Here is a 72,089-nt window from a genome sequence, read left to right on the forward strand (position 1 = left end):
TATTGGCTGTATCATGAAAATATAAAACATACAAAATAGACAAATGAAATGACATCTTTGCAATTATTAGGAACTGAAAATAAATTTATTTGGACAATAAACTGAGCAGTTCCAGTAGGATCCTCAGAGCTCGGGACCTAAAATTAAACCATGTTGGAAGTGTTAAAACTCAGTCCATGAGAGTGACGGATATTACTTATTTGTAGGGCAGCCTCTCCTTCCATTATATGAAAGCCTGTTTAATAAGCTCTTGGGAGAGATCTTGATGTTGTTTGTAGTTCAAGTGTTTTTCTGGATTTTCATCTTCATGGGATTTGCTCAAGAGCACTTTGTTGTAAAGCACTTTTAAGTGTACCGGGTTCAGTCCTTAGGGTTTCATGTTCTTGGAAATACTTTATTACCCAGATGTACACTGTGGTTTGACATTCTGTGCATTTACAAGACAATAGTTTTGGAACAAATAATGTGTCTCGGTAATTATTTAATAGAAAGTAATTAAACTGTAATATAACAGTGCATCACGCTGGATCAGTGGGTTAAAAACAAAGGCAGTTAAAAAAAAAAATAGTAAAATTGATATAAAAATGAGTAGTTTTGATCTGGATTAGCAACATTTGTAGCCATTGTAAATTAGCCAGTATACACAGATTTGTAACTGCACATAAGTTGAATACTTTGAAAATGCACAACACTCATGGCAATTTGTGACTATTTTATGATTTGCGGATTTGTATAATCTTGTATCATCTCATTTGTACGCCCCACTGATGATTTAGGTTTAAGGATGGACCTTCATGCATACTTTCTCCAAAAGTTGTCCGAATCAGCGTATGAATTCATACGAAATCGTCACCTCGTAAAATAGTTACGTTTTCACATGAGAGATGGTGGAAATGCACCCAAGTTACAACATTGCTGCTTAACTGTAAACAGTTCAACTTTGTTTTGTGCTGTGCCTAAAGTGTGGGTACAGGGTAATATCATATGGGTATAAATTCCTTTTTAATTGATTGATTTTAATTAAAGGTGCTCTAAGCGATCCTGGGCGGAGTAACTTCCTGTTGACGTTCGAAGTGTTGTCAAACAAAACAGAGGCTAGCTAGACCCTCCCTCCTCCTCCTCCTCCTCCCCCTCCCCCTCCCCTTCGTGCTTCCTGAAACAGTCATGAACGCGCATTTAAAATCATTCTTGTCGGTTATTGGCTGGAGCATGTTTATTATGATTCGTGGTCCAGGTAGTTTTTGTTGCCGTTTTCGGAGCTTGTGGCGACTACAGAGACTGCGTTTTTTTACAGTGTGTTCAGGGGACAGGCAGCTAGCGGATCGTGAGGAGATGTTTGCTGTATGTGGCAAAAAACGTTTTGGCCTAAAAATGCGTGACATCGCTTAGAGCACCTTTAAGGGTTGTACATAGTTTCCATGACAGTTTAAGAAAAATATTTTCATTACTGCTGAGCTGCCAGTTTGCTGTTTCAAATGATTATTAAACAGCGAGTACAAACTATGCAAAAGTGGCAGCCCTTCTGAATTCGCTTGTTTTCATTGACTGCTTCAAGTGGACTTTAATAGTGGAGTAATGTAGGGAATAGTGAATGAGGGTATAGGGGGCGATTTCAAATACAGCTCTTATGTTCCACCTATAGTTTTTAATTCAACTACTAAAAGAAAAGTGCTGTGTCAGTGGATAAAGACTGTAATTGGGTTAGAAGTGCTTCCCCTTCGGCTCTGTATGAGGCCTCTTTATATTATCGTTTAAGTAAAGCATAAGGAATCATGGTACGTCGGCTCATGAAATACTAATGAGGTGCTGACTCAGTACATTGCTGCAGGGTTCAGTTTGTGTTGTTTCAGAGTATGAGAAGTGCAGTAAGACAATATTCAATCTGCTTTGATATGCTCTTCTGTCCTGATATGACTTCTGATGTGGTGGTGTGGGCTGGCCTATAATTTGATTTAGAGGTTGGTGCCTTTTCCTAGAGGTTAAAACACTGTGGACATCATGCGCTTGCAGGGGAGGACTATGGGGCAGCATTTGAGCAGTAATATTGTTGAAACACACTATTTGAAGACTATTTTGCAGTAAAGAATTGTGTGCTTAAATCCCATCTTTCAACTTAGACCGTATTCAGACCTGTTGATCTTTGTTCCAAAACAGGAACTTAAAGGGAAATAAAATGAGACTAACTAAAGAAGAAAAATTGTCAGGTTTCGAAACAAACGCTCCAAATGAGCCAGATTTGAAAACTAAGGCTTGGTTGAAAATAATGTTTTTTTTTATTTTAATTGATTCTCATTTTGATAAACCGATATTGACTCTTAAATCATAAGAATCTTTTTTTTTCTTTTTTTTTTCTATGCTGTTTTCCTGCATGTAATTACATTTGTAATTCTTTTCTGTAATTGCATCTGTAATCATTTTCTGTAATTGCATCTATAATTACATTGTTGATCCTTCCCTTACACTTTTACCCACCCTTAAACCTACCCATACTATTAAACCTGCTCTAACCTTACCAGTATCCCTCCTCAATAACAGTAAAAGTGTTTTACAATACCTTAAAGGGCAAAAATAAATTAAATTCTGTCATCATTTACTTACTCTAAAGTTGTTCTAAACCTGTCCGAGTTGCTTTGTTCTGCAAAACAAAAAGAAGATTTTTTTGAAGAATGATGGTAACCAAAAAGTTGCTGGGCCCCACTGACTTCCATAGTACTATTTTATTTTTTTAAATACTATGGAAGTCAATGGGGGCCATCAACTGACCCCAAACCTTTTAACAGTAGTGTAAGTAATATATCACTTTAAGAAAACTGTGCCTTCAGCTGTACTCTCTGCAATGCTGTCTTGCATGATTCATGAAAGGCCCTTTATGTAACCCTGCTGGAAATGAAAGGTTGAGGAATGTTTTAGAGGATACAAATATGACTTACAAGTGGGTCTAATGCATAGAGAAAAAACAGATGGACACAGCTGCTTATAAAAGGTTTGCTGAGTGGAGATGAGACAAATTTTTAGAGAAGTGTTGGTGAAATGGTAAAAGATCCTGACAGATACTTCTGTTAAGTTTGTTTCTTTATGTTATCTTTCCAGTTGGTCATCATGGCCGGGACGGTGCTGCTGGCATACTACTTTGAATGCACAGACACGTTTGGGATCCATATCCAGGGATTCTTCTGTAATGACGCTGACCTGATGAAGCCCTACCCCGGGCCGGAGGAGAGCAGCTTCATCCCTCCTCTCATCCTGTACTGCGTGGTGGCAGCTGCGCCCACTGCTATTGTGAGTAGAGATGGGTCAAGATGGTCGACTAGTCCTCCAAACTAGTTAACTGACTAGTTAATTACTGAGGTCAACTTGTTTTAGATTTTTTTTTTTTTTTTTTTTTAGCTTATAGGTATTTAATCAATGTGAGTAACAACAGGTCAAGATGGTCAACTTGTCTTCCAAACTAGTTCAACTTGGTCAACTTGTTTTTAGATTTTTTTTTTTTTTTTTTTTTTTTTTGGTTTTTAGTTTCTGGTGATTTAATTTTTAATTTTAATTTTACAAGGTAAAGGTAAAGAAGTTAACTAATATTAACAAATTAAACCATTTTGAAAAGGTTTACTTTTTAAATGAATGATAAAAAAAGTGATTTCTTTTTTCAATAAAATGTTTTCTTGTGAGAGTTGGACATGAACACCAGAGGGCACTGCAATACCAACACACACAAATACTACATGAATGTTTTTTTTGTATGTTTTTTTTTTTTTTTTTTTAAAGCAAAATTACCTTAACTCTATATTTCAATAAAGTGTAAAACATAAATGGGAAATTAAATGTAATCGGGGTTTCTGTGTGACCAATTTTCTCCTTATAGGCACGTGGACCATAAAACATCAACGACTATAGAAAATTAGAGTGAATTTAATTTTACAGGCTTTGTTTTGGGCCTTTAACAAAAGTTTTGTGAAGCAGTTAAGAATTATACTTCTTTTTTTTCTTTTTTTTTTCTTTTTTTTTTTGGATGTATACATATGAAAATTCTGTCATCTCATCCTCATGTCATTCAGAGAGAGACTGAAATTTAAGTCATTATTCTTGTTGTGCTTTATGTTGCAATTAATGAACATATTCACTGTAGATCCTTGTCATGTTACTGACTTTTATGTTTGGTCAGTCAGTACAAAATGGCATAATTTCCCATTACATCACATATATCGTTCTTGTAATAATTAGATCATTAGAGAAAATTAAGCTTTTATTTTGGGACTGTTACGTTTTTTTTTTTTTTTTTTTCTTCCAGAATTGCAAGGAAAAAAAGTCAGAATTGTGATATAAAAAGTCATAACTACCTTTTTTATTTTTTTGTTCCGTGGTGGTAACAATTTTCCATAGATATGCATACTGTAAATATCATGAAAATTATGTCACAGTGCAACCAAAACTGGCTTTATTTTCTCTAAGTAAAAAAATAAATAAATAAAATATATATATATATATATATATATATATATATATATATATATATATATATATATATATATATATATAATATATTATTATTATTATTATTATTATTATTATGGAATATAACACATTCCCCAAATGGATTTTTGGCCAAATGTTTTTTATGTCTATGTGGTGTTTTTAATATGCTTTAAGACAAACCATGTGCAAATTCATCAGTCAACACCATTGCTGAGTATTTTCTCCTTAAAACTGCAGTGAACAAAAGGCGGGTCTATGATGTATATTACGATGTTATGATGAACTACTTCTCTACTGCGTTTGTAAGGATACTGATTTTTAGATAGCAGCTGTCTGACTCTGAGATGGAGAACGGGAACATGTTTTGTGTAACATTAATAACACATTATTAGCTGTTTGATAACATAGTCAAGCAAAAGTCTAATCATATTAATTACTGTTTTGTGTCTGCTGTTGTAAAGAGTGATACCGTTGTGCTGCGTTTACCTCAGTAATGAATCGTTTCCACTGAGCAGTCTGGTTCAGTACAGTACAGTACGATTTGGGACGGTAAACCATGATGCGGCTTACGTTTTCATCGGCAACAGTATCCTTACTTGATAGGCGTGGTATATGCCGAAAAGTAGCAATTGACGTCATTCTCGTATGAAGAAGAAAGTGACAGTAAACAGCAATGGAGGACATACAGCAGCTTTGTTTGAGCAAAGGCTGAAGGCTGCAAGGAAAAACAGCCGAAAAATACACATTGTGTTGTCATTCCCCTTGTAGTACGCGCAAGTGACGATTCTCTGTCAACCAGTCAATGTTCTGCAGTGAGTGTAGCTCCACCCTTTTGGTACCGGTACTTTTGGTACTATTTTTCTAGGTACCCCAATGGAAGGGTCCCAAAAAAGTGGCATGGTACGGTTTGGAATTAGGGTACCATTCACAACTTCTGGCAAAGGAAACAGCAAAAATTGCATACCATACTCTGCTGTAGTGAACCGTACCGCTCGGTGGAAACAAGCCATAAGTTGACTGAGTGGATCTCTCTGAACTGGCGTGAGAGAGTGGAGGTGGGGCTAATTTGCATATTCATTGATCCACGCTTATTAAATGAGTAAGGTGAGTTACATTCAAGCTATTTTAAGACATGGAAAAATTCACAGGAAAACACGTTTAAATATGTCATTTTGGTGATCAAAGATGAGTTTTAAGGGATAAAATGATTGACTTAGAGGGGACTTTCATCTTTATAACCCTGCCTATATCTCAAGCAACAGACTTGAGTTTCATCTGTATTGTACTATTCCAAGAGATGAATACTGCAGTCCAATTCCATCATTCCAGTCTTACTCCAGAGATATAAAGAACTGCAGCAGCAGCAGCCTCTGGTCTTGATTTTTTTTTTTTTTTCCCTCCCTCCCTATGACATAAACTTTCTCACCTCTGTATGGTAGAAAATAGAAAACTTCCTTTTCGTTTGGTAACTTCAGAATTGGTCAGTGGCTAAGGAATATCCGACTTCAAAGTGTCCTGTGAAATGTTGTATCTTTTAGGTGTAAATTTCCCAAACGGCTCCACTTTTGTCATCATCATTCTTTTCAGCTCAAACACATGTCCTTTCTATGCAAATTCATGCCATCAACAGGACTTTTTTAGTAAATTCCATCTTTTAACTTTTCCATTGTTTCATGACTGTTTTGTCATTTGAATAGAGACCCATGCATGTGCAACATATGACTAATGCATCCAGTTTTTGCAAATCTGCTTTAACTGAAATAGAGACGTTTTTAAGTTTCGAAAAGAGTCTACAGTATTGTATATTGATTTCCTAATGAAGTGTGTGCATGCATAATAAGCTTGTATAATTTCTTTGAAACCTTTGGGTGAAGGAAAAGTTCATGCAATTGATGTTCCAAGGGCATAGACTAGCATAAATAAATTTTTTCAAACATATTTTTGTCTAAGAAACAGAAAAATAATTTAAAGTCTGCATGAAACGGAAGTTGTGATTAGTCTTTTGGAACATCATGAGGGTGAATAAATGATCATTTTCATTTTTGGGTGAAATATTGCTTAAATGTGTTTATACCACTTGATGTTTGAATATTGCTACTTTTCAACAAATGAAATGAGTATTAATTTGGTTTGTTATTAGTGCGAAACTCCATGTTTAGTCACAGTTGGCTTATTAAAAATAATACAAGGGCAAAGTGAACAGATCATCAGAGGTTCACTCAATTTCACGGCACAAAACACTTTTTGTTGAAAGAGTTTGTACTGTCATTCTAACATTCACAAATTCCCAGACCATTTACTTGAAACTTCCAAGAACTGGTAATGATAAAGCCCAAAGTATACTTCGTTTTGTAGCGTACACACACAGTCAAATGCACAGCCTTGAAAAGTATACTTCATTTAACCCTTAAATGCATGACTGTTTCGCCAATCATTCTTACATATTCGGGTCTTTATCGACCCGGATCTATATCTAACACGGAAGGATCTCTACCTGTCGTGATAATATAAAACTCCTCTGATATTAGAGTAACAATTACAGAAGAATAAAATAAATTGTATTTTGTTACCTTTTGGAGCTTGAAAGGGCTCCGTTTGAGCAGATGTTTTATGCCATCATCTCTGTCCTCGTCAGAGCTCATTTCCCAGTAAATTCAGCAAATAATGGGCTAGTTTTATGTTTGAGGTCACGAATATGAGCCGTTCGCGATCTCAAACATATTGTCAGAACTATATAATTTTCAACATCTTCAAAATCAATATTTCAATCGCTAACAGCTTCACCAGATCCATCCAGTGACAGTTACAGTCATATTTGATTGCGTTCAGTACTCGCTCTGCAGTAAATCGCTGAGCCATTTCATGTTTCTCTTATTTTGTTTTCTGTCTAAATGAGTCGTCACTTCAGCATTGTGTATCAGCCATTGCCACCTTATGGAATAAAGGTGAACTGCACTTATTCCGTCATCTAAGATTCAATTATTGTTGTGCAGAAAAAATATACGTACACTCATACACACCTCAGGTCGTTTGCGACCCTATACACTTTTTACAAAAAATGAATACAAAAATAGGCATTCTTTTATAATTCTAAGTCTAAATTTAAAAAATGAACGAGGAGGAGGGTAGTGAATGACGTCCCGGGTCACTAAAGACCCGAGGTATGCATTTAAGGGTTAACTCACAAGCGTACACAGGCGTTCGGCGCATGTGCAGTTTTGAGCAATCTCTCACTACAAGTTACAACCCATGTAAACATCTTTGTATTCTTTCATGCTAGAGGGTACTGAGAGTACTTTTTAACCTCTTGGCACAATCTCTCGTCTATGTTGGCCTCCATTGTCGCTGTAGCTTGCATGTGTTCCAATCTGTTCTGTTTATGCAATTTTTCTTCAACTACATTGTGAATCGACACCCCCACGGCATGGTTGACACCTTACTGCAAAAAAATTAAATGCGCATATGCAACCCGCTCATACGAAGTACGCACAGTTACAAAAATCCGGCGGTGCGCGTATATAGTACGCGCATACTCTTCTGATGACAAAATTCACTTCACGCACACTGTACGCTGACCCTCGCGTACACATAAAAAGTGAAATGGACTTTGGGCTTTTCACGATCAGCAGCTCAGTGTGAACCACTCCTCTTTTCACATGTGATGAAGTTAGCATAACAGTTGTTTATTTACATATTGATGTCTTAAAGGTACAGTAGCAAAAACTAAATGATGACTAAACTGTTTAAATTGAAATTTTGAAACATTGATGTCAATAGCCACTTTTCTACCATCGAGCCAAACCATTCTTGTTGCTTAACTATTCCATTCCATGCCGATCCGGCCGAGCCAGTACGGATACGGTTTCATTTTCCACTGTGGGGCTGATAACAGAGCTCTTTGGAATGTAATACAAATGCGACAGTCGTTATCTTGTTAACGCAAGAGTTTACAGATGGTAAGAGATGTAAATAGCGACCGCTTTTTTGGAGGATGTTCAGATATTTCTGTTTTAAACTTGTTTACTTGACCAGCTACAGAGAAACTGGTAGCCAGGCAACAGACAAGACCAATCCAGTGTCAATACACACATTCTACCAGCATGGTCATTTTTGTTGTTGTTTTAGTGTATGTGCTTATCCACTGACAAACCTGTGGGAAGATTTTGGCACTTTTGCCAATGCTGATTATTTATTAATGGCTGATTAATCAACTTGACCCATTAATACTACTACATTAATACTACAAAAAAAAAAAAAAAACACCAAAACAACATACTTTAGTGAGCTCTCAGAAGTAAAGATACAACACAGATCCAGTGTGTCACTAAACGCATTGGACCAGCACTCTTCAGGTATAACTGGAACTGTTCCTTACTGTTCTTAGAACCATATATCCTGGCGGTGGAAAATGAGCGTTGACACCAAAGTGTGACTGTTTTTGGTGCAAAACACTTGAATAATGTAAGAACTTAAGTGAAGAATATAGCTTCTCTAATTCAAGTGATAAGCAAAAGACCAGAAATTATAAGAGACATGAAACTCACTTGTATCTACATAAGATGCATTAACTGCTTAAATCTAATTAAAAACATTTTTTTTTTCTTTTTTTTTTTTCTTTTTTTTTTGTGTCTGTAGATATTTGTTGGGGAGATCTCCATGTATGTCATGAAGTCCACTAGAGAAGCCCTAATAGCCCAGGAGAAAACCATTGTGACTGGAGAGTGCTGCTACCTAAACCCTCTCATCCGCAGAATCATTCGGTTCATTGGTGAGTCTTCTGTTTTCATCAGTGCTAAACATTTCAGCTCAGTATTGTTTGGTTCTAATATGGATTTTCCAGTGGCCAAAACTGATCTCCTGGCACCATGGTGGCATAATGCATACTTGGATTTATTTTTTTTTGCAGCTAGCGGATAGTGAGATGTTTGCTGTATGTGACAAAAAATGTTTTGGCCTAAAAACGCGTGACATCGCTTAGAGCACCTTTAAGCATGATAAATTAATTTGTAAAATAGGCTTTAAAATAAAAAATAAAAAAATATATAAAATGAACAGACATCTTTCATTTAAACCGGAGAGCACATAGAATGATGACAGGAACCGCTATTTCATTCATTCATGAAACATTTATTATTATTGCTTTAGGGCATGATTGTTATAAATTTATAGAACTTTTAAAAAATGTTGGTCATGTATTATAAATGATAAACCAGTTAATAATATACAAAAACAGTCTGCAGTTTGGCTTTTTCAAATGAAAAAAAAATATTCAAATATATTGTTGAATGGCTATAAGTAGTCATTTTTATTCTTAACATTTGAAAAAAAAAATCCATTTGAAAAAAGTTATTGGTGTTGGCAAAATAGTGTTGATAGTACTTAGTAAAAATATGCTATTAAACAAATATCATTTAAAAAATATACTTCAGGAACTCTCTGTGCAAGTATATTTATGATTACAAATTTGAAAGGGTAAACCCTAAACTAAATTTTTAACATATTTTTTTTAACAGAATTAAAGGTGCCATAGAACCCTTTTTCACAAGATGTAATATAAGTCTAAGGTGTCCCCTGAATGTGTCAAAAGTTTCAGAAAATACCTCATAGATTTTTTTATTATTACATTTTTTAACTGCCTATTTTGGGGCATAATTAAATATGCGCTGAATCAGCGCGTGTCCCCTTTAAATGCTCGCGCTCCCCGCCCCCAAGCTCGCAACTCTATAATACATTGCATAAACAAAGTTCACACATCTAATATAACCCTCAAAATGGATCTTTACAAAATGTTTGTCATGCATGCTGCATGCATGCATCAGATCATGTAAGTATGGAAGTTTACATTTGATTCTGAATGAGTTTCATAGTGCTCCGTGGCTAATGGGGCTAATGCTACACTGTTGGAGAGATTTATGAAGAAGTTGTGTTTATGAAAATAATGAAAATTACAACATGGCTCTGATCTCCGTGAATACAGTAACAAACAATGGTAACTTTAACCACATTTAACAGTACATTAGCAACATGCTAACGAAACATTTAGAAAGACAGTTTACAAATATCACTAAAAATATCATGATATCATGGATCATGTCAGTTATTATCGCTCCATCTGCCATTTTTCGCTATTTTGCTTGCTTACCTGCATAAAGTCTGATGACTCGGGTGTGCAGCTCCAGACGTTAATACTGGCTTGTCTAATGCCTTGAACATGGGCTGGTATATGCAAAAGTTGGGAGTACATATTAATGATCCCGACTGTTGCGTCACAGTCGGTGTTATGTTGAGATTCGCCTGTTCTTCAGAGGTCTTTTGCACAAATCAAATTTACATAAGGAGGAAACCGTGGTGTTTGAGACTCACTGTATGTCATTTCTATGTACAACATGTTCAATTTTCAATTCTAGGGCACCTTTAACAGTGTTTTGAACATCATAGAAGAGAATGTTACCATCCATTAGTTTAAATAGTAGGAGAAAACTAGTTAATTTTTAGCTTTTTTGTGCTATTTTCATCTTACAGGTTTAGTCTTGAAATCAAATTGGTCCCAAATCCAAATATTTTTCCACTTTCAGTTTGGACAGGCAAGTCCGCTTGTCACTAGAAACTTGAAACATTGTAAATAGTGTTAATTTTTTTATGTGTTCCCTGTAAGTTTTATATAGTAGTTTAACTTTGTTGCACTTGTAGTTTAAATTTGTCTTCGTGTCATCATCACAGCATAGGCCTATACACATTGATGACTCAACACTGTCTCTTAATTACTCATGATAATTACTCATGATACTGTGTGTCCTTATCTTATGAGAAGATGCATTGCTTAATTATTCATGACGGCACACAGTGGGGTAAAGGGTAGGATTATATTGTTTTTGTATAGTTTTAATCCACGTCTTTACATTAGGGTAATTTCCCTTATGGATAGGGTTAAACATATAAAGGGTTAGTGGTAGGATTAGGTTTAGTTTTGTGTCGCTAGTCAACCTCTTTATAAGGGCTAATTCCCCTAGGGCTACTTTTATTTAATTCCAGCAAAGAGTAGGATTAGGTCATCTTTAGTAAAGCTTGTTACCTTCTTTATTAAGGAGAACCAAATCATCAGTAGTGAACCTCAGGATCATTGCGTGTTTCGGCCTTTTAATCACTAGACAACCTCCTCTGAGGCGGCCCATCTTGAGATGACCAGTCCCAGACACGTGTCTCCGAAATCATACTAATCAGATCCACAATTGTATTGTTGGGATCCCATTGTCCCTATTATATTGAGATATGCAAATGTTTTCAATTTAAACATATCTAGACCAGCAAATCGAAGGCCAATTTTCGGTAATCCTGGTCCAGCTAATTGCCAAAATATATCCTATTACTAGTCTCGAACCCCAATCTCCCAGATACTAACCTTCCATTACTTACCCTTATACTAACTTGAATACCAACCCATAAAACACTGAAAGGCTCCCCTCCCTATCTGTGTTCTAAATCAACCATTTTTGAGAATTTTGAGAAAAGAACTTATCAAGACCAGCAAATCGAAAGCTCACTGGCTAAAATTAAATAATTCTGGTTCCACATCCCATTCCCAAAACAATTTCTTTTATACTTATTACCGGTCTCAAACCCCAGTCTCTCAGATCTAAATATTGTACTGATTACCCCTACACAAACATGGAAACTTATCCACAGAGACTGAACACTTCCCTCTTTATTTTTATTCTATATATTTTTTTTTGTTTAAGGAATGTGAAATTAAATTTATCCAGACCAGCAAATCGAAAGCCAGTGGGCCAAAATTTGATAATCCTGGTCCAGCATCCCATTCCTCAAAATAATATATATTCCTATTTCCAGTCTAGAACCCCAGTCTCACAGTTCTTAATATTCCACTATTAATCCCTAAACCAACCTATCTATATATTCTCCTATTTTTACTAGTATCAGGACGCTCCTAAATTGTGCCTGCCCTTCTCAAGAATATCTTAAAAACATCTATAAAAACATATTTATTTATTTAACCAATATATCTAGTGCTATTCACTGATGGAAGACTGGTAACCATTTAAGATCCTTTAATCCAGGATCACATTCTCTGCGTGCTGTCCTAATGGACCCAGAGAGGCTGGATACCCACCTCTCTCCCCAGGTATCTCTTCGTTATCACTGCAAGGTATTCCCAGATATGCCCAAAAGAGAACCAGTTTTCAGTTTGAGGAGAATTGACTGGCGGTTGTGTTCAACAGCACACAAGAAGCTTCTACCCGTCATTCTCACATCCATTCAATTAAGCCAAAGTGTCCCTATAATTCACGTACATCTCCTCAATACTGGTGAGTACCCATAATGCATTGCAACCTACTAAATTTTCTTATTCTAATCTATTGTAATAAATTTACTCCCTTATGATTCCTTCCAGACGAAACCTCCAACTCTATATTATATTATGTACCATAATATATATATATATATATATATATATATATATATATATATATATATATATATATATATATATATATATATATATATATATATATATATATATATATATATATAATTACTAGCCATTATTAATTATTTTTATATTTATTTATATAAAAAACAAACTAAAAGATAACCTCAATCTCTAAAATATATCTAATAAAAATATAGTACTGCCTCCTCCCTCTCCTATCCTATTATTCTCTTAGTATTTTATGTCAGTATCAAGGAAATTCTCATATATGATTCTTCCACCTTCTACCCTAAGTATCAATTATAAGAATTAATATAAAATCAAATAAAGTTTTTTTTTTTTTTTTTTTTTTTAATTTGGTCTCGAGCCCCTATCTTCCTGTTAGTAATCCAGTTCTACTAACCACTCTACTATCTTACAGTACCTCCCTACTCCTAACCTAATATGTTCATCCTTATTCACAATTAAATTACCTTCTTATTTTATAATAACCCAATCCTTAATATGTGAGTAGGCCTACTATCCACAAAAAACATGAAATCCCTTATTACTAATATGTATTTGTAAAATAATTTTAAGAACCCTTTCAATGCAATATACTAGCTAGGTCCCAAACCCCAGTCTCCCAGTAACAAACCTAGAGGATTGAAAACAGAAATCTTTTTTTTTTTTTTTTTTTTTTTTTTTGCATTAGGAGGTTATTTTTCTCAAATCAAAGCTATTTCAATCAAAAAACATCTTTACAGATGAAGTTACATATTAACATTGGAGCCCTTCTTTGATACCACCTTAACAACTCTCTCATCCATTAAACTTGTAAGTTTATGTATAGTTTCTGCCTGTATTTCCTTTGAGCCAGAATTGCCTCCCAGAGCTGCAGTTTAGAGGTAAACTGCCATCCACCCTCATAGAGCTTCCTTTTAAGGATGCTCCACAGGTTCTCAATAGGGTTGAGGTCAGGGGATGATGGTGGCCACACCATGATTTTTTTTCTCCCTTTATGCCCATAGCAGCCATGGCCTCGCTGGTATTTTTTGCAGCATGGGATGGTGCATTGTCTTACATGAAAATGATTTTACTCCGGAAGGCACGGTTCTTCTTTTTATACCATAGCAGGAAATGGCCAGTTAGGAACTCCACATATTTTGCTGATGTCATTTTGACACCTTCAGGCACCTTAAAGGGGCCTACCAACTCACTTCCTATGATTCCAGCCAAAAACATCATTCCACCACCTCCTTGCTGACGTTGCAGCCTTGTTGGGACATGGTGGCCATTCACCAACCATCCAGAACTCCATCCATCTGGACCATCCAGTGTAGCACGGCATTCATCAGTGAATAAAAAAGTTTGAAAATTAGTCTTCATAGTTTTCCACATAATCTCCTTGTAGGCATTGCTTAAGCGTGGCCGAAATACAGCTTTTACGCACAACAGCAATCCTCTGGAGGATCCTGCATCGAGAAGATCTTGGGAATCCAGAGGCAGCAGCAGCTTCAAATACCTGGTTGCTACTCATGAGTGGATTTTTCACAGCTGCTCTCTTAATAAGATGAATTAGCCTTACAGAAACTTTCCTTAATACTCCTTTATCTGAACAAACTCGTCTACATTCTGAATCGCATTCAAATCTTTTCACAGTACAATGATTTCTCTTAATTTTTCGTGAAATATCCAGTGTTTTCATACCTTTTGCAAGATACTGCACTTTCACGCTTTTCATCTGCAGAAAGATCTTTCTTTTTCCCCATATTGCATTAAACCTGTGACTTAATATTAATAATTAATAAAAGGCTTAATAATGTGGACCAACCTCCTTAAGTACTTTCACTTTAATTTGGCTCACCTGGCAAATGAATTACCAAACCTGTCTGAGATTGATGTCAGTGATGTAAACTGACAGGAGAAGCGGCACAATTAACAATTTTAATTGAAAAAAATAAAAATAAAATGTTTGTTTAATTGAAATTGAATTTGCATAATAATTTGGAACACAGTGTATTCTTCCCCAATTTAGGTTGTGTTCCAGTCCCCTCTGATATTCTCTAGGCCATGTTTCATAAATTGTGAAACAATATGACCTTTGCCTCTCTCTCCTCTTCCTATCGTGTATCTATGTGCTGCCATCCTTGTTCCAATTGAGTTTTTTGTCTCACCCACATATCTCATCCCACATTTGTTGCAGCTCATCAAATAAACATGTAGGCCTGTTTAGAGGTATAAGTTGAGGCAATTCAAACACCTTATCACTCACTCCTCTCTCACATATTTACGGATCCTTCCTTTTGTTTTGTTTTTCATTGGGTTTAGATAGCTTAATGTGTACCAAATAGTCACCCAAATTTTTGCTCCTCCTGTAGGCTACTACCATTCTGTATTGTTGCTTCATAGCCTGACCTTGAGTATGTTTGTTATAGTTACTCTTCAGTTTCCTAGCCAATTTCTTGGTAATTTTAGAATACGTCATAATCAGTGTTAAAATCCTTCTTTTCTGTTCTCCCTTACTCTTATCCATTTTTTTCGCAGTCTTTCCTAACCTGCCTTAAAATCTGTCTAGGATATCCTCTCTTCTTTAAGGCCTGAAAAAAGACCTTCTCTGCCTCTTTTATTCTTCTTCAATGTACATATCCTCCTAAATCTAAATTGTCTTTAAGAACATGTTTATAATGATCACTGCTATAAATTAATAAAGCATGCATATGTAAGCTTGTAACACACCATAGTGCAGGGGTAGGCAAGTTCGGTCCCAGAGAGCCGCTGTCCTGCAGAGTTTAGCTCCAACCCTGAAAAAAAACCTTCAGCTGCCTATAGCCTTAGTAATCCTGAAGAGCTTAATTTGCTTGTTCAGGTGTGTTTGATTAAGGTTGGAGCTAAACTCAGCAGGACAGCGGCTCTCTAGGACCGAACTTGCCTAACCCTGCCATAGTGTCTAGTCTCCCTGTAGCCTCAAGTTCAGGGCCTCTGAACACTGTGGTGTCTAAAAAGTTAATCTCATCCATTTTTAATTCCTACTTGACCTTAATCGATCCATGATGTTCATCTAATATGTTGACAAATTCCCGAAAGTCCTCTTCTGAATGGTCCCACTCTCTCCAAATGTCATCCAAATATCAGAAATAGCAGGTAGGCAGCTTTGTTCATTTCTGAAACACCGTCTCTTCCCACTCAGCCATATAAATGTTTGCATATGCTGGTGCGAAGCGCTTACCCATGGCGGTCCCCCAAATTCAAATTCGCTCTTCGTGAGACTCAATTCCAACAGTCTTAAAATAGCCGCTTCTGGTCTGTTTTGTTCCAGATATTTTTTAACCACTCTCTTACCTCTCTCAATCCTTTATCTGTCTCTATATTCATGTACAGGCTTTCAACGTCCATAGAAAACAGTCTTGCCCCCTGGTTCAATTTCAAATTCTTCACCTTATCCAGAAAATTGTAAGTATCCTTAATGTAACAAGTATGTTTTGTGGAAAGAGGATTAAGATGGAGGTCTATAAACTCTCCTACACCATCAGAAACAATTGGTCTGCCCGGAGGCATATTCGGAAATGGCCATGAAGCTTTTTCCTCCTCCCTTTTGGTACCCCTTGTAATATTATGTATTCCACTTGTGTTTTTGTGAGGTAGCCTTCCTTTTGTAATGTATCCATTTTTTTATTATTATTTCCACTGAATTCATGTAGATGGGTTCTTCTAAAGGTCTAAAAAATTCCTGATCTTCCAGTTGTCGATTAACCACCTTGACATATTGCTCCCTATCCATAACCACCACAACACTTCCTTTGTCTGCTGGTTTAATAACTAGGGAAGTGTCCGCACTTAACCTTTTTAAGGTTTCCCTTTCCCCTTTTGTAACATTCCAGTCTTCTTTCTCCACAAACCATCCACTAACCAGCTTTCTATCTTCCTTCTATCAAATCCCATACCATTTCTGAAATTTGTTCATTCCTGCTGGGCTCCCACCCAGTGTTCAATCTAAATGAGACCTTTGCCCAATCCTCATCCTGACTTCCACCAAAATGGTCGGCCAAATTTATCCTTCTATGATACTCTCTAACACTGGTTTCTATCTGTAATCTATGTGTATATTTTCTCTCACAGTCCAATCTTGGTACACATGACAGTCCATGTTCCAAAAGTTTTATTTTGTCTGTATTCAAATCTACTAGTTGGGTGAGGTTCATCACGGTCCCAGATGTTTTTTGGCTCACATGATGCCTCCCCCCTCCTAGTTTAAATGGGTGTACCAATGGTTTAGTGCAGTTTCTCCAGTCAAATGGATCAAATCCTTCTCCGTTTGAAACTTACTGTAGGGCAAGTGGGCTATTCTCTTTCCAGATTCATCAATCATGATGTTTAATTCCCTCAAAACCTTTTTCTGTCTTTATGGTAACTCTTCTTAGTTTATTCTACTGTAGGTATCTTGATTACAGCGTTAGGGAATGTAGCCTGCGCCGCCCCTATCATTCTACCAAATGTTCTTTGTGTATGGAAGTAAGGTTTCGGTTGTTCATACCAAAGTATATAATTACTTTTGAAACTTCTGTACTCACCGGTGTCTTGTGTTTTAATATCCTGTGGGCGTGTGCCAGCTGCGCCCTTGGGTAACTGACTACCTGAACACTATTGTCCTTAATGGTAAGGATTACAACCCTCTACAATGCGAATAAATCACTCGCATGTGTGAAAATTTCACGCTGGGTGACCTAAGAAATGTCTAATTAGCAAATGGCTAGTAAATTGTATGATTTCAGTTGCCTGTGATTTGAGTTAGAGGCAAAAGATTAGCGCAGATATAATATCATTGCCTGTTGAACTTTATGCATCGTTGCTTGGCTGAGAGTGCCCTCTGTCACTTAATCTCACACACGCGCACTCAGTGTGAGAGAAAGAAAGATGCTTACACATGCCACGTAAAGAGAATTGACGCTGTTCCGATTGGTACAGTGCTGCATCATCATGAAAGTGTATCATTTGCACGTGTTTTTAAGCCTTTCCAATTTAAACATTCAAGCACAAGACGTGAAAATAACACATCCGAAGTGCGCGCCCAGAAAGGCACGTCTGACAGCACACGACAACAGAATTGAGCTCTCTTTCGTGTCGTCTTGCGCTTGAAAGGACAATTTCACACAAAATTATGTCAAAATTCCCGTCTTGGCAAGTATCCTAGTAAACATAGTCTGTTATGTCTTAAGTGAACGTAAAGAGTCAAGAAAGAAAACGCATGTGTATCAGTTTATTGGATCACTCAATGCTCTCGACATAATTTTTGTTATAGTGTGTTTATTTTTGCTATTGCTTGTGGTTTGATTATTTGTTCTTATTTTATTGCAGACTGTTTACTTGTCTTTGATAGCATTTGAAATTTATATTTTATATTTATATTTTATTTATATTATATTTATGTAGTTTTTTTTTTTTCTTTTTTTTTTTTCATTTGCATTGTTCTTGCATTTCATGTAAAATGTAAAAAAAAAAAAAAAAAAAAAAAACTTGTCAATGGCGACTCGAGCTTTAATGTGTCTGTAAAGGGTTGGGTTAGGGGACAGGACAGAATATACAGTTTTTGCAATATTAAAATCATATTGTCTATGGAAAGTCCCCATAAAACATGGAAACCCAACAGAGCTATATTTCACAATACCTTCTTTTGGGGGATGTCCTCATTTGTAAAAAATGGTATAATAATAAAATGTTGTTTGTTTTTGTTTTTGTTTTTAGCATTTGTAACAATTCTGAAGGTTTTCTGTCACGGTCAGAGTGTGGAATATGATATAGTATTTATATATAGCTTTTTATAAAAAAATTATAGGTAGCTAAGTTTGTGTGCTTATCCACTGGGAAACATGCGAGTAGATTGTGACACTTTGGCCAGCTTTGGCATATTATTACTTAATGGCTGATTAATTAAGCCCATTAATACTAACAATACCAAAGCAAACTCCACTGGTAATACTTTAGTGAGCTCTCAGAAGTAAAAGTGCAACACGTATCCAATAAATCTTTGACTTTGTTAGTGGTATGATTTACCTGGAGATTTTAAAGTAAAAGTTTTAAAGTAAAACTGCTGAGCTGTGGCTGTTTTATTGATTAGAAACAGACAGGACGCACAACACTACCTCCAAAACACATAAATTTTAAATGTTTTCTACAGACATAATGACAGACACAATCAACAAAACTTTCCAAGAAAACTTCCACTCACATTATTTCTTTTATACATTCATATTTATTTTAGTGCACATTTCCATGTTGCCAACCAAGTGCTTGAGTGCTTGCAGTTGATTTAATGGATATGATGCATAATGTAGTGGAGACTCTAGTAATGGTGTCCTCTGAGGCTTGGGATTGCAGTGTTATGGACCACAGTATTGCAGCCTTTTCACAATATTGAGCAGTTTTGGCCTGAGAAAATCCCAGCCCTCTTTTGTCTTTCTCTCTTCAGTGGTGGTCTTGTTTTCAGTAGCTCAACTTTTTGGTCATATAGGAACTCCACTATATTGCCAAATCATATACAACCATGTCTCACAGGTTAGATCTATGAATATTATTATAGCCCAGTGGCTGTGACCCAACAGCCTGTGCATACTGACACACAATACCCACTCACTAGTTGTTTTTGTTTAAAGGAATGGCTGTTCTGTTCTCCGTTTTACTCCGTTAAAAATCATTTGCACACTCATCTTTATTTTCTTTTCTTTTTCTATCTGAATATGTAGAAACATTGAAAGCATAGTCTCCATGTTTTGCTCAAAAGTTTATGCGATTGCTGCCGGTCCGCCGTGCAGTACAGTTTTGCCGTGTACTAAGCAGCTTTGACACGATTATCAGGTTAATGACTTGTAACGTGTGCAATGGCTCAGGGCCTTCTGAGTGTCCGAACCCGCCTTTAGAAACATGAGACTTACCGGCAACAGGATGAAACAAATAATACACAACAAAGTAACTTGGCAAACAAGAGGGCTTTTAGGTGTGTTCATGCCATCTCGTAATTACTGTATTTATGAGATTCCAACTTGTAAAAAACGTTTGCGCCCTCATAATTACAACTTGTAAACTGGGAATTTTCTGAGAGCTCCAACTTGTACCATGTGACTGCTGTATCACCTGACCACTGCAGATTAATTTAGGCATTGATAGTGTTGCCATAGAAATGCATAATTTCTAGTCTGAGGACGTGAACAGCACAGAGTAGAACGTCACGTGTTGTCATCTCGAAATTATGGGAATTACGACATGGTGTGAAAGCAGCTTAAATACAAGACTATGGGGATCACATGACAAAAACAACCAATGAACAGACAGAACAATTGAAACAAGAACCAATGAAAACAGAACACACAAAGAAAAATAACCACATGATAGGATCACATGAGTGTAACAGGGAATCACATGACATGAACCAGGAAATACAAGACATGACATGATAAACATGAATTGAAAACATGAAACAAGTACCAAAATCTAGACGGACGTGATAACATGTTGGTTAATATTTTATTCCTTGCAAGATTACAAATCAGCTGGAAAATGTCAGACTGTGGAGTTTGCATAACTAGAGGACATCATAATTACATGCATAAGATATTAAGCTTAGTAGAGTAGTTTTGTTTGTGCCAAATGGTGTATGCAAATTTAGCTTTTGCTCTAGTGGGCATTTGTAATTACTTCTGGATGAAGATAAAAGTAACATTGTTCCATCAAGATTGAATTTGTATTCATGGGCATCCTCCAAACCCTTGTCTGATTTGCTTATATTTTCTGAGCTTTGATTGGGAGCAACAAGCTGAATATATTTTTGCCAATGTTTTTTTTTTTTTTTTTAACCGCAGGTGTCTTCGCGTTTGGCCTGTTTGCCACCGACATCTTTGTCAACGCCGGCCAGATAGTGACTGGCAATCTGGCGCCATACTTCCTGAGCGTCTGCAAGCCAAATTACACTGGGATGGATTGTCACTTCAGCCACCAGTTCATCGTCAATGGAAACATCTGCACTGGGAACCAGGTGGTGGTGGAGAGAGCCAGGAGGTCTTTCCCATCCAAAGATGCTTCGCTCAGTGTCTACTCTGCTGTCTACGTTACTGTAAGATACTAGTGTGCATCCTAAGTAGTCTGTTGTTGCATTTTTTTTTTTTTTTTTTTTTTTTTATTACTATTATATGTTAACTTGATTTTAACTGGCCCATAAACTATTTAAAAGCTTCCTAATTCTGTTTAGGAGGACTCCTACAGCTTACAGTGGTAGACCAGTCTGCTTTCATAACCTATTCAGCTCCAGAGGCTTCCTAAAGCTCAGTTGATTGTACATACTGTAAAGACTGTAACAATGGCGTCGATTTTACCATATCAAACTGAGCGCGAGTTTTAAAGCTGTTGATATAATTGAAAAAAAAAAAAAAAAACTACAGCAATTTGTATATTCTCAAATGTCAGGGTGGCACAGCTGCAAACGTGATTTTTTTTTTTTTTTTTTTTTTTTTTTTTGAATTGACAAAGTAATGGCAGTAAACATAATGCATCATTCTAGATGACTCCAACTGATCCTTGTGGATCAAAAAAACTGATAGTTTCAAGTATGGGCAGGTTGGTACACTTTCCATGTCTAGTGGTACAACTACAGTGTGTGTGTGTGTGTGTGTGTGTATATATATATATATATATATATATATATATATATATATATATATATATATATATATATATATATATATATATACACACAATATATTTATTTTATATATTTATTCATGATAAAACACGGCTATGACCACTTCACCCAATGGTTCTGTAACACCCTTAGCAACCACTCTTAGCAATGTAAACTGAATTGAAGCTTACTGTATTATGTAGAACTAGAAGAGTATTGCGAGAAAGAGATCGATTGAACGAGTTTATTACCTGCATTCAGATTTTGCATTTTCCTTCAGGTCAGTCCTATGTTCGTAATAAAAATTCTGTTTAAATGTCCGATGTATTATCTTGTCCTTTTAACAGTTAAGGGGTTTTCCCGTGACTGACAGCGCTAGTCAAAGCATTTATCAGTTGTGTCTTGTTCCGTGTTCACAACAATTCAGTCTTTTCAATGTAAAAGTCTTCGCTACTGACTAACACTCATAAAGACAGTCTTTGGCTAATGGCGTAATAATGTAACTTCTGTTGCTGTTCATGGTCAGGGACTATTTTTTTTTTCCGGCAGAAGAAAGGCTTTTAGTGAAAGTTTACTTCATGAAAGTTGCATTGATACATATTTTTGACTTTAATATTTGTATTGTGTGGTAACCGTCTCATAAAAGCAATCAGCTTCTCGTACCTTATTGCTTACATATATTTTATGTATAGTGCATAGCAGTTAGACACCTAATATAAAGTGTGACTGTTTAATCTTATGCAGTTGGATACCATACTAGTGAAATTCTCAATACCAATTTAGATACCAAAATGCATGCATCCTCTAAATATTTCTCAATTATGTAAGGTCAGAAAAAAGATAATGGAAAAAAATCGCAAGTAAAAATAATAGAAGAAAGATACAAATGTAGTATATGGTGCTTGATGTTTTTCACATGTCTAACAGCAGTATTCAATTAAACATTTAGAAAATAAAATGCAAAGGAAATACACAGAGTACAAACGTAAAATAACTGAAGTACTAAAAACTTATGATGTAAAACTGAAGTACTAAAATAATTTACACATGTATAGATATCACCTACTGTACATTACCTACTGTAACTACAGTGAAATCAGGTTTCTCACTGATTTCGTATAGGCCTTTAATCTGTTTTATTGTCAGGTTAGTGATGTTGAATTGCCAGAGTTTGTGGGGTTTTTTTTCTCTTTTTTTTCCCCTCTCTTCTCTTTTCGTTATCTGTCTTTCATGGGAATAAGAGGTTATTTACTTGAATTCCGTTCTCCATAATTGGCAATAATTTCCCTGAGGTGGAGCAAGTGCTGTGTATTTAAGCTTAATTTCCTCACATTCACCTGCTGCACAATAAATTCAGTGAATTAATCGGTTCCTCAATACGCGTGTGTGTGTGTGTGTGTGTGTGTGTGTGTGTGCGTGTGTGTGTGCGTGTGTGTGTGCGTGTGTGTGTGTGTGTGTGTGTGTGTGTGTGTGTGTGCGTGTGCGTGTGCGTGTGCATGCACGTTTGCCTGTTTCAGATGTACATCACGAGCACCATCAAGACGAAAAGCAGTCGCCTGGCCAAGCCTGTACTTTGTCTGGGAATCCTGTGCGCTGCTTTCCTTACCGGCCTGAACCGAGTATCAGAATACCGCAATCACTGCTCTGACGTTATTGCTGGCTTCATATTAGGAAGCTCCATATCTCTTTTTCTGGTGGGTTTATAGTTTAATGTCATTGTTTTACTCAAATAATAAAAATCTATATTTGGTCATTGTTAAATATGTTTTTAATATATATTTTGTCTCTGATAGTTTTTTCTCCTCTATTGATATATGGCTTACAAAATACACAAAAAATTGTGCTGTGGAGGAGTTTATTTGTATATGACATTGACATCTTTAGTAAATAACGTGATGCATCATAAAATCTGCTCACAAACGGGTCACAAATTGATTAGATTATTTTGGTACCCATGCAAGTATTTGGATGAACATTTTTTTTAACTGTTTGAACATTTACAATGTTCCAAAAGATTTATATTTCAAATACTATTCCTTTTGAACTTTTTGTTTTTCAAAGAATCCTGAATGTGTATAGGCCTTCAAAATATATTAAAGTAGAACCCAAGTATTTCAAATTGTATTTCAGAATATTACTGATTTTACTGTGTTTTTGTGCTAACTGAGTATTTGTGTTCGCCATGTTTTCTGACTGAAGTGTTATTGAAAATCTTCCCTGTCCCTTTCACTGTAGTTTTCAAAATCATTAGGTTCCACTTTATAAATAATGGCATATGTTTTGAAATGAAATGATCTTTTTTCTTCTTTTGACTTGGCTTAAGTAGGTATGATAACCATCCCAATCTTCAAAATATATCTTCTCATCTGTGTAGGGAATCTGTGTAGTGAACAACTTCAAAGGGACCCACTCCACTCCTACCAAGCAGAAACAGGAGGATTACCGCGGTCTTCCCTTGATGACATTCCCCCGTGTGGAAAGCCCTTTGGAGACACTCAGCGCACAGGTAATGTCTTCTATGGCCTTCAGTAAATCATCTATCCGTCATGCTTCTCACAATCATCTCTTGGTATTTTACACATTGTATAATAACTTGCATTAATTAGTCATTTCTCTAAGGATTATCACACAACCAAGAGTGTTGTTGCACTGAATATCAGCACAGTCACAGGTATGAGACCATGTTGATATTCAGTACAACAGCACAAATGTGATGTTACAGTTATGTAAACAATCATTTAATATAGAGTAACTTACATTTCAGGCACAATGTGGTTATTTTATTTATTTTCATTTCGCTAACGCATCATGTATATCAATATTTGCTGAAAAAAAAAAGAAGCAAATTAAGCTAAATTATGTTCATCAATGACATTACATCATTGTGGCATACTAGTAAATTTCTATATCCATTATCATTGGATACAGAAAGATATAGCTTCAGGATATTACACAATAATTTGTGATTAATTATGTAAATTTGTCATTGTGAAATATGTATTTCTATTCTTCACCTTCAGAAGTAATCCCAAAATAAATAAGTTTCTGTCTGTGTATGGCTGGCTTGCATTTTGTAAACCCCACTGAAATTTTAGGCGCCCCTGCAGTAGTTCCATTATTTGGCCCCTGAGTAAAAAATAGATTTGATTTTTCAGTTTTCCATTTATTCTTCAAAAAGACTCATTTTATCACCTTATACAGCAGGGAGATCCAATGCTGCTTCATTTTGACACTGTTTGCAGCAGAGAAAATCTTGTCAGACAACTCTATTGACAGCCAGCCAGTAAAATGCTCTGAGCGCCTGAGCAACAGATGTCGGTCAGAGTAATCCCCCTTTGCTTTGGACACCCGCTTAACATCCTAGTGCAATTTAGAGCTGGCTACGCAAGTCATTGTGTTTGGGAAACAAGAAAAATCAGGTGTTCTGTCACGAACTGGACAAGTACAATAATCGAAACAGTCGATTCAACGGGAATTGGCACTGAAAAATTACGTTCTGCTCTGTGGCTCTCTGGAGTTTCCGTTAAATGCACCTGACTGATAATAAGCATTTAAGTGACAAGTCAAATGCTTATTACCATCTGGAACGGCACAGCATGACTCTGAATCCAATTTTGTTTGTCTTTCAGAACCATTCGGCATCCATGACTGAAGTCACATGACTAAGGGGGCAGCACAGAGTCACTTTCGCTTCACCTCAACACTTCTAGGCACAAAAAGTTTTTTGTACTGTGGCATACTGTAAAAAAAAAAAGAAGAAGAAAAAATACAGTATTATGTTGTAACTAGTTGTACCTAGAAGCAGCTGTTTTGTACATTTTGTATAAGAGAGTGCTGTAGCTTTTCCTCATAATGTCAACACTACTCAATTCATGTCCAGATTTCTGCCTTCTTTGTCATATTTTACATCACAAAGTAAATATATACAGTCTATATATAATGTAATTCAAATATCGATGTTGTTATGTGGTATTTGTACAAAGAATGATTTTATTTAGATTTTTTTCCTGTACATTTTTGGACAAAGATCATTTTGTATTCTTTTTTGTTATCTGTATAAAGCATTTTGATCAATTTGCCTGCTGATTTTCCAGGAATGTTTTTGGTATACCTATTTTTTGGTGTAAGATTTAAAGAAAACATGTTGAATTGTTACACGTCGTTGTATCTCATTCTCCTCGGGCATCTTTGAATGGCCATGTACTCAGCATGTAATACACAACACTGTTTGAATAACCTGTTTTTCCCAACTTGTGTTTTGTTTTTCTTTAAAGTTTGCGTTTCATTTGAAATGCTGAATATATTTTCCTGAGTAGTCTGTCAATAAATAGTCTGTAGCTGAGTCCAATAACTTGAGTTGGTTTCATTTTTAAGAATGTTAATGTAGCTTGTGCCATAATCTCATGATGACAAGAATGCTTTTACTCCTACTACCACTTTGATTAAAAACATGTTGTTGTGTTTCTTTTTTTTTTCCTCAGCCAGGTGATGTTTAAAGGTGTCTTATGCTTTTTTACATTTTCACCGTTCTTTAGTGTGTAATGTTGCTGTATGAGCATGAAAAAGTCTGCAAAGTTACAAAGCAAAAACTCACTCCATAGTGAATTATTCTCTATATCCCTAAGCACTGATTCTGAACTTCCTGAAACTCCTCAATAGTAGTGTTGAGTTCCCTTTCGAATGGGAACTCGCACTGCATCCGAAGACACTTTAGGGAATGCCTTGGTGTGACGATGTCTGAAGTAAGAATATAAAGAGACAATGGCATTGGCCTGAAACAGCCCGTGACGTCACTCTAGTGCGACCGTAAGTATAAAAGGAGCACCTGGAGTACACGTCATCAGCTCTTTTGTCTTCAGGTGACCCTTTATTTGAAGTGTTTTTTTCCTCTGACAAGCACTTTAGGAAGTGTGTTCCCCTAAACATGATATTTGCATTATTTGTTTGGGAGAGGATCATGTGCGTTCCATTCTCGAGGGAGCGGAATGCGCAGATTGTTTGAGCTTTTCTATGAAAAAGCTCTGTTCATGCCTGGCCCTTTTCTTGAGGGAATCGGAACAGGCGTCGGTCCCCAGGGGATCATGAACTGCTGCAGCTTAAGCACAGTGGAGATTGAGATCCCTGGGGCTTCTTAGGTCGAGCTGGCAGAAGACTTTGAATGAGGCATGTCTCTTTCTCATTCCTCTGCCACCGACATGATCGCTGAGCCAGATGAGGACGTTCTTTCATTAGAATCATCCGATCTGGCGTATAGCGCTCTTCTGGCTTCGAGCCTAGAAAAGCAGGATGTGGCTGCGCTGGGCGAGGATGTTCTTATAGAGCCCTCACAGCCTGCCTGCCCCGAGTACAGTGAGCTGCTGGAGGTTATGGCCCACACTATACAGCAGTTAGATCTTCCTTGAAAGCATGAAACGCCACAGTTCGCTCGTGGCAGATTAGTGTTCGGCCCTTTTTTGTGGCCGCCTTGTTAAACTGCCTTTAAAGGTGAGCATGGTTGGCTAAGACTAGTGCTCATCTGGATTTAATTAGACAGTGTTATTGTCTGTTGGCTCCTTTAAGCCACCATGATAACCTGTCTCTTGGGTTCAGCATGACTGGCATATTCAGTCAGCAATGTCAAGCGTTTGGCTTTTTGTCAAGCCGCCTTGATAAACTGTTATTTATTTGAGTGTGTTTGGCCCCCTCTCGTTATATCTCTCCGCTGGGGCCTCCTCTCATTTGAGCCCTAACTAGGCTGCTTTTCAAGTTCGGCCTTCTTAGCCGCCTTGATGAGCAGTCTATTCGTTGAGCATGCTTGGCCTCCTCTCACTAAAGAGGGTCCTTCTGAAGTGGACGTTGCTCTATTGGGTTAATTTTAGTCAGTGACATCGAGTGCTCGTGCTTTTGTGAGGCCGCCTTGGTAGACTGTGTTTGTATTTGAGTGAGTTCGGCCATCTCTCGCTATAGAGAGTTGTTCTGCTGAGGCCGCTGCTCATTTGAACCCAGTCTGGGCTGTTTATCAAGACAGCTCTTTTAGTCGCTTTGAGCGGCCTATTTATTGAGCATGCTTGGCCTCCTCTCACTATAGAGTGTTCTTGGGCATGAGCTGGGGTCTTTGGCCTTAAGGAAGAGTGTCACCGACAGCCGTGCTGACCTGGTGAGGGATTTGTCTTCCAGTATTTTTCCTGTTTGCCACCTTATGCTTGTCATCTTATCAAGGCGGTTATTCCCTCAGCATGGTGAAGTGGGTATTCCTTCCCCAAAGAGTTCCCAGTCGAACAGGAACGTCTCAGGTTACACATGTAACCATGGTTCCCTGAGAAGGGTAATGAGACACTGCATCTCGCTGCCATGCTTTGGTTTACCCGGCCAGGTCACCTTCAGACAAATGCTGATGACATGTACTCCAGGTGCTCTTTTATACTCACGGTCGCACTAGAGCAGTGGTCTTCACAATTTTTTTTTTTCTTTTTTTCATGAGAGCCACACTGATAGGACAAAGTCAATAGGAGAGCCACTTTTACCGCAAGTTACATTCAGTACATGAAAAAATACTATAGTAATTTATATAGTAAATACTCTAATAAATACTATAGTAAATAGTGTTTTTGAACCATACTATAGTAAATTGTAGTATACTTTAGTATTTACAACACTTTAATAAATGCTACAACATACTGTAGTATTAACTAGTGAACTGATAAACTGTAATAAATACTGTAGTTTACTTTAGTTTTTACTAGTGTATTGTAGTATAATATACCCTATAGTTGTAGAAAACTTAGTACAGTGTTGGGTAAAGTAATTTGTTTATATTACTATAGTTGTTATATTACCACAGCAACTATAGAATTACCACAACAAATTAATTCAAGTACTTTACTAGTAGTGTTAAAAACACCATAGTATTTACTATAAATTACTATAGTATTTTGTCATGTTCATAAATAGCATATCTGCTTATCAATCTGTCATCCCTGAACATACAACATGCAATGCAATAAATACAAAAGGCGGCAAAAAACATTCTTTATCATTTACCAGTCAAATTTGTAATTGAGACAAAATAATTTCCCTTAATGACAAAAAAAGCAGGATTACCTTGCTGGGATAAGCGGAAGTATGCATTTCCTTGACTTTCTTCATGCAGTTTTTGTAGCTTGTCTAGCATCGTCATGCCAAGGCATTCCCCAAAATGTCTTCGGACGCAGTGTCTCGTTCCCCTTTTCAGGGAACAATGGTTACATGCGTAACCTGAGCCGTTTTCTTTCTCGAACATACGTCACAGTATTCCTCATTAAAAATTCCAGCTGGAGGCATACGCAATATAAAGGTTAGAGGCCTGGATGAGCTCCATTAGTAGTGTGTTGAATCTTGCGGTTATGGTAAGGGGTGTGGCATTTCCCAAACATGCTCAAAGAATACTGAATCTGTTTTTATGCAAGTGAGATGAGTAAATGCTCACATTTATTCTACACAGTTTATGCAGCGCACACAATGCCTCTGTGATTACTTACGAGTTCTCTCAATATAGGGACAGGAGAGCTGTTACTCAATAAATGGGGAAAAGTAAACTTGCTTTACTTGTTTGAAAAAGTAACTGTGATATTTTGTTATAAATTTAAAAGTAATGTGTTACTTTACTAGGGGTAACGTGTTACACCAACACTGGAGTTATGTCATATAATTTGAGATGATACTTTGTTATATTGATATATATTGATAGTGTTATTAATGTACCATATACATTTCTAAATTTCCATATAAATATCTGCCTATTCATTGAAAAAATAGTATGTAAACTGTTTCCATTATAACTATAAAAACAACAGAATTAACTTACATTGTTACATGACCACATATTTAATTTTAGTGTTTAGGTATCATTTTATCTTTTTTTGCATTTTTGTGTAAATATGTAAAAATGAGTCCAGATGTTAAAAAGCAGGATTAATATTACTTCTGGTTCATTGCATTGTGGGATGTAGTGTTCCATATGGTGTGCTCTAGTTTTATATTACACATTTTGGTAACTACCTCTTCAATATATTCCATGCACACTGTGCAAAAACAGTGTGAACAGCAAGGAAATCTGCAATTCCAAACGTGCCACAGTAGTTGTTTACATGCTTACAAATAATCTGTTAACAACTCATGAGGCTAATATTTTTCCGTATATAGAATTTTGAAATGTTGCTTCTAATTCTTGTTTTTTTTTCTGGAGTAAAGTGATGCGAAGTCAGCTTCTTTGATATAGTATTTCTACTTACGTTTGAAATGTTATGTTTTAACACTCCAGTTATGGATATGTTGAATGACATGATTTTTTTTTTTTTTTTTTTTTTTTGTAGTAAATATCTAAAATATCTACATTTCAAGAAGACAAAAAAAAAAAAATGCATAAAATATGCACTTACATACAGTACTGTGCAAAAGCCTTCAGCCACCATTAGATGTTGTTTTAGCAATGATATAATGACCATATATAATTATTTTATGTGTCTTTATTAGAATATAAACAGAAATTACAGTAAATTTGTATGCAGTATTAAAAACAGAAAAAGAAAAAAAAATCAGGAAAAAAGCAAGTATTTATTGATCTCCCCTTACACTTGAGCAATATCAGGAAACGCCTCGGGTTACTTGTGTAACCCTGGTTCCCTGAATAGGGAACGAGATGCATTGGGATCACCTCTGTGTGATTACATCTTGAAGCTCTTGTGAAATCGAACCAATGGCATGACGGGACGTCAGAAGCGGGTGATGTCATGGACCTGGAAACTATAAAGCATACCTGAGAACAAAAACACACGCTTCTGATTGGCTGAAGCAAGATGCTCACAGGCATGCAGGGAGTATGGCAGGGCGATGCAGCGTCTCGTTCCCTATTCAGGGAACCAGGGTTACACAAGTAACCCGAGACGTTCCCTTTCATGGGAACTTCGAACTGCGTCGAGGCGCTTTGGGAACCCTATCCCAACTACGCCATAATGCCCAGTGCCTGTCTGGTTTCATTGAGACGAGAGCACAGCAGACCCCGGAGTGGAGCCCAAATCAAGGTTGTAAAACCTAATAAAGATATGCTGAGAGGACCACCCAGCCGCATCACATATCTCATGGAGGGGGACCCCCAAGATCAAAGCCTTTGAGGCAGCCATACCCATAGTAGAGTGAGCCCGGACAGCCAAGGATGAATGCTGTCCGGAGGACTCATAAGCAAGAGAGATGGCCTCGACCACCCACTTGCTCATTCTCTGCTTAGACACAGGGCCCCCTTTTTTAGGATACCCATAGCAAACAAATAACTGTTCAGTTTTTCACCACAGGGCAACATATAAGTGTCTAACGCCCTAACTGGGCACAGCAGATTAAGTTTCTGATCCGGATTAGTAAAAGGAGGAGGACAAAAGGCCAAGAGTACATTCGGCCCTGGGACGTTGGTGGGGACCTTGGGTATATAACCAGGTCTTGAATGAAGGAAAGCCTTGACCATATCAGGCACAAATTCCAAACATGAGGGAGCAACCAAAAGTGCTTGAAAATCTCCAATTCTTTTAAGAGATGAAATTGCCAACAGGAAGTTTTAAGAGTGAGGAATCTCTCAGACACCACCTCTAATGGTTCGAAGGGAGCCTCAGCTAACCCTTCCAACACAATAGCCAAGGCTGGAGTTCTTGTACACACAGAAGGCCTCAGCCTCTGGGTACCACGGAGAAAGCGTATAACTAGGGGGTCTCTTCCCACAGAAGAGTCCCGCACAGGAGCATGATAGGCAGAAATAGCTGTTATATAGACCCTCAAGGTAGAAGGAGATAAACCGTCTGAGAATTTTTCTTGGAGAAATTGCAGCACAAGTCTGATAGAAGAGTGGAACGGGTCCAACTGATGTTGTCTACACCAAGTAGAAAACAACTTCCATTTATATGCGTATAGCTTTCTCGTGGAGGGAGCTCTGAAGTGGAGTATGGTCTCCACAACCTCGGTTGGGAGACCGGATTTTATGAGTCTAGCCCCCTCAGAGGCCAGGCCCACAGTTTCCACAACTCATGGTGGGGGTGAATTATCATGCTGCCCGCTTGAGACAGAAGGTCCTGTCTGATAGGGATCTCCATGGGGGAGCCGTCTAGAAGAGACACTAGGTCTGTGAACCAAACTCGAGTCGGCCAGAACGGGGCTATCAATATGAGATGGACCCTGTCCTGGCGAACCCTCTTCAGAACTCCTGGGAGCAAAGCAATCGGGGAAAATGCGTACAGACGTAGCCTTGGCCATGTCTGTTCCATGGCATCCAGCCCCAGAGGGTTTCTTTCAAAGCAAACAGGTCAACTTCTGCGCGGCCGAAATTTTTCCAAATGAGCTCCACCACCTCGGGGTGGAGTTTCCATTCCCCGGGCCTTGGCCCCTGCCTCAACAGGATGTCTGCCCCCACATTTTGATGTCCCGGGATATAAGCTGGTCTCAGGGAGAGGAGCTTCCCCTGGGCACACAGGAGGATTCGATGGGCTAACTTGCACAACTGGCGAGACCTCAGACCCCCCTGGTGGTTGATATAGGAGACCACCGACATGTTGTCCGTGTGGACCAACACGTGAGACCCGAACTGAATTTTGTAACCCTTTTCTATTGTGAGCAGCACCCATTGAGAAATACTAGGGAGAAGTTTCCATTCTGCCAGAAATTCTACTAAGGGAACCAGTCTCTCGAGACTGGCCTCTGGTGTTTTTTGAATATTCGACCCGGTGCCTTGAAGCAGCGAACCGGCAGGAAACAACCGAATCAAACGCTGTCCTCGTCTCCAGCCTCGACGGTCACCACATCCACCTCCTCAGAGCTGGATAGATGAAGCGCCGGTGCCTCTCTCCGGGGGGAAGAAACCGCAGCGCGTGCTTCCACCACCAGAGGAGAAAAACTGGGTCTGACAGGTGAGGGCAGAGATAAGGCTGGGCCCGTCTCTAACCCCTCTGTCAGATCCATCTGTGAACCCCACGAATGAAGCCGCTGCTCTGCTTCGGCAGAAGCGAGACCCGATCCGCGGGGAATACTGGCCACGGTGCTCTCTTTATCTTTGTCAAATAGCACCCGGAGAGAACGTGTATCCCCACCTGTGATGAAACGAGGGCAGGGATGAACACACTTGACAAGCTGCTGTTTGCTCGACATTTTTTGTCTTTATATATATATATATATATATATATGTTTGGGGTGTACAAAATACTCTTGTCTTCAGAAGAAGAGATATGGCTGTATACGTAACGGACAGACAACACCAAATAAGACACACGATAACACAGATCGCTTGCTGAAGACACAGAAGCTGGCATTCTTTGTTCTCAGGTATGCTTTATAGTTTCCTGGTCCGTGACATCACCCAACTCTGATGTCCCGTCATGCCATTGGTTCGATTTCACAAGTGCTTCAAGACGTAATCATGCAGAGGTGATCCCAATGCGTCTCGACGCAGCTTGAAGTTCCCATGAAAGGGAACTGGCTCTATTTAACCTAAATTGAATGGAAAAAGACTGGAAGGCCAAGAAAACTTACAAAATCTTATGAGAAGTTTCTCAGAGATTCGTTTTTGAGAAAATGGAAGAAGTCCAGGTGGTCATATGTAATATGCTGTCACAGACACACCAGGCTCCACAGTCACCGAATCACAGCGTACTCCCTCACCAGAGTACTGATCATCCACACCTGTCACGCATCAGCATCATCATCATCATCATCATCATCATCACGAGGAATACAAGAGGCACTCTGAAACACACAGTCACTGTCCGGTCTCGTTAACGCATACCTACCTGTTATGCTTACCTCAAGGACTCCTTTAACGAATACTTACCAATCTCCAGCATTCTCCATGATTCCTAGTGTTCTCCGTGTCTCCAGTGAGTGTCTCTGTGTCTCATCTGCTCCACGCCTGTCTGCCATCCACGATCCCTGGGAAAACAAGATAAGCATCAGTTCCACGTTCATCGTCTGCCACGAAATATACCTGCCTTCACTCACCTGCATAATCTGGTTGTTCAATAAACTTCTACTTGCACTTTACCTGTGTCTCCGTCCCCTTCTGTATGTAACAGAAGACCGGACCGAAACCGCCTGAACAACCACTATGAGCACTCCTGATCCCTTATCAAGACCTTATGGATGCACTTCGCCGCATGCTCACCAGCACCTCCACAACAACACCACCACCACCAGCGCCCACTTCCGCATTCCCCGCTGCATCTCCTTCGCCATCTGCGGTCACCAGTCCCATGGCCAAACCGGCTTGGCGGAGGACTGCAACGGATTTCTGCTTCAGTGTTCACTGGTCCTGGAGATGCAACCGCACCTGTATCCCAACGACAGCTCTAAAGTGGCCTTCATAATCTCTCAACTTGACGGAAAAGCTCTTCGCTGGGCAGAATTATCAATTTCTCATGAGTCATGAGCGAAAGTCACAACTGTGGCAGTGACACTCAGGAGTTGCTCCTGCCTGAGTTGAAGGTGGACCATATCTCCCAGTTATGTCCACATGTGGAGCCATGATGGGTTTACAATAATTAGTTATGAATGGGCACTGTGAATGCTGCGGCAGTGAAAGAAAGTGTAGATGGAGAAACTGGGCTCCTGTAGGAGCTGAGGGCAAATCACTGTTGTGGCAGTTAAGGAAAGTCTAGACAGAGAAACTGAGCTCCTGCAAGAGTGGAGGGGAAATCACTTCTGCGGCAGTGGATGAAAGTCTAGATGGTGAAACAGAGCTTCTGCGGGAGCTTAAGGAAAATCACTGCTGCGGCAGTGAAGGGAAGTCTAGAAGAGAAACAGAGCTCCTGCAGGAGCATAGGGGAAATCACTGATGTGGCAGTGAAGGAAAGTCTAGACAGAGGAATTGAGCTCCTGCGGGAGTGGAGGAAATATCACTGCTGTTGAAGTGAAGGAAAGGTTAGACAGAGAAACTGAAGAGAGAGACCCTCAGTCCTGCAAAGTTTAGCTCCAACCCTGATAAAAACTCACCTGCCTGTAGTTTTCTAGCAATTATTCAGACACTGATTAACTTGTTCAGGTGTGTTTGATCAGGGTTTGAGCTGAACTCTGCAAGACTGTGGCTCTCCAGGACCGACGTTAGCCACCCCTGGTCTAGATGGAGGAACAAAAGCTCTTGCGATAACGGTGAAGATATCACCGCTGTGGCAGTGAAGGAAAGTTTAGACGGAGATACTAAATTTGGACTAACATTAATATAATGCACATAAAGAAAATATTTCTTAAATTAAACAAATTAAATATTTTATGTAGCTAAAACGTAAATAGCATAAAACAGATAAAATCAACATTGTAAATTAACTCAATCTCTTACTGTTTAACTGCTAGTTTGTGAGTAGTTAATACATGCGCCACACCTGCACGTTCTAACAGATTAGCACAGAGACTATCACTGTTCCGAAGTATACACAGCCATTGTTTTTATATAAAGCAACAAATAGTTTTGATGAAATTAGACCAATCCTCAACCTAACCTCGGGCTCTATTCTTCATCACACTGGAAAACTCCCAAAACTCATATAACAGAACATAACAGAAAACCCTTTTAAATTTTAACAATGACATTAAACACTAACCGATCAATTAACATATATATATTTTTTTTGATCAAGAACGCAATGTTTATTTTTAACATTAACTCCTTTAACCATCAGAAGAAAAGCATGATGGGAACTAGAAATTTACTGCGTAGTTAAAACCGACATTGTGGGAAGGATAGCACCATTGAAAAGTGTTGCAGAATACACTCAGTAATTAGCGGCACCTGCATGGAGCCATTGCAGAGATGCAGAGGGGAAACTTGTTGTGTTACCGGCCCATGAGAGAGCCACGATGAGTGGCTGATTTTTATTCTAGGATTGATTCCTTCGAATTTAAGGATTTAATCGACATGAAATTGGTCAGTTTCTATGTGGCAGAATTAAGGTAGGAACTTTTTCTGGTGGTAAGTTTGAGATCTGGATATAGCTAATTGGGAGCTGTAGTCTGTAGCGCTAACAATAAAAATAAAGTGATAAAAAAAAAGGGAATCGCCCACCATTACTGTTCAGTATTAAAAGAGTCCTGAAGGTGGAGGAGAATGGTTGAGCCATGAGATTGCTGTGGGTGAGTGGGCGGGGCTCAATGCCAAAACAGCTGATGCCAGAGCAAGGTGAGCAGCTGCTTATATGCTCCAGCAGTTAATTGAAAGATTAGATGGGTTCACTCCTCCCGAAATATGTTTCGGAACTTCACTTCTACTAACTATAAGTAACTTTGCAAGTACATGTCAACTTTACCCCTTATTCTACTAACTCTAATCATACCCCTAAAAGTCCTACTAATGCTCAACTAATACTCTAATGAGAGTTAGATGACATGTAGGTGCAACATTATGTATATTCAACAGAATATCTAAAGTGGACCATCCAAATAAAGTGTAAAACACACTCTCTAACAACACTGGTCACATGGTTTAAACCATCAAGGTTATTGATGAGAGACGTATGAAACTCAAAGGATCTTGAACTCTTCGAAAGAAAACTTCCCAGTGAATGCAGGTTTGACCTCTTCACATCAGAACTCTATGAACATGCAGTAAAAAATATATTTTTCAGGAGAAAAGTCTGTAAAAAAGTTAATTCTGAAGTTATATGGGCAAATAAAAACCTAAACAGCAAAAGCTGAATGTACACAGCATTACGTTTGGAGTAAACAAATCATTGCCTACCAATATTAAAACCTCATGCCAGCTGTGCGGTGAGTTTGAGAGAATTGTTTGCTGCTTCAGGGTTTGAATGACTTGCAGTCATTAACAAACCAATGAATAAGAATAACAGTGCATCTGTGATCTAAAAAAAAAAAAAAAAAAAAAAAAAGTAACCGACAATCTGACAATGCCAAGCAAAGGCAATAACAGCCTCAAACTAAAGGAACTAACAAACTTTTCAATTTGAGGTGAACTATCCTTTTAAATTCTATTCAATTTTAAGTATTCTAAAGTGTCAGAGAAACATAATCAAGTTACTTAGAGTATGATTCCTGTATCTTCAGCCTCAAGTCATTATTATACAAAGAGAATGAAAAGTTGACATAAATCTCTAATAAATATCCAAAGAGGTTTAGATGAAGACAGTTCATGAATGAAGGCACTGAAGCAGCAGTGAGCTGTAGATGGGTTAGGAATTGGATGGTTTAACTAAGCCACAGAAGAGCCAATTTTGCCTTTAGAGGATTCAGATTCAGTCTTTGCGATAATTAACATCTGCTGAAAATCATATCTTGCCTGCTTGTGTTCTTACATTTTAACGAACAAGATTTGTATAAATTATCATACAGTGGCATGAAAAGGTTTTTGATATTTGATATTCTTTTTTTATTTATATTTGGATAACAGAATAGTTGTACAATTTTAAACGGAATGTAATGTTGACCAGCTGGTGCTCAAGATGCCTGTAGTTCTTTTAAAGGTTTTCTGGGATGTTCTGAAACTTTAAAGTTGAGGTGCCCCAGTAAAGTCTTTTCCATTTAAAAGTAAAGGCTTAAATTGTTTGATGGAGTCTGGGAACCTTAGAAATGGCTTTGTAACCCTTTCTAAACAAATATATGTATTAATTTTCTTACCTGTTTTGATATGTACCTGTATACATTTTATGGTTCAATAGCCTATGCGCAATTCAAAGGGGACCTATTATGCCCCATTTTACAAGATGTAAAATAAGTATCTGATGTTCCCAGAGTGTGTATGTGAAGTTTTAGCTCAAAATACCCCACAGCTAATTTTTGATAGCATGTTAAAATTGCCACTTTTTGGAGTTGAGCAAAAACGCACCGTTTCAGTGTGTGCCCTTTAAATGCAAATGAGCTGCTGCACTCTGCCTAAGAGGTCAGAGCTTCAAGAGCTCATTCTCTGGTGTCAGGATTCAGTCAGGACACACTATAATGTCAGAAACTGCGAATATATGCTGCATGGAGATAGAAAATGTATAGTTTAGTTCAATTACGGTTATAACTCATATTGTCATCTTGTTTTTATCCACTATATTACTACAAGCCTGTTGTACCGGACCCCGTTTGATTTTACCTATGAGTTTTATAACATTTTATGACATTAATTGTACTACACAAAAGATGAAATTACTACACAAATTTCGGTAGAGTTGAGGGAGCATTTTCTTCAAAAACAAAATTAATCCACCTCATCCTCAGCGGCTCAGATTTCAGGAGTAGATGGATAGAGCTATGTTGATTAATCCATTCAGCTACAGAACACCTAAAACACTTGGGAGAGATTCCCATCAGTGCAACAATGGCGGACTGTACAACTTGCTGTGAACTTGCTCAGGGCGGTTCTATGTTAAAACGTCAGTGTCTGTCAACATTCGTGGACAGGGCCTGTGGCGAATGTGACATCACACTGCCAGAGATCTGGAAATGGCTTGTTCTGAGACACTGCTTTTTATCATTATAGGGTGGTTGTGTACACACACTGCCAAAACACATTTATAGCCAAATACCATGCAAAAGTGTATTTTGCATAATAGGTCCCCTTTAAAATCAACAGGACTTCTCGGAACTGGTTCTATTAAAAAGGATGAAACTGGCACTGAATAATTTTCATCATAAGTACTTAATTTAGACTTAAAATTTAGACTTAAAATTTAGATATACACCAAAGTTACAACACACTGAAATTCTCTGCAATGCCTGGCAGTGGCACTGGATACACTTGTGGGATGGCCTTTAACTCCCCTGTCTCCTGATGCTGACTGGAGGTGATGGCTCCTTCCATGCCAGTGTCCGCCCCGTTCTGCCTGCTCTTCCCCATACGGTGGACAGCAACAGGCCCCATTGAACTGTGCCTACTCCACCGGCTCCTTCTGATGGCAGCCATGCCATGAGGCCCCAGAACCATTCATTTCCTTATGATTCCCATCATGGTTTCACCAGATCTCATAAAAATTGTAACAATTCACTATATTGCAAAAATACATTTGAATCTAATTTTAGAAGATTTGAAAAAAACATAATCTCACATAAGAAACATAATCTCACATGAAATAAATCTCAATCTCAATATATCTCAAAGCCATTTTAATTCATAGAAACATAACCATTCAAGGTTAACAGTGTGTGTTCAAGGTTAACTTTCTTGTTACGACTCTAGAGACAACGACCTGGCTTTCTTCTTAAAAATGTTCTCAGCTCTGTGTATCAATATGCAGGAGACGCTATCATACATCACAGTTTGACACCTTAAATAAATGTCATTTTGACACATAAATGTCTTCCCTTTAGGCAGTTAGGCACTGTCCTTTTTTCATCGCCACATACAGTAAAAACAAGGTATCCTCAGAACTAAAATTCTGGGAATACATAAATACACACTGCTTACTATATCCAATTTTGACTCCCTCTGTCCCTTTTTCAAGTTCAATTCAATGAGGAATCAAAATAATAATAATAATAATAATAATAATAATAATAAAAAACTCTAAATAAAAAAGGGCTTCAGAGAATGTGCTGAGAAAGTCTTGCTTCCCTTAGGAGCTGCAATTGAAATAATCAACCGCTAGGTCCAAGCCTTTGAACAATGTAACCCATAAAACTCTCCAAAGCCATATTTCCCACAACTCTAGGACTCGGTTGAAGTCTCTGTCTTCTGATAATGCTCCAGCTCTTTTTTCTTCTTCATGGCAAGCTGCAGTTGCTTTTTGATAAGCTGGATTTGTGTTTCCAGATCTGTCAATTCCTGCACTATTGGGTTCTGGGCAAGACCCAGCAAGTCGGTTCTTCCGTTAGATGTGGCCTGTAATGGAAGCTGTCTCTTCTCCTGTGGGGACAGCAGTTCTTTACAATGTGAACATTCCAGGTCATTTTGTTGTCCCTCTTGATTGGATAATTTTCTCCTGTTGCAATTGGAAGTTCCCAAAGAGTTCCATGGCATTTGTTGGTTGTTTCCAACATTGCAGCTTAATTGGGACAATAATTATATCACAATATCAGTATATAAATACACATTTTAGGAAGCATGTCATTCAAAGTACTAGTTGTCCCAATAATGAAAATCCTGTCATGATTTACTCAACCTTTTGTCATTCCAAATCCATATGATTTTCTTCCGTACAACATGAAAGGAGAATTTTTGAAAGACTGGATGCTATTTTCCATACATATGCAACAAAAAAATCTTTTTGCTCTAAATCTATTTTTACTCGTGTACTATATTCCAAGTGTTGTGAAGGCATATTATATCTTTCTGTGAGAAACTGATTACTAAAAGTCTTCACATCTAACCTAGCTTTCCTTAGTGTGTTCATGAGAAATGCAGAAATCATGAATGATTTGGGCTGGATTTCCCGAAACCTTCTTGACTTTACTTCGTTCTTAAATTATACCTTAAGCTGTACCTTAAAGGTGCCGTAGAATGCGTTTTCAAAAGATGTAATATAAGTCTAAGGTGTCCCCTGAATGTGTCTGTGAAGTTTCAGCTCAAAATACCCCATAGATGTTTTTTATTCATTTTTTTTTTTTAACTGCCTATTTTGGGGCATCATTAAATATGCGCCAATTCAGGCTGCGGCCCCTTTAAATTCTCGTGCTCCCCGCCCCCAAGCTCGCGACTGCCTTAAACAGCATAAACAAAGTTCACACAGCTAATATAACCCTCAAAATGGATCTTTACAAAGTGTTTGTCATGCAGCATGTCTAATCGCATAAGTACAGTGTTTATTTGGATGTTTACATTTGATTCTGAATGAGTTTGAGGCTATGCTCCATGGCTAACTGGCTAACGCTACACTGTTGGAGAGATTTATAAAGAATGAAGTTGTGTTTATGAATTATACAGACTGCAAGTGTTTAATAATGAAAATAACGACGGCTCTTTTCTCCGTGAATACAGTAATAAACGATGGTAACTTTAACCACATTTAACAGTACATTAGCAACATGCTAACGAAACATTTAGAAAGACAATTTACAAATATCACTAAAAATATCATGTTATCATGGATCATGTCAGTTATATGGAAGAGGATTAGGGCAAAGCAATAATAAAAAATAAAACCATCTCGAGATTAAAGTTTCGAGAAAAAAATCGTTAAATTTCAAGAAAAAAGTCTAAATAAAATGTTGAGAATATAGTCATTAAATTACGAGAAAAAAGTCGTTAATTTTCGAGAAAAAAGTCGAGATAAAATGTTGAGAATAAAGTCATTAAATTACGAGAAAAAAGTTGTTAAATTACAAAAACAAATTCGTTAAATTATGAGAAAAATGTCGTTAAATTTCGAGAAAAAAGTCGAGATAAAATGTTGAGAATAAATTTATTAAATTATGAGAAAAAAGTCGTTAAATTAATTTAACGACTTTTTTCTCGTAATTTAATGACTTTATTCTCATAATTTAATGACTTTATTCTCATAATTTAATGAGTTTATTCTCAACATTTTATCTCGACTTTTTCCTCGAAATTTAACAACATTTTTCTCATAATTTAACGAATTTGTTCTCGTAATTTAACGACTTTTTTCTCGTAATTTAATGACTATTCTCAACATGTTATCTCGACTTTTTTCTCGAAATTTAACGGGTTTTTTCTCGTAATTTAACGAGTTTATTCTCAACATTTTACCTTGACTTTTTTCTCGAAATTTAACAACTTTAATCTCGAGATGGTTTTATTTTTTTATTATTGCTTGGCCCTAATCCTCTTCCGTACAGTTATTATTGCTCCATCTGCCATTTTTCGCTATTGTCCTTGCTTACTTACCTAGTCTGATGATTCAGCTGTGCACAGCTCCAGACATTAATACTGGCTGCCCTTGTCTAATGCCTTGATCATGGGCTCGCATATGCAAATATTGGGGGTGTACATATTAATGATCCCGACTGTTACGTAACAGTCGGTGTTATGTTGAGATTCGCCTGTTCTTCAGAGGTCTTTTAAACAAATCAAATTTACATAAGAAGGAGGAAACAATGGTGTTTGAGACTCACTGTATGTCATAAACTCTTGTTATTCAACTATGCCAAGGTAAATTCAATTTTTCATTCTACGGCACCTTTAACATTAATACGTTTTTAAAACGTTCTTAAAGCTGCAGCCCGTAACTTTTTTTGGTTAAAAATGATCCAAAATCAATTTTTGAGCAAGTACATAACCAGCCAGTGTTCAAAACTATCTAATTGTCTTGTTTCGATTCACAACGGTAAGCTTGTAATAATGTTTTATAATAAGAGCGACATGGTGGATTTCCGCGGGAAATTTGAGCATGCAGCAGTTCGTCTGTGCGTCATTACGTCCTGTCCATAAACAGAAAGGAAGGGAGTCCCATCCAGGCTAGTCTGTTTAATCACGTGAGGATGCTGCTGGTAGTGGCACATTTATAGCCTTTTCTCACAGCAGCTGAAATAATTAAATTTATCATTTTGATGGCGGATTGTAATCCAGAAAGGTCCAAATGACAATCATCAGTGACAACTGGAGATTCACCCATAGTCAAAAAGCGAAAGACTTTGGACTGTGGAGTGACTACAGAAACTGAAATCTACAGGTAACGCTAATACACACTAAATACACAGTCACGTAATGCTGATGTTAACATTAACAATTTGAGAACAATATAACAGTAATAATAATTTGCATGGTTTGGCATGATCCGAGCTAAGCGATCATTAGATATAATCATCATTGGCGGCACAATTTATTGTAGGCCTAATGCTTTTTTCCTCAGTTGGTCAGAACAAAAGTGGCAGACGTTACTTACTTGTTCAGATGATATTTTCCAGTGAAAATTCTTATATTGGTCATACTTTCAAGACGTAGAATCTGTGATTCTGAAATACAGTATCTACACCGGTGCGGTGACTGACAGCAAGCATTAGATTCATCCACGCTGATGAGCTGTGCCGCTGCACAACGCACGTACAGATAACTGTTCCGCATATGACTGCAATTGCAGGTTTCAAACAGAGATGGCGACTAAGAGGAAAAATCAAGGACTGCAGCTTTAGGTATACCTTCTATAAGTCATTAGTTCGGAAGGTTGGTCTGGACCACACATAGCTATACTTTATCACTGTTGACAGTCTATACGAATATAATTCTGAAATTGTAATACACACAATGTTCAATTAGGATAATGGCAAAGAATAAAATGCAAAGGTTCACTGCAAAATTCAAATGTGCTTTGGCACTGAGCCAGAGACAGACGCGGTCAGCGCTTGGAATTCATACATTCTAAAATAATGTTCTAAAATAACAGTTGCCTTAAACTCACGCTGGGGGCTCAGCTAGAATATAGAGCCCTCAGAATATAGATAAATTACAATATAGATTTCGATTGCAATTTGTATTATTTTTATAAGATCCCATGACTCCTGATAAATGCCATTTCTACTTCTGAAGTGCTTCTTTTATAAAGACCACCGCTTTCTCACATAACGCAGTGAAGCAGCCCCTGTATAGAGTGAATTATCAATTCTCGAGCCATCGATAACAATTCAGTACCAAAAATATTCTTGTCACTTTATAATATTAATATTGAACCACTGTACTCACATGAACCGATTTAAATATGTTTTTAGTACTTTTATGGATCTTGAGAGAGGAAGTGTCATTGCTCCCTATGGAGGCCTCATGGAGCCATCAGATTTCAACTAAAATTTCTTAATTTGTGTTCCAAAGATTAACAAAGGTCTTATGGGTGTGGAACGGCATGAGGGTAAGTAATAAATGACAGAATTTTCATTTTTGGGTGAACTAACAATTTAATGAACTACCTGATCTGTTTCACAAAACTGGTCTAATAAAAACCAGAACAACAAATAATGTCTTTAAAAGACTTACCAATAATATACTAATATTTTAGCACACAAGTCATGTGACAACTTTGATGATATTTTAATGGTGCTTTATGTTATTTTTATAAGTGTGAAAGCTTCAATTTACTGTAATTACAAGAAAAAACTGAACAAGTTCACATTCTTTAAAATTTCTCTTTGTGTGTTTCCTTTAAGAATGTCACTACTTCAGGACTTTAATTTAATGTTGCTTGAATGCTACATAGTATTTAAAAGCTCCTTCAGTATGACAGCAGTTTACCTTTTCTCCGGTTTTGCAACAGTCTGTAATTTGTCTTCTTTGAAAGTTGGGTTAAGTGCTCGATGTAATCTCTGAAAAACAGTTAAATTATTAAAGTAAAGAAGTGCTGAGAATTACAAAGTAAATAAAGAGCAAAGCATTCTCTTAATTTTAAAATGTGTCACCAAGATTGCATGCAATTATGTTTAATAAAACCAGCCTAGAACTCTACAAATGAACTTACTTGACTGGTGTGGAGCCAGTACTTATGCTGTGACGACTCCTGCATTCTGGGTATCAGCCAGCGATGGACAATGTGTTCACCTAGTGTGGTGAGGAGAGACAGGGCCACTCCAATGCATAGCATGACAAATAACCCTGAGAAGTGCTTTATTCCCATCTGTAAAGTCTGTGTATGACAACAGAAAGTTAAGGTAAGAAAAGAGGAATAGTTCACCCATGAATGAAATTTTGTCAGTATTTAATCACCCTCACATAGAACCTCTTATTATTTATATATATATATATATATATATATATATATATATATATATATATATATATATATATTCTTTATCACACACATGTATGTTTGTTTTTGTGAATTGTGGGGACATCTCATAGGCATAATGGTTTTTATACTGTACAAACCGTATTTTCTATCGCCATACACCTAAACCTAACTATCACAGAAAATGCTGCACATTTTTACTTTCTCAAAAAAACTCATTCTGTATGATTTATAAGCCTTTTGAAAAATGGAGACATTTGTGTCCTGATATGTCACAAAAACGCACATGCATGCATGCTCACACACACACACGCACGCACGCACGCACGCACGCACGCACGCACACACACACACACACACACACACACACACACACACACACACACACACTCAGACAAAATGTCAACAGAAAAAAAATATTTGAAAAAAGACAGGCCCTTCAAAGTCCCACCCCTGAAGTATGCATATTAGTAGCCTAACTATATCAGTACTATATTTACACAGCTTTCTTGAGTGTACATAATCAAAATGATAGCATTTCTGATTTTCAGTTTGTATCATGACTTACTTCTGTGACTGCAAAGCTTCTTTTACCACAGGGTACGACCTTGTACCACTTATCATGTAGCATGTCCATAAATCCATCAGATTTGTACTGACTGACCAACTCAGAGATATTTGAAGTCAGAGGAGAGTTCTGTTTAAGCCCAATGCCATAGCCTGTGAACACAAAGGATTTTTTTTTTTTTTAATTTTTATCTTAGCTATTAGAGCAGCATGTGCACAGTTTTTCACCTATAAACAATAACAAGTGAGTAAAAAGCATTCAGTTACTTGCCTTCAATAGCAAACGGCTTTCCCACTGTCAGCATTTTGCAGTCTGCATCAATAGACACTTCATAGTCTAAAAGAGCTTTGTCCATTATAAAAGCATCCAGCTTTTGGGGATCATTCCTGAAATAGCATCAAACAGTTTGCTATTATACAGTGACACACAGAAAGTATTTGCATCCATTATAGCCTATATATTATATATATATATATATATATATATATATATATATATATATATATATATATATATATATATATATATATATATATATATATATATATATATATATATATATATATATATATATATATATATATATATATATATATATATATATATATATATATATATATTATATATATATATATACACACACACACACATACAGTACAGTCCAAAAGTTTGGAACCACTAAGATTTTTAATGATTTTAAAAGAAGTTTCATCTGCTCACCAAGGCTACATTTATTTAATTAAAAATACAGTAAAAAACAGTAATATTGTGAAATATTATTACAATTTAAAATAACTGTTTTCTATTTGAATATATTTCACAAAGTAATTTATTCCTGTGATGGCAAAGCTGCATTTTCAGCATCATTACTCCAGTCTTCAGTGTCACATGAGAATCAGAATCAGAAATCATTCTAATATGCTTGATTTTCAAAAAAATAAAAATAAAAATTCTTACTGACCCCAAACTTTTGAACGGTAGTGTATAATGCTACAGAAGTTTTGTATTTCAGATAAATGCTGTTCTTTTGAACTTTCTATTCATCAAGGAATCCTGAAAAAAAAGTACACTGAACTGTTTTCAACATTGAAAATAATCATAAATGTTTATTGAGCAGCAAATCAGCATATTAGAATGATTTCTGAAGGATCATGTGACACTGAAGACTGGAGTAACGATGCTGAAAATTCAGCTTTGCATCACAGGAATAAATTACTTTGTCAAATATGTTTAAATAGTACACAGTTATTTTAAATTGTAATAATATTTCACAATATTACTGTTTTTTACTGTATTTTTAATTAAATAAATGTAGCCTTGGTGAGCAGACGAAACTTCTTTTAAAAACATTAAAAATCTTAGTGGTTCCAAACTTTTGGACTGGACTGGACTGTATATATATATATATATATATATATATATATATATATATATATATATATATATATATATATATATATATATATATATATGTTTGAAAAGTAACATTTTAAACAATATCTCAATGAACACAAAAACAATTTCCAAAATTTTGACAAGACTAAGTTTAATATAACATCTGTTTAACTTATAACATGAAAGTAAGGTTAATAATATAACTTAGATTACACTTTTTTTTTTCCTTTTTTTTTTTTTAGGGCGATGCAAAAATGAGTACACCCCACAACAGACTGTAAGTATTTAAAATGTTTAACTTTTTAAAATGATTGATGTTTAATATGAATAAATAGCGCTCATAAACGGCCGTCGATGGCATTCTCAAGTGAAATGAGTCGAGGCTTGGACCCAGAAACGGCGTTCCTTACGTCATGACTTAACAAGCGGATAGAGCAGTCATGAAATCCATCAATGAAATGCAGCTCCCCGACACCAGCAGCACTCATGCAGCCCCACATAAGGACACTGCCACCACCATGTTTCACTGTAGGCACCATGCATTTCTCTTTGTATTCCTCACTTTTGCAACGCCATACAGTTTTGAAACCATCAGTTCCAAAAACAATTTATCTTGGTCTCATCACTCCAGAGTATAGAGTCCCAGTAGTCTTCATCTTTGTCAGCATGGGCCCTGGCAAACTCTATGCGGGCTTTTTTTTTTTGTGCCTGAGCTTTAAAAGAGGCTTTTTTCGTGGACGGTACTCATGCATGTCATTTCTTCTGCAATGTACGCCGTATTGTGTCACGGGAAATAGTCACCCCAGTTTGGCTTTCTACTTCTTTAGATAACTGCAGTGACATGGACGGCTCTGTGAGATGGTTGCAGTTCCATCTTTTTAAAATTTGTGTACCACTTTTGCTACAGTATTTCAACTGATAAGTAAAGCTTTGATGATCTTCTTGTAGCCTTCACCTTTCTGGTGTAAAGATTAAAAATTATTTTCTTTCTCAGGTCTTGTGACATTTCCCTTCCATGTGGTGCCATTGCTGACAGCATGAAATGGGAAGTGGTTTTAGCACCCTTTTATAGTCAACTGTCTGCTGGACATGCCTGTGTAATGAATAATTAGACTCACCTGTGGTTGAATTCTTGTTAAATTAGACATTTGTAGTCTAAAATTTAGCTTTGCTCCAGAGACTTTCAGTGGGGTGTAATCATTTTTGCATCACCCTAATTTGAGTAAAACTGAAAATTTTGTTCTCTAAGTTATATTATTAACCTTACTTTCATAAGTTAAACAGATAATATAAAACTTAGTCTTGTCAACATTTTGGAAGTTGTTTCTGTGTTCATTGAGATATTGTTTAAAATGTTACTTTTCAAATGGGGTGTTCTCATTTACACTAAGCACTATATATATATATATATATATTGTCTATGGAGGTACAATGTCATGTAGTCACAACATGAACTTTTGCTCAGTATTTTTTGAGTCAGTCAATTAGTCCTAAATTCCTCACAATGAACCAAAACTACTAGAACCAAATACCTATACACATTCGTAGAAGGGAACACAGAGTCCATAACCTGACTTTACTACTAGCAGTTGCATCCCTGTATATCCTACGCAGTTCAAAAAGTATGTTATCTTGCAAAAACACGTGCTGGATTGATTTAAAAGGAGAGACCTTGCTAACCTTCTTAGGAAAATATTGCAAATTTCATCTACTTCTCCTGAAATCTATTCATTCTGTCCTGCTTGAAGGAATTATACACTGTGGCAATATTTTGGAGTATGTAGTCTGATTTGAGGACTGCATCAAATCATGTCCTGAAGGTTGTGGAGACTCAAAAGAGGAGTTTCAGACTTGCAACAGAGGTTTACGAAAGGAGGAAAAATTTAGTTAAGTGTGGCTGGTCGAACACTCATGTGACGTGTCTAGAAACTCTTGGCATTGACTTATTTGCTTGGGGCATTCCTACAGTTAAGTTCATATGTGTTAAAAAGCCCAATTTCAATAATTTTCGGCCATAACTTCTAAAAACAACAACAACGACAAAAAAAAAGAAGTAGCTAGAAATGTGTATGTATAAAGAAATGTTTAGAGAAAGTATCAAAAAACAAAACATGTTTTCTTAGAATATATAACTATAATTTATATATTAATGTTAATCGACGGTCAGGTTATAATTGTCCCTCCCCCCCATCTCATTCCATCCCATCCCATCCATCCTGTCCATCACTTACTAAGCAAAAGCTCACTGACATTTTAGTTTAAGTGCCCTGACCGTGTCAAGAAATACATCCCTGCAGTACATTATAACACAAGCATACTTGTTTTTTTTTTAATTTTTTAATTTTTTTATTTTAAGACCTCAAGGGTTCAAAATGTATAGCATAATAAAAAGACCTGCTTGCTTCCCAAACTTGAACAGTTGTTCCCCAGTATATCTGTTGTTTTGATTCCCAAATGGAGACAGACAGATAGATAGAGATAGATAGATAGATAGATAGATAGATAGATAGATAGATAGATAGATAGATAGATAGATAGATAGATAGATAGATAGATAGATAGATAGATAGATAGATAGATAGATAGATAGATAGATAGATTTCTTTTCTATATGCGTTTTCGCACAGTCCCGACATCAGTCAAACAAGTCTATTCTTTCCTAGACTTGTACAGTAAAACCACATGGATTTGTACAACATAGCAAGAAGGCGAAAGCAATCTATGAAGGACGTGGTAGAGGGCATCCAGTAAATTAGTGCTGCTTCAGTGATCTATGCCACTTTGCAATAACGATTATGACTTACTTGAGATGATCTATTCCATCAGGGGTTGTAGGGACATTGTATCGTCTCATGTATTCATGCATCTCTGGAAAGCTTTTTTTCACATAGTCCTCAGCGCTGCTCTCCCGAACAGTTCCAAAGCGGAAACCTTGTGATGGATGGTGGAGCTTGAAAAGCAAGGAGACCATTTTCAGCAACCAGTAAGTATATTTTTAGCCTCTTAACTATTTGCAAGTTGCAAGCCTGCCAGTCATTTTGACATCATTTGAAAATGATACACGCAAGTTACTCTTACCTTGGGATCATGTATACCTGAGAGTTGCTCGTAGGTTTTCTCACCAACCATTACAGCGGCGAGATTAGCTGTGTATGTTGACAGGCAGAACAAACAGAAAATGGCCCAGAGGTTCATGAGGAATCTCCCAGTCCAACACTTTGGCGGCTTAATGGCAGCAGTCCTGCCAAATAAGATTGCGTAGCAAACGTTTAGCGCAGAGGAGAAAGAAAAGACACGGTCCCTGTTCCTCCCCCTTGGGGTCATCCCGAAAGGGCTTTTCCACTCATAGAAGGTCAGGAACACGGCTGTCACATGTAAAGACACAAATATTCCTAGCCACATACTCCAGTGCAGGGGCCACATGAAGGCACCGATAGGTGCAGCAGTATCTCTAGTCCTGACAAGAATTCCCAGACTGGTGGAGAAGAACGGGCTGGTGAAGTCAATGACCTGACTGCGTGCTGAATTGATGCTAAACGAAGTGACAGCCAGATGTGCAGCCCCACTCATGAGGTCCCCGACCAGCCCTGTCCAGCGACCACTCTTGTAAGCTCCGTATTTTCCATCTCCCACAATGTAGAGGTCAAAGTCAAACCCCATGTCCTCTGCCAGCTTCTCTAAAAGATCAATGCAATAACCATAGCAACATTTTTTAAACTCCATGGGCACGGTGTCATTGGCACCTTGTAAACCCTGAAAAAGACTTTCCAACAAGGCTGTATTGTTTGTTAGGGGGTCAAGGCACAACTGGCCAGCCGGGCACAAACCTTCTTCATCAACATCTCGAGTGAAGACAAATGGGTGTTCTACCAGGGTGACGACTCGCAAGTGTAGACGTGAGGAATGCCGCCAGTCTGCCCCTGTATGAGACTGTCTTTTATTAGGCCAAACACCATAATCCATAACCACCTTTCCTTGCTTCCAGCTGCCAAGACGTGTCCACATGGGCTTGCCTATTGGGTCATGCTGTAAATTCCATATGAAGTGATTGCTTTCAGAGATGATGGTAGATTCCTCTTGAACATTGACGTAGCCGCTCAGGCCATCAAACGACATGTTGGCCATGTATCTGAGAATGAAGAGAAAATAGATTTCATCCAATCTGTAGAAGTTAATCCAGTCTAATTTTAAAGCAAAAGCACTAAAGCAAAATTGACCTAATTTACTTTTATAACAAAATGTCATCAAAATGCCTGATCTAAAGGCCTGTTCACACCAAGGATGATAACAATAACTGTATAGTTTTAATAATCATTCAATATGAGAATAGCAGAGTCCACACCTCAGCTATACTAACACAGAGAAATGATATTGTTCATTTTCAGAATGATTTTTCCAGTTGATGAACAATAAAACATTGACAGCCAATCAGAATTTATCCGACTTTAAACAGCTCAAGCATTTAAAGCTCCAGATGACATAGAATTGTGTGCTTACAATAAACAGAACAGTCTCATGCATTGGTGTAGACCAGCACTTCTCAAAGTCCGGACTCTGGTCCGGATCCGGACCCGGAGGGAATTCAATCTGGACCCGCCTCCATTTCGTATTTCAACAGCAGTAATTGTGTGTAAGGGATTAAAAGTCTGGATTTCCTACTTTGACAAACGCATGTCAAAATAATTTGTTTAGTGTTTTATGTCTTTTTTGGAGATGGTCCGAAATTAAAGCGAAGGTGAGATATTTAAAGTTTTCTTCCGTGATTCAGTTGCCATGACATCCAGCGAGTGTATACTTTTGACGTAATTGGGTGCGAGTCGCGCAACGCGACACTTCACCGAGCAGTGGTTCTCAACCTGCGGCATAAAGGCATACAATTTATTTTTGAATTTTTAATTAAATTAATTAATTTAAATAAAATTAAATACATTTTTAATTTTAATTTAAATAAATTAAAGTGAATTAAATAAATATAAATGAGCTATAATGCTTTATTTGTCATATAAAATAATTTTGGTGAGCATTTATTATTTTCAGACATCAGGCAATGTAGGCTAATGACGCAATCACTCAGTTAACGAAACAAACACAAGGAAGAATTCAAACAGTACCCAGATAGCACACGTACGTCTGCAAGATGTCTGTTAAAGATTACTTAATCTGGAAAGCATCTGCTGTTTACAAACATCTGATAGACATCTTTAAGATGTCAGTTTTACACAAATTCTAAATCATAAACATCTTAAAGACATCTTCTAAACATCTATTTGACATCTGACAGGAAACGTCCTATAGACGTATTGCAGATGAGCAAACACTCTAAAAATTACGTCTTCCAGACGTAAACACACACATCAAATAGACGTCTCCGAGATGTACGTTTGCTATCAGGGTAGCCATTAATTTTGTAAATTTAAGCCTCAAAATGGTCAAATTTGTTATTAAAGGAGAAAAATAAATGTGGAACATAAAATGAAGGAACACATGCAAACAAGAAGAGTCGTAAGGTAAGAAGAATGGAAGAATCAGTTTGCTGTTAATGAGCGAGATGGGCAGCCTTCCTGTTTGCTCTGTAGTAAAGTACTTGACAAGAAAAACCAACAATTTCAAAAGACTGAACTGTAGGGGTGTAACGATACGCTCAGGTCACGATACGTTACGTATCTCGATACGGAGTTCACGATACGATACGTATCACGATATTTTGAACAAAATGAAACTGAAATTCAAACAAGATTTATTAAAAAAACATGAACAAATTTCAATAATTTTCCTTGTTGTACATACAAGATCACATTTCAAGGTTTAATAAAAACCTTCTGTATTCAAATTAACAGTTCAATAGGGCTGTCTGTCACTGAAATTTTTTTTTTAAATTTAACATGAACTTAGAATTATGAATAGGGGCCGTTCACATATCGCGTCTAAAAACGCGTGGAAGGCGCGGCCGCACTGCTTCTCCTTCTTTCCAAAGCGCTTGCGCTCCCGTGGCGTCGGTCGTTGCTATGCAACCATGAACTGAGCTCTCCAAGAGAATCAGGATGTTTCTGCAAAGGATAAATGATTTCTAGCCCTTGCATTAGTTTTACTAGCTACGAGATATATTGATGGAGATAAGATATAAAAACCACCATAAACAGCTATGATCAGCTGTTCGGCTGAGCTTTTGATGTTTTGTTACGGAAAGGCCATAGCTGATCGGTTGATTCTTGTCACACGACCTGCGGTGCGCTTGCGGCATTCTGAAAAGTTGAGAAATGCATGCGCGTCGCGACCGCGTTGATCCCATTATGAGCGCGCCTGCCGCGCGCATACATTTGAAAAAAATAACTGACTTGCACGCGGAAAAGACGCAATATGTGAACGGCCCTACAGAACTTCTTAAGCTGTTGCTGTGGCACTGCGGTGAAAGAAAGCCACGACTTTTCTCACGCGACCATGCAAGAGACTGACATGAGAAACGTTTAAACCTGCTTGCAAGATTCAATGTGTGCCCGAAACACTTACTGAACTAGAGAGCTGATTGAGACACACCATTTATATGCGGTGACAACCGGCTTCTCTCACTGCCACTTTGCAGAGTAGGTGACGTCGGCAGCTCAACCAATAAGATTAAACTTCCGTCATATCGTAAAAGTATCGCCATCACTCTACGATGCATATCGTAACATGTTTGCATCGCGAAATATCGTACTACTATAAATCGTTACACCCCTACTGAACTGTGATTTCGATGTGTTTGTTTATTGTATTTTAAATCAGTAAAAATAACCTCATCAGTGCACCCGCGGCTGGAATGAGCCCAACTCTGCGCGCGCTCGCGGATCCGATGCTGCGTGAATTTGCGACATGACAGAATGCTTGATATCGTCAGAGATTGTAATTAGCCTACAGTGCGCTCAGTGTTGTTTGTAAAAAGAGCTGAGTAACATTTGCTTAAGGCGTTTATGTGATTGTTTGGTGACTATTGCGATGCTGTTGAAGAGAGTCATAAAGTCAAACAGAATTAAATAGCAACTTAAAGTGATTGCATATACAGTTTGTGTGTTCATTGAGCATTACTGATTATTATTGTAAAGCTAATGTCAGTAAGTTAGTTTTTATTTGTTATTTATTGTGTGCAACATCTAGGTATAATAATAGTATTATCTGCTAATACCATAACATTAAATCTGATTGGTTTGCATTGGTGATGTCATATGTAAATTATATGCGGCCCGTGAGACTTGCACTTGGACCATTGTGCGGCCCACTGGGAAAAAAAATTTGAGAACCACTGGTGTAGACACTTATATAGTTATTGCTATAGTTAACATTCTTGGTGTGAATGGGCCTTTACTGTGCAGAATTCATCAAAGAAAGATACTTGGTGTATTTATCCTTCAAACAGAATCTACCACAATTACCACAATACCACAAAAAAACTTGTAGTATACTTGTAGTGTAAATAGCTGCTTCCAAATAATGAAGCCTAATGTTTTATAATTAAATTAAATCCTGATAGATAAAATCAAGTCGCACTCCACATTACCTTTAGATTGGGCAGTAAAAATAAAAGAGTGCTACTAACTTCGAAGCCACATTTGCAGTAGCATGATCATTGCTGGGTTGTTTTTAAAACAGTGTAGCTTTTCTAGCAAAAAACAATTCTTTTTGTCACATTTTTGTTTTTATGAGATCCGTATTTTGTGCCATATAAATTCTGCTCTAATTGCAAAATATAAAATAGGCTGAACAACTTGCAAGATACTGCCCCTTTAATGTCTCCTGTGTAGTTAGCTGCATTTCCTTAACATAGGTATAGCATAGCTAACTACTTTTCTTCCAAATGTAATTTTTACTATTAGCATTTATCTGTAGATTAACCACCTCAAATTATTAGCAGCTTGGAAATCTAAAAGCTTATAGAAGCTTCCACAACACTGATGATTTTTTTTACTGTACATTCTGTTTAATTTGTAAACATGTAGCATTACAAAAGTTAAATGTCTGTGCAAATGCATTTTTCTTCACACTGAACCCATTGCCTTATGGGTAAGCTGTACTATTTAGCTACTTGACTGACCTTTTAGTTTAGGGAAAAGTATTATTGTGTCTTGTATTTTTCTCTCTTCGATGTAGAGGTTTTTTTTCTGCAACAGTAACCCTGTTAAATCAGTAATGGTAGGAGTGCTGAGCATGTGAAATTTAAGTCCTGAGGCAGTTTGGTTGGAAATTGGCGAAGTTGTTTACTGACAGTGCAGTGTTGGAGAAAACGCTCTTGATATGCTGTCTTAAAAAGCTCCTCTCAGCTGCTGTGGATGAAGAGGATAATCCTTATATAATATGCAGACATGCAGTAAAGTCACTGGTCACAGATGATCAGAATTCTGACATTGGTTGGTCTGTCAAAAATTGTCAAATTTTACATAATGTAAAAACTAACCTTTCTGAAAGGCTGGTGGAAACTGAGAGCGTATCTCTGTTCCTGCTTTGTCTGCTGCCTTCTAAGGCAGCATTCCAAATGAAATGGAACTTAATAAGATATAGTTTGGAACACTCTACTTACACTCTCCTTATACACGTCATACACATAGCACTCCTGAGGTGCAGGAAACATTACTTCCAATAGAGTTTGATATTTACATGTTGCTAAGATAATAATGTGACACTCTTATAAGCATAAAAAACATAAATATTGTATAAAATAGTTAATATTTACTTTGACAAATCTATATTATCAGTAATTTTAAACTGACACAATGCATTATGAGCTTGTCTTCTCTGCAAATCATAAATTTGATGCGTTCTTAGAATTTAGCTGAAAGAATGTACACTCTAAAAATAAGTGTTCCAAAAGGGGTTTTCACAGTAATGCCATTGAAGAACCATTGTTAGTTTCCCAAAGAACGGTTCTTAACAGATCCTTTTTTTTTTTTTTTCAATTCTTAAAAGAACAATAACCTAAAGATCCTTTTTCCACTACGCAGAACCTTTAGCACAATAGAAAGATCCCATGGCAGTCAAAGGTTCTTCATGGAACCATAGATGCCTGAAAAAAAGAACTTTTACTTATTGTTAAGAGTGTATAGAAGGCAGCATAACATTTTATTGATATTACAAAATATCAGACAGTGTGCCAAATAAAATACCTGGACAGAAAGGTTCCTGATGTGAGATTTTTAGTCTCAAGTCTTGCCAGACAATTTGTGATGCCAGGAATCAGTGCCAGCTCTGGAGACACAGTGGCAGCCGATCCCACTGCCCGTGCCACCAGCTCTAAAGCATCCTGGACATAATGATCCAGTGAAGGCTTGCCCATTTGACCATGTGCAAGAAGACCCAAGGGAAGTCCCTCTGTCCATAATTCCTCCACGTTTTGAGAGTCTCCTATAATCCAGCGGTAATCAGGAAGAATCAGACCAAACTTTGCAATGGTGGTAAAGATTCTCCTTATATCCCTGATGTCACATCCAAAGGTCACTATAGTAGATGTTGAGTCTTTGATAGACTCCAGTTGACCTTGAAGTGACGTTTGAAAGTCACTTTTGGAGCTGTTGTTGGTGGATATCTTAAGAACTGTCCCCAGATGAAATTTGGAGTTGTTATGAAGCAAGAAGACAAAGTCTGAAATGTTCATCTGTTGACACATCACCAGACTGACATCATACCAGTTATTCATGGACAGCAGGGAGAATATGAGATCTGCTTGAGAGGTTTGAGGATTTTGCATGGCCATCTGGAAATGGAGTGAGTTCTGTTGGAAAGAAATAAATGAGGATATCATTACAGAGAAATTAGTATAGTAAGGACGGGTCACATTGGTCAACAATCCAATGTCCAACTGGTTGATAAGTGACGTCGACTCATCCAGTCTTAATTTGCTTTTATATTTTTAGCAGCAGTGCTAAAATTAGCATGGTTTTGTGGACAATTTTTTTTCAGTCATTCATATCTGTTAGCTTTGAGGTCATATATATGGTACTGTGCTTATAAAAGTTGTAGAAATTAACCTTTAGCAGATATACACCTTTTTTAAAAATTACAATTCCTCTAAATCAACCAGAAATATTGCACTACACAAACTGACAATATCCCTACACCTAATAGCATCTACCACTGACAAACAAGAATGAAATCATGAGGTGCATCACAATTGGCATACTTGTGCCATTTTGTAGTATAAATACTTTGGGTAGTGTGTACACGCTGAACATTCCAACAATAAGAAGTGCACTTCAAATACCCAGATGATGCACTTATTTAACTGGAAAAAAGGAAGGATGGAATGTTGGATACTTTGTGGGAATGTTTGACAGCCATAAAAATGTCATAGACTAGACAGAAAACAGAACACAGTACATAGTACATAGTTTAGTATAGTATATAATACTATAATACATAGTGTATATAGTATATAATTTGGGACACAACTATGATTCATGGGTGTGCATCAAAACATAACAAGTTCAGTAAGTCCCGTCCAAACCACCCAGTTTCAATAGATAACATATCAATGCTAAAAAGATATCAAACAATTCCATAGGGGGTTTTAAGATGGATATTTAGATCAGAGTGAGGTGAATGTAAATCCTGCCTAATTATGCTTATATAATTATATTCTTTAAGAAAGACTGATCGACTACTCATTCAGGCAATTCTCCATCTACAAAAAAAAAAAAAAAAAAAAAAAAAAAAGAGAAAAGAAGAAGAAGAAGAAGAAAAAGGGGGCCAAGCCAAAAATGGCAAAATATTTAGTGGTCTTTTAATGGTCTTTACCATTTAATCACATACCACGGAATAGCCTTCCCCAACTTGCAGATAGTTTTTTACAGGAAGAAGAGTCAGTGTTGTTCCACTCAATGTTAATGGCTTCCAACAGTTCATGAAGAGTTGAAAAACGTCTCCCAGTTCATTTGAGTTTAATGCGAGATAAAATATAGGGTTCAAATCTGAACTTTGACAAAAACATGCCTGTTTGGACTTGTTATTCTTGGTTGTCTTTGCAATTTGGGCAGGAGCATTGTCTTTTTGAAAAATAACATCTGATCATTCGTCTTTAGATAACAACTTTTCAATTGTGAGAAGCAAGCCATTCTGCAATATTCTCCTGGACTCCAAAGCAGTAAAAGATTTTTCACATTAAAGTAGCTCACCAATACCAGCAACTAAAAGGCTCCCCACACAATGACACCTATTCCTCCATGCTTCACAGTGGTAAAGATGCATTTATTATTATACTTCTCTGCAGATTTTCAAAGACACTGCTCTGGAGCATGACCATGCAACTCGTGTTTCATTGTAATTCATCCCTCAACACAAACTTCCCATATTCTGCCAAAAACTTAATTCTGTCTTTGATGTTTTTTTGTTTTTTTTCTGAGACAGCAAGTAGCGCATTGAGTAGTGCATTTACAATGTAGTCGATTTTGAAAGTGTGCAGTTTTGCACATCTTTTCCCATCTGCCAAACAGAGGGAAGGCATGAGTTTAAATTCCAACAGATATTTATCATAATGCATGATTTTATGGAATGTCTCCTTCTGCTTGCAAATTGAGTTTCTGAAGCACAGTCTCCTCTGGGGAAAACAAATATTTAGATTTTCAACATGATGTCCAAGTGTACAATTCTTTGCTCCCAAAAACAATTACTTTAAGCACTCTCTGGTTCCGTTTGTGATGCATTGAAATAGAATTGCATCTAGAGGGGACAGAACTTCAAAACTAGTTTAAAACATTTGAAACTTGATGAGTCTGAAAATAGTCAAATCAGTTCTGATTTTTGTTTAATTAGCATCTCCATGCTATATTTTTATTGAATGATTTAACTGCATCATGTTGCTCTAAAGACACAATGTATTCAATAAGCCTAAATTATTTGATTTTGATTTCAGAAATGTTGGCTTAAGTATTTCAAATGACCAAATAAGTATTTCAAATGACCAAATTGCAATGGCCATTAGCATGACCAGTGGTCAAAAGTGCGCTTTATTGACTCTCTCAGGTCTTTCCCAGGTATGAAAATCATTCATACCCATCAATATATGAATGTATAGAGAACTTCTAAAACGTTACCTTGAGTACAGTGGACATTCAGAAACATTTATTACATGAAGTCTGGAATCTTGATGTTTTAATGATATAATAGCCATTAATAACATGACATTGTCCTGCAAAGGAAATCAAGACCTTTCTCAGACACTGGCAGATGAAATGCTTAGCCGAGCCATTTAATTTCCCCTGGGGCTGCAATTATGTGATGGCAGAAAACAGGCTAATCAGAATTGATTAAGGAAAAGCTTTCCAGGGATTTATTTGAACATGTCTAAACAAAGTCAGACTTATTTTCTGTCGGAGTTGTCATGAGATCTGACTGACCTAACCAGTGGGAGAGCAATAAGTACCACTAACAAGTTAAGAAGTGACACTTAGAGGTTTTGAATGGCTACATCATCCGGAATGTGTTTTATCTTGAGGGAGCCCATGCTGTTAAATGATTTGCAAGCTGGGATACAGCCAGATATTACCACTGTGTCATAAAAAGCATTGGAGGGTGATATAATTATGTGCGTTTCCAGCAGTTTTGAAGATGAATCGTTAAAAATGGCTGATCTGATACACCCCTGTCCTTCGGGCCTGTGGAGAGTAGTTTGATTAAATTTCCGTTTGTCTTTTCATAACCTTGAATCCTTCAAAATATCCTGAAAGGTATTTAGAATGACAAATGACAAAACCATCAAATGGTGTAAAGTAATATAGTTGCTATTATGTTGTTATTCTGATGTAGGCAGGGGTGCTACAAACCTTTTCTCTTATTAAACTGTTTTAATCTTACAGTTCACTTTCTCAAAGCGAGATTAGTCTATTATTTCACTGCTCTTGGTTCTTGATAGCAATAAACTAAAACATGAGAAAAGGCTATTTTTTCCCGAAAAACATATTGCAAATGTGTCATTGATATTATAGAACAGTTAAATAATCAATAAGTTAATATTAAGTAACTTTTGAAAGATTTTTAACACATGTTATCTGTTTTTGCTCCTTCAACAAAAACTGTTCCAAACAAAGCTGCTGTGTGTGTCTTAGCAACATATTTAATTCCTGAAAGAATCAACGTTTCTGAACGAATTGATCTGAATGAATGATTCAGTAACTCACTCATTAAGACAGTGACTTGCCCCAACCTACTGGCGGGTTTCTGCTGCACTTCACTCTAGGGTGCAAGTCTGTAAGGTAGGCACAGGTGTTTATTTATTTATTCATGCATTATTGTTTATTTCCTGTCATCATGCAGGCTTGTTTATTGGCTGCAAAAATACCTCAGTAGCCTAGTAGCATATTATACATTCCTTGTTGCATTATTATTGTAAGTATCACTATGTTCTGTCAAAAAGTACCTTATGCTCCATCTATTTAAATGAGCTTTCTCAGGGAATGTTTGCTATGCTTTGTGGCATTGATGTGTTTATATATTATATTTCTTTATATACCATTTTGGTCACACTTTAGTTTAGGGTCCAATTCTCCAATTCTTAACTAACTATTAACTATGATAAACTCCTAATTAATGCTTATAAATAGTTAGTAAGGTTAAGTTTAGGTATTGGGTAGGATTAAGGGGTGTAGAATATGGTCATGCAGAATAAGGAATTAATATGTGCTTTTATAAGTACTAATAAACAGCTAATATCCTAGTAATATGCAAGGTAATAAGCAACTAGTTACTAGTGTGAATTGGATCCTAAACTAAAATGATTCCACTATTTCTTTACCACCATCCCCTTAACTCCTCCCCCTCCCTTTCAGCACCCCCAAACCTTTTAAATTCTTGATTAATATACCTTTTTTACACATATGGTAAATGTCCATGATTATTATTATTATATTTTTAGTTCTTCCATTCTGTAAAATGATATGCAATACAATCAGTTGAATGCATTTTATTATCTTTTTAACTATATCCCCTTTTACTTTAAGATTTCCAAAAGATTAGAAACACTATTATGAAGAACCAATCAAATAAAGTTTAATTAACATTAAGATGGCAATGGTCCCAGAATCCTTTGGGTTGAAAGGTATGAGTTTTGTGTTTATCCACCATCTGTGAACAGCAGTAACAAGCACATTGGGATACTAATTGCTATTTGGACAGATACTAAACACTGATTCTGAGTTTACAGATAAATTGGATAGGATAAATTTCACACAATCCTTGTAAACAAAGACCTGACCAGAAGATGGTGCTAACCTCAAAAGATCAGATATCAAGCAGCTCAGCCCTAAAGGTGTTTAGCAAAATGCATTTTTTTTACAGACACCATGTGCCAAAGGCATCTAAATTGCTGTTTTGTGATTTAGGCTGATCCAGCAGGTGTCATAATAAACTTATTAGTTTAATGAAAGCAATCCAACCCCAGCTGACCTCAAACACATTCAGTGCTTGCAAATGTAGTGAACATTTGATACCATTCTTTAAAAAAATCAGTTGCACTAATAAATAGCACTGGAGATATTTATGCACTAAATATGAGACATACATAAATATTAGACATACCCATTCATTATGACAAATTGTATTTTCTCTTTAATTTCTAAAAATTATATTACTATATCACTCACACCACCTGTCATGATGGTGACAATTCCATAATTCAAATGGGAGCTTATTAATCATTTTAAAAGGGTTCTATATTTTCAGTTCATTATTAATTTAAATTAAATCTTGTCACTAAGTGTAATAATTATATGACATTCTTATTGCATCTGACATGTATTGTGTGATCACAAGGGAAAATAAATATTTTTTGAGAAGCAAAGTGTAGAATCAGTGAGAGTAGAGTATTGTTTATAACCCCAAACCCTTAAATATCTACTAAAATAGTTCATTCATTCATGCTTCCAATTAATGCATCAGTCAGTTCCAAACATGTCAACATGTTTCCTCTAATTCCATTTGTGTGTGTAGTACAATTCCCCCACATTCCAGTATTTATTTTCATTTCTACTGGAAAGAAATGGTGCTGAAAAAACTAAGCAGCATTAGACCAGCATTTCTTGAATATACAATATGTAAACATTATGATTTATTATGAAAATAAACACACCTGACTCTGGCGTTTGAATATCTTCTGGACGACGCTGATGACTGGAATCTGTAGCGTTGAGGCAATGAATTCCAACTTGACCAGTTCATCTCTGTTTTGTGGAAAAGCAATGATGGCAGAAACTCCTTGCACAATGACAGTGTGGCAAACACTTTGCAGAAACGACATGGGATCACCACAGGCAGCTGTAGATGGCGAGGAAAATGAGAAAGCAGGTAATTCTCCAAGTCCTGCTTCCACAGCCATGACTATCTCAAGGGTGAGGTTGTAGGGTAAAAGCCCCACCGCTCGATTGAGGGTCTCCGTAGCGAGTATAACAGAGTCGCGAGGTAGAAACACAGCATCCGTACCCACTTGTTTGAGTGCGGTTTTACTTTTGGAGGCCTTGTGTGGGTTATTCGCTGAGCTTTTAGTCCTAATATCCCTCCAGCCGTGTCCGTGAACACTTTGGATGATCATGTCCCAGTCTTCCCACGTTTCTCTGTCTGCATCCCAGTCCGGATCTCTCCCGCTGAGGGGATCCTGCCTGAATACTCGTGGATGCAGGTGCAGAGCTCCGACTCTCACCGTATGTCCGATCCTTTTCAGAATCTGACATGGTTGTGGATGCGCCAGAGATGCTGGGGGAACAAGGATCATTATCAAAGCGCTTGGCACAAGTAAAGAGAGACACACCAACCTGCCCAGCGCACCACAGATCCAAGAGCCCGGCATTACTCCAAACAAGGCTTTCTTAAGCTCTGGAAATGACGGGATCCGCGTCCACCTGCGCGCCCGATGGTTCCTGTACAGCGCTGGATAGATGATGGATCACCGGTGAATCTCCTAGACGCAGCAAAGTTGCGCTCCTCTCCAACTGGCTTCTGAGGGATCGCCAGCAGTGCACATGTCCAGCGCGGCTTAAAACACTCGTTGCTCATCTCAAAAGCGTTTATGGGCGAAATATTCCCGGTGTGAAATAATCAAGGGTGTATTTACGCGCTCTCCAAAACAGGCGAAAAGGCAGCTAACTAAAATGCAAAGTGACTGTAAAAACTAAAAAAAAAAAAAAAAAAAAAAACGATTATGTTCTCCAAATCAATGCAAGGTATGTCCAAGAAAAGAAAGAAATAACTTATTTTCTTTATTTTTGTTTGCGAACCTTTATTCCATCCTGCATTTTATCACGAAACATCGTGACGGATCGATCTCCACAAATTACTCGCAAACTATGTAAAAACAGAAACGGTCGTGGCTTACATTACAGTTTAATCACGTTGCGCAGTGAAATTGTCCTGATAAACTCCCAGAATGACGCTGGAATAGTTCAGATAATTGCACTGACTGTGCTGTGCGTTTAACCCGTTCACTGCTGCACTGACGCCTCTAATGCTATAGATAGACATCAGTCATAGATTATGTATATACATATACATACTATATTTGATCGCTAACCACAGACACACAGACACACACACACACACACACACACACACACACACACACACACACACACACATATATATTCTATCAAAAAAGGTAAACCAACCAGATTAAATCCCATCCAATTTGATTTTATCTCTATAGCACTTATCCAAAAAAAAAAAAAAAAAAAAAAAAAAAAAAACGCACCAGTGAGCCAGTTAAAGGTGTCAGTGTGGCAAGGAAAGCAGATGCTGATACTTTCAGTTAAATGGGAAATTTCTAGGATCTCCAGTTTTCAGTTGATAGCTTCACAACATTTTATCTGTTGCAGCAGCCAGTTGAAGTTACATACCACTTTTGATGAAAACGATTCTTATTGGTTAGGAAGTATAACCTCTGCCTCTCCCTTGAATCATCAGCACCCCTGTCGTCCTATCACTGCGCAATCCTGACTTACGGCAGGAGAGGTTGGATAAGAGGAGGGGTGTGACACCAGAACACTGCTGTCGGTGAGTGATGAACACGAAAAATCTGATGGCTGTTGTACCTCATCGCCACTGCCATAAATCTCACACATAGTTCATTTGCTGAAACTGTGCAGCCAGTGCAACGGTTTCCTCCTGAAGTCCAGGTATGTCGTATACAGGCTTACTGATATGTTAAGTGTTTTAGAACACGTTTTTTTTTTACCCTTCAGATTTTGATACAGACTGATGCAAACAATAATATAGTGTTACGACCCAGAGTCAAAGTCTGTACCAAAGGTTATCGTTTGCTTGTTTCTTTATTCTTTTTCCTTGACACAACTCAGATTAAAGGCACTCTTTTCAGGATTGGGCAAAGCCAAAATAATAAACAAAAGAGGTAAAACTTTACAATAAGGTCTCATTTGTTAGAATTAATGTATTAACTAATTAACATTTGTTACAGTATTTATGATAACACTAAAGGTTCATTAGTTAAACATTAAAGGTGCCCTAGAATTAAATATTGAATTTATATTGGCATAGTTGAATAACAAGAGTTCAGTACATGGAAAAGACATACACTGAGTTTCAAACTCCATTGTTTCCTCCTTCTTATATAAATCTCATTTGTTTAAAAGACCTCCGAAGAACAGGCGAATCTCAACATAACACCGACTGTTACGTAACAGTCGGGATCATTAATATGTACGCCCCCAATATTTGCATATGCCAGCCCATGATCAAGCCATTAGACAAGGGTAGCCAGTATTAACTTCTGGATGTGCACAGCAGAATCATCAGACTAGGTAAGCAAGCAAGAACAATAGCGAAAAATGGCAGATGGATCAATAATAACTGACATGATCCATTATAATATGATATTTTTAGTGATATTTGTGAATTGTCTTTCTAAATGTTTTGTTAGCATGTTGCTAATGTACTGTTAAATGTGGTTAAAGTTACCATCGTTTATTACTGTATTCACGGAGACAAGAGAGCCGTCGCTATTTTCATTTTTAAACACTTGCAGTCTGTATAATTCATAAACACAACTTCATTCTTTATAAATCTCTCCAACAGTGTGTAATGTTAGCTTTAGCCACGCAGCATAGCCTCAAACTCATTCAGAATCACATGTAATACATCCAAATAAATACTATACTTACATGATCCGATGTATGCAAGCAGCATGCATGACGAACATCTTGTAAAGATCCATTTTGAGGGTTATATTAGCTGTGTAAACTGTGTTTATGCTGTTCAAGGCAAGCGCAAGCTCCGGAGGAGGGGGAGCACGAGAATTAAAGGGGCCGCAACCTATATATCGGTGCATAGTTAATGATGCCCCAAAATAGGCAGTTAAAAAAATGAATAAAAAAAAAATCTATGGGGTATTTTGAGCTGAAACTTCACAGACACATTCAGGGGACACCTTAGACTTATATTACATTTTTTAAAAAGAAGTTCTAGGGCACCTTTAAGGTTCATTAGTTAAACATTAGTTAACATGAACTAATAATGAACGGCACTTATACAACATTTAGTAATCTTTGTTAATGTTAATTTCAACAATTACTAATACATTATTAATATCTTGTTAACATTAGTTAATGCACTGTGACAAACTAACGTGAACAAACAATGAACAACTGTATTTTCATTAACTAACATTAACAAATATTAGTAAATACAGTAACAAATGTATTGCTCATGTTTAGTTCATGTTAGTTAATACATTAACTAATGAACCTTATTGTAAAGTGTAACCGTATTTATTAATCTTTGTTAATGTTAGTTAATAAAGATACAGTTCATTATTTGTTCATGTAAGTTCACAGTGCATTAACTAATGTTAACAAATACAGCATTTGATTTTAATAATGTATAAGTAAATGTTGAGAGTAACATTAATTAAGATTAATACTGTAGAAGTATTGTTCATTCTTCGTTCATTTTAACTAATGTAGTTAACTAATGTTAACTAACGGAACTTTATTGTAAAGTGTTACCACAAAAGATGCTACAGACTAAACCCACAACCACTGGAAACCTACTTGAAAATAAATGACAGCGGACTATCCTGACTTCCTAACTACACAGTAGAAAACATTAGAAAAGGTATTTCCAATCAAAAATAAATGTCACCCAATCTCTAGCCTGTCACGTTTTGAGTTTGTCTTTTGATCTGTTTCTCCTTCTTGTTCATGCTTGAGTTTCTTTGTTATTCTTTGAGTCTGTTAATTAGTTCAGTTCTCCTCCATTCTCCTCTTGTTTGTATCCTAGGTTACTGATTTGATTAGTGTCCTCAGTTCAGGTGTCTTATTAATTAGCCTCGTATGCTCCTCTGTTTCTTTTGTATATAAGCCCTCAGTTTCTATTTGTTCTTTGCTTTGTTAATGCCATGTGTGACAGTGGTATGTTTCTCCTCCATTGATTCTCTTGTTTATTGTTTTGATTGTTATATTAAAAGTTATATGAATAGATCTCCTTTGTGCTCTTTAATACAGCCACCAACCCTGACATAGCCTCTGTGGTGGAGAAACACAATAATATTCACACTATTTACAATAAAGTGTAAAAAACCAAAAAAACAAAAATGATACTTGCCACATTGACAAAACAAAGAAAAAGAACAAGCACATGGGTATAAAGTTAATGAAACAATGATTGACACCAGGGGCCAGTTTCATAAACTTAGCCTCTATGTTGATACTATGTTTTATTTCACGCTCTGTGGAATACTTGATTCTGATTGGTCAGTGGCGCCATCCAGCGGTATGTTATTCCCCGATAACAACCGCTGGAAACAGTTAACATAGGCTCATTCGGGTGAAGTCTGCAGCGCTATATGCTTGCTAGGAACGTTTTTTTCTCATGGAAGTTTTGCCTTTGGTGAGCTAATAAAATATTAAAAAGCAGTCAAATTTTGTGTAGTTATTTAATTTTGTCATCCGGTATCGCGGACTCACTCTCTTGTTTCATACAAAGGCAGCTGCTGCCATTTTGCGACTATTGTTTTGTTCACTGTAATGGATTAAGATAAACAGGTACGATTTTAAATCGGTTTAATATCAGATCAATATCTTTTCCCCATAATTATTTATGCGGCGAAATGCCATGTAATATGCTGTATGACTGTACCGTATCTCTTAAATGTGTTTCTGTCTAGTTTGAACTTGCCGCACGACCAACTGCTCTCTCCGCGGAAGCAGGCTCAGATCCACTCAGATCAATATTTTGTGCCTAATTATTTACTTATGTGGCAAGTAGCATAATAAGTAGTAAGCGGGATAATTTACATCCATTCGGTTGTTATCTCAGAATAAACCACTTGTCAAGATTCATCTGGCTCAAATTGTGAACGAATTGTTGGGAAGAATCATTTTCACACATGAATTGGCACTGACCTTAACCTCAGTGTAAGTTTTTGGGATGTGCTGGAGGAGACTTTACAGAGTGCTCACCTCTTGCATTGCCAATACAAGATCTTGACCAAAAATGATGCACCTCTCGATGGAAATAAATGTTTTGATGGTATTTCCATCAAGAGGTGCATCAATTTTTGGTCAAGATCTTGTATTGACAATGCAAGAGGTGAGCACTCTATAAAGTCTACTCCAGCACACATGAAAGACTTTTAAATGAATTTAAGGTCTGGACTCAGAGGTGCCCATTCATGTGTGAAAATGATTCTTCATGCTCTCTGAACCATTCTTTCACAATTTTAACTGTGGTGAATCTTGACATTGTCATCCTGGAATATGGCCATGATGTGTCTTCCTACATGGTTGTTTAAGAAATGAAAAGCTATACGCACTCCATCTTTAAGGGTTAAAAAACCTTTGCCAAACATATAACTTGCTAGATACATAATAATCACTGTAATAATGATCCATTCATAGATTCTTAAGTATTTGCCTATTAAAATCCAAAGAGCGACTTTTTTTTTGGCCGGGCAGTGTATAACAGCAAATCACTCACACCAGAATATAATACAACGTTAGATAAGTACTACACACCAAAACACTAAACACAACAATGCCATCTCTATTCTCCCACATTCTTCTCCAGCATCCGTGGTGTATTTCAAAGGACGCCAGTCTTCAGGTGACGAATCAGCAGGTGCTCCTTTGTACATTCAATTAGGCTGGAGTCTCATAAGAGCGAGAAAGAGAGAGAGAGAGAGAGAGAGAGAGAGAGAGAGAGAGAGGCCCTGGCTGTCCCATATGGCACACTTAGGGTGCTTCTCATTTCTTATTTGTGCTTCGGAGCGTGTATCAAACTGCCAAAGTCACATGATTCAGTAAACAAGGCTTCCTTGTTGTACTGTAAAAAGTATTGGTATGGGTGAACTAACCCTTTAAGCAGTGAGTTATGTCATTGTATGAGAAACGCACCCCTGGTCTGTTCAAACAAACCATAAAAAATACTGTATATGAATATCTATGACTCGAGATCACTCTGTAGACTTGCCTATATCTGGACCTACTGTATTTCTTTCCTGCATGATCTGACCTTTACCTCCCCTACATGACAAGGACACTATGCCCATTTTATTATTTTCACATGCAGGACTGAATCACAGTCCTTTAAGCATGCTAGTGAAGTCTTTTAACTGCTGCCAACACTCCTTGTGATAAACCCCTTATCATACAGTATATTAAAGTCACCATGAAATCAAAATTGAGAATTCTTATTTTTATGGAATATTGGAGTGTTTATTATAAATGATTTATCCAAGCACATCAATATTTTTTTTTTTTAAATGCATGTGCCGTTGCAATCTTCAAAACAAACAAACAACTTAGTCATGGAGTCTTCATTATTAATTTGTAGCTGCTGTTCGAATGGTAGCTTGTTAAACTTGTTGGCAATCAAATATTTAATATCTCTACTCTCCATAATTAAGGTAGTTGCTATATTATCAAGTTCAAACTAATATCACATAATTTAGGCCTTTACATCTCTGCGATGATTGGTTGATATACCAAAGGAGGCTATCCTCCTCTGCGATATATTTTTTATATATATTTTTATATTTAACACTTTAACCGCTGAAAGTGAAATACTCAATGGTGATAGGGTAAATTTCTTAAATTATTATTATTTTTTTAACCAATGGTGGCAAAAGTCTCCGCCTCCCCCTCCCCTTCTCTATTTTCTCAGACTCGCCTTAGCACGGTTTTCCGAACGGCAGATTTGGCATGTTCAGGGAAAGCAGAAGTGGTTCAGACTTCAGTAATATTTAATGGTGTTATAATGGTGAAATTACAAACAAGAAGTTCACATTCTGATACATAATATTAAATAACTGAGAATTTTATTAACATTAAATCATCTTTCTCCCATTTTCCATCTCAAAATTTTGGGTAGGCTGTGCCTCCTTTGCCTCCCCTGACAAGCAGCCACAGTTTGAACTAAGATTTTGGATGTTTTTTTGTTTTTTTTTTTACTTCAAAGAGTTTTATTGTAGAATAAAGTGCCACACCATATTGTTAGAACATACATTAATCTTTTACAGTTATAGGGCTAAATCTACTGACAATGCACAAATTAAAGAACACAGACAGCAGGAACTCATTTCCATAATGACCAGGGGCCTCAGTTATCAACAGTGTGTAAAAAAGATCTATGTTTTGTCCTACGAATTAAATTTACAATGTGCCTCACAACAAAAATATCTGTATTTATAAAATGTGTGTATGTGGTTCTTACTCACACCAGTAATTATTGTTGATAAATCCCACGTTCTTAAAGGATTAGTTCACTTTCAAATTTTCCTGATAATTTACTCACCCACATGTCATCAAAGATGTCCATGTCCTTCTTTCTTCAGTCGAAAAGAAATTAAGGTTTTTGATGAAAACATTCCAGGATTATTCCCCTTATAGAGGGTTTCAATGGACTCCACTGTTGAAGGTCAAAATTACAGTTTCAGTGCAGCTTCAAAGGGCTTTAAACGATACCAGGCGAGGGATAAGGGTCTTATCTAGCGAAACGATTGGTCATTTTCTAAAAAAAAAAAAAAAATACAACTGTATATACTTTATAAACACAAAGGATCGCCTTGCAAGTGCTTCACCATTCTGTCTTCCGTATTCTTCAAAAAGCTTACGCTGTATTCCCTCTTCCCTGTTCTACTTACGGAAAAATTGGAACTGGCACCGCATTCGTTCCGTAAGTTGAATCGGGAAGGTGAAGGACATACAGCATAAGCTTTTTGAAGAATACGGAAGGCAGAATGGCAGAACCACTTGCAAGGTGATCATTTGTGTTTATAAGGTATACAGTTGTATCTTTTTTCGAAAATGACCAATCATTTCGCTAGATAAGACCCTTATTCCTCGTCTGGTATCGTTTAAAGCCCTTTGAAGCTGCACTGAAACTGTAATTTTGACCTTCAACAGTGGAGTCCATTGAAGCCCACTATAAGGAGAATAATCGAGTAAATTATCAGGAAAATTGTATTTGAAAGTGGACTAATCCTTTAAGCACCATGTTCATTCATGTTCATGGTCATTTGCATTCAGAAATGCTCCAATGAACCATATATGGTGACAACACTCCTTTTATAAATTACGTGAATGTATATGCATTCTCTGCGCAGTGCATGGTTTGCCAAATCTTCCAGCAAAGCGAGACCAGCCATGACACTACATTTCAAATGACTTCTCAGCTGTCTTTTACAGCTTTTCACACCAATTATGCAAATGTCTAGCTTGAACTATGAAACTACTAACTGAGTATTTGCAATTAAAGGACACAGGAAACGCGCAGCAGCAGTTTCTTTTTGTAGTATCACCATTCTACCAGAGTTGTGTTTGTATTTACACACATTTCTACATATAAGTACAAGTTGTTAGATCCCACGCTTTGCGTGAAACAGTTCTTACGCACCCATTACTCACACATCTGGTCATGTGCACTGTTGATAAATGAGGGCCCTGCAACACAAATTATAGTGTAGGGTCGCAAACAAGCAGAGTCAACGATAATCAGGTGAGGGTAATCTATATCCTGGAGATTCTCCTACGTTGTCCGTTTTGGATTTATTGAAGTCTGTTTCTGTCCTCATCTTTGTGCTCTTCACAGCTACCTAACGTGACACCTTGGTGTTCTTCTTCATTTAGCAGTCTTTAGTCATGCAGCCTGAGTCTTTTGAGGCCCCTGGCAATCAGAGGCCCCAAGTCTCTGCTCATCTGGTCTATAATCCAGCCATTATCAAAGGCTTTTCCAAACTCACAGACACAGATCATCTCCTTTATTTGACATTTTTGTTAATGGAATTCCAAATTTCCAGTCTAAATCATATGACTTGTCATTCAGATAAATGGCAATGAAATACAACTAAAGGCAGGATGATTTCTACAAATCACTAACTATTATTGATTCAAAAACAAGTGTGGAATGAATGAACGTCATCCCAGTAATTGCCCTAGCATGAAATCTACCATATAGAGGGCATTAAACTCAGAGTGTAGACCTGCATCATGAGAGAGATGTGCTTTCAGCAGTGACTCCTTGACCCTTCATTGACAAGCCACAGCAATAAATCTCATGTTCTCATTGCCCTTCTCTCAGACTTAATTATGAGAGGGACCCAAGCACCAGGCATGACTGGTTGCATCATCATCTTCTAATGCTGTGCTGATGCCTAATGTAGGTCATGAGAAAATACCATTGTGACCTGTTTATACACTATAGCATGGGTTCTAAACTAGTGTGTCGCAGACAAGAGAAAGAAAAATGGTAAATGAAAATGTTTATCCAACCTGATCTCATGAAAAAAAAAAATAAAATAAAAAAAAATTAAGTGGAGATTTTGTTTGAATTCATATGATGTGAATTGTATGAAAACATGCAATTTTTTAGAAAAAAAGTAAGCATGAAGGTCTACCCCGAACCTCACACTGTCACATTCTCTTATGTTTCTGTTCTTAGGACTCTTAGTTTGTATGTTTTTGTTTCCCTTGTTTAGTTCCCGCTTCCTTTGTTCCCTTGGTTCGTATTTGCTAGGTTATCATTTAGTGTTTTTTGTCTGGTTTCCTTTCTTTTGCTTGTTATTATCTTTGTTAATTTAGTTAAATAATGTAAAAAAAAAAAGAAAAAAAAAAAAGCTGCATTTAGATCCTCATTTCCTGTTCCCAGTAAATACTGGTATATTGCTACACCCTTAATTCAAAATATTCTGGGGGCCATGAAAGACTTGTGAAAATGACCAAAAATGCTGGCGCTTTCTGGCAAGTTACAAATAAAACACAGACAGGAAAAGAGTTCATTAAAATGCAACACAATCTCATAGCAATTTGTAACTATTTTACATGTTGGCAAAAAGGTTATGTTCAGGTGTTTACATCCCTCAGGGCTTTTAGTCCAAAGTGTGCTCATTTGGATAAAAACTTATGGATTATCGAACTTAAAATATCTTTGGAGAGCAGTATTTTTTTTTTCTAATTTAACCCCAAATAAGATGCTGTGAGCATTATGGAGTGCTAAACTTTCAAGTGTAATTTATGTTTCATTCATACTCGATGCCAAAGATTTCCAGCAATCGCTGTAGCTGAATAAAAAGGAGATAGAGACATTTTGACCAATTAAACAAAGAGAATTAACATTGTGACTGTAACAAAGGGTCAGAAGCCATGGGATCCATGTGCAGCTTCATTGTTGACAATCGTAGTATAACAGGCAAGGGTAAATCACCAGCAACAACAGTATCACAGACAAGGCAGAAACGTAACGAAGGGACAGGCACAGGGTCGGGGCTGGCAGCAGACAGAACTAGCAGTATCCAGATAAACAGGCAAGGAGACAGATGGGCAGACAGCGAGACGTCGTAACAGAAAAAAAAATCCAAGGTCGTACACGGGAAAACAATACACATGGGAAATCGCTCAGAAATGTCAGCCGTGGCAAAACAAGACTTCGCGGTGTGTGAGAGTCTGTGTTTTATAGTCCACCGGAAGGGGATCAGTTGCGTGCGTGATCAGCGCCAGGCAGTGGGTTATGGGAAATGAAGTCCAGATG

At 37.2% G+C, this 72,089-nt stretch overlaps 2 protein-coding genes across 2 annotated transcripts; one reads left to right on the forward strand and one right to left on the reverse strand.

The window, feature by feature from the left end:
* The first annotated feature begins 3,060 nt into the window (after positions 1-3,060).
* On the forward strand, positions 3,061-25,917 carry plppr1 (phospholipid phosphatase related 1). Its single transcript, XM_048167071.1, has 6 exons — positions 3,061-3,279; positions 9,106-9,238; positions 20,752-21,002; positions 23,084-23,260; positions 23,941-24,072; positions 25,196-25,917. The coding sequence occupies exons 1-6, from the start codon at positions 3,076-3,078 to the stop codon at positions 25,226-25,228; spliced, it is 930 nt and encodes a 309-aa protein (XP_048023028.1). The 5' UTR covers positions 3,061-3,075; the 3' UTR covers positions 25,229-25,917.
* Positions 25,918-38,625: 12,708 nt separating this feature from the next.
* Positions 38,626-62,748, reverse strand: grin3a (glutamate receptor, ionotropic, N-methyl-D-aspartate 3A). The gene is made up of 9 exons (XM_048167347.1): positions 61,192-62,748; positions 55,241-55,845; positions 49,188-50,238; positions 48,914-49,059; positions 44,985-45,100; positions 44,715-44,866; positions 43,880-44,044; positions 43,657-43,727; positions 38,626-39,520 (listed from the first exon to the last, which is right to left on the reverse strand). The coding sequence occupies exons 1-9, from the start codon at positions 61,903-61,905 to the stop codon at positions 39,184-39,186; spliced, it is 3,357 nt and encodes a 1,118-aa protein (XP_048023304.1). The 5' UTR covers positions 61,906-62,748; the 3' UTR covers positions 38,626-39,183.
* Positions 62,749-72,089: the final 9,341 nt, after the last annotated feature.

This window comes from Megalobrama amblycephala, linkage group LG18 (genome assembly GCF_018812025.1).
Source record: "Megalobrama amblycephala isolate DHTTF-2021 linkage group LG18, ASM1881202v1, whole genome shotgun sequence".
Lineage (NCBI taxonomy): Eukaryota > Metazoa > Chordata > Actinopteri > Cypriniformes > Xenocyprididae > Megalobrama > Megalobrama amblycephala.

Coding starts and splice junctions, on each gene's coding strand:
- plppr1 (XM_048167071.1), top strand. CDS start 3,076: ATGTTATCTTTCCAGTTGGTCATCATGGCCGGGACGGTGCTGCTGGCA. Junction 21,003..23,083: donor ACTCTGCTGTCTACGTTACT/GTAAGATACTAG, acceptor TGCCTGTTTCAG/ATGTACATCACGAGCACCAT. Junction 24,073..25,195: donor TGGAGACACTCAGCGCACAG/GTAATGTCTTCT, acceptor TTTGTCTTTCAG/AACCATTCGGCATCCATGAC.
- grin3a (XM_048167347.1), bottom strand. CDS start 61,905: ATGCCGGGCTCTTGGATCTGTGGTGCGCTGGGCAGGTTGGTGTGTCTC. Junction 49,060..49,187: donor CAGGTATACATGATCCCAAG/GTAAGAGTAACT, acceptor TTGCTTTTCAAG/CTCCACCATCCATCACAAGG. Junction 45,101..48,913: donor GATGGAATAGATCATCTCAA/GTAAGTCATAAT, acceptor ATGCTATTTCAG/GAATGATCCCCAAAAGCTGG.